This window comes from Aulonocara sp. 'chitande type north' Nkhata Bay, linkage group LG12, assembly GCF_057382095.1.
Source record: "Aulonocara sp. 'chitande type north' Nkhata Bay isolate Kocher_YH1m ecotype deep benthic linkage group LG12, A_spYH_male_GT1.1, whole genome shotgun sequence".
Lineage (NCBI taxonomy): Eukaryota > Metazoa > Chordata > Actinopteri > Cichliformes > Cichlidae > Aulonocara > Aulonocara sp. 'chitande type north' Nkhata Bay.
The window spans coordinates 10,302,807-10,374,895 of NC_141355.1; the positions used below are offsets into that span (position 1 = coordinate 10,302,807).

At 40.7% G+C, this 72,089-nt stretch overlaps 1 protein-coding gene and 2 long non-coding RNA genes across 3 annotated transcripts in view; 1 reads left to right on the plus strand and 2 right to left on the minus strand.

The window, feature by feature from the left end:
* The first annotated feature begins 40,831 nt into the window (after nt 1-40,831).
* Nucleotides 40,832-42,945, plus strand: LOC147316940 (uncharacterized). The gene is made up of 4 exons (XM_086313479.1): nt 40,832-41,203; nt 41,345-41,596; nt 42,165-42,254; nt 42,425-42,945. Exons 1-4 carry the CDS (start codon nt 41,074-41,076, stop codon nt 42,682-42,684), a joined length of 732 nt encoding a protein of 243 aa, XP_086169605.1. The 5' UTR covers nt 40,832-41,073; the 3' UTR covers nt 42,685-42,945.
* Nucleotides 42,946-43,384: 439 nt separating this feature from the next.
* LOC147316941 (uncharacterized) lies at nt 43,385-45,374 on the minus strand. The gene is made up of 2 exons (XR_015131758.1): nt 44,465-45,374; nt 43,385-43,654 (listed from the first exon to the last, which is right to left on the minus strand). It is a non-coding gene; the product is annotated as an uncharacterized LOC147316941 (long non-coding RNA).
* Nucleotides 45,375-65,017: 19,643 nt separating this feature from the next.
* Nucleotides 65,018-72,089, minus strand: part of LOC147316942 (uncharacterized) — a 7,811-nt gene continuing 739 nt past the window's right edge. Inside the window, exon 2 of the long non-coding RNA XR_015131759.1 lies at nt 65,018-72,089. This exon is cut by the window's right edge and continues 222 nt beyond it. This is a non-coding gene — a long non-coding RNA (uncharacterized LOC147316942).

Here is a 72,089-nt window from a genome sequence, read left to right on the forward strand (position 1 = left end):
TCTCCAGTGTCCTTGTGTAAATTCAGGGGTAAAAGGCAAGTTAAATGGAGCATAGTTCAAATTAATTCCACAAGAAATCTAAAATTCTTAAGGCAATATGAATATTTCTGGATCATAAAACCAGTGTTAATAATGGGTAATGTGTTTTAAAACATCTACTTATTAATATATCAGACAACTTGCTCATAGTTCCTCCTAACTTAAATTTGTGATGCTAAACAGCAATAACATTTGAAAAATTGAGAACTAATTTGTATACTTTAAGTAATAATTACATTAACATAGAAATATAGAGTTTTAGTCTTTATTAGTTTTATTAAAAGATAAACAAAAATAAACAAGATTTGGGATGTCTGTGTGAGTCAGCTGTCTTCACTATGTGTTGTGTTTTTATTATAATACCTATTAAGACTTTCCTAAATATTTCCCCTGAAAAATACCCTCCATTTATCAATAATAATTAAGAAAACTAGAACTAATACTTAAACAAATGCAAACTGTTTAAAATACTGAGTTCAAAATGAAGTGAGCAAACCTACTGCAGCAAAGAACATGCCTCATTCACCCAAGGACCTTTTCCCAAATCTAAATGCTTGCTATTTAACATTCACAGATATTTACACTGTAATGTATGAACCAGGAGCAATTTTTTATTTTTATTTAAAATAAAAAACACACACACACACACACACACACACACACACACATACACACATATATATATATATATTAGGGGTGCAACGATACCCAAAAATGTTCATGCCTTTTTAAATATATATTTTAACTCAACAGTACAGTTTTTAAATTTAATGTTGCTGAAACAACAAACTAATAAAAAAATAAATTATCTGATCGAGAAATCACTCATCTTTGGAAAAGAGAGTTTATTACAGAGGAATGGTTCTTTCCAAAATAAAAGCTATACAATACGCTTCTTCTGGGCTATATTCTCAGCAACATATTAAACATATCAGGTCCCCATAAGGAGAATCATGTGCTAACAGCTGTCTAAATGACCCGGGTAAAGTTTGCAGCATGCGTGCTTGTTGCTTTTGTCTGCTTCCACTTGTCTTTGCACTAGGATGATGTCGGAGTAAATGTGCAGTCATATTCATTGTGTTCCCACTAGTGCTGTCAGTGTTAATCTCGTTGAAATGACGTTAACGCCACAACACGGCAAATCTCCGTTAATGAGCTACCGCGGATTGCCCCGTGCGTGGGGCTGGACGGCGTCAACACATTAACAAGCTAAAGTACTAGTTCCCACTAAAGTAATTGAGCATTGCGGGGCATATCCGACATACTGTTTTACTTTTGTCCATGACGCGCTTACCTTCAGGGACATACTTCACATGAAAACCAAAATAGTTCCAAACGCCAGATCTGAATTAGGGTGGGGGAGATTCAATTTGCCATGTTGCAACGAGCTTAGCTTCTGTCTCGCTAGCTTGCGCTGCGCTCAGTGGATCTGCGCTCGACAGTGCAGCCTAGGCGGATAAGTCAAACGCAGATCCATTGAGCTGTCAACACAGACACCATCATCAGAAGAAAAGTTGATAAAATAAATTAAAAATTTTGTGAGTATTGTTGCACCCCTAATATATATATATTGTATAGATAGATAGATAGATAGATAGATAGATAGATAGATAGATAGATAGATAGATAGATAGATAGATAGATGTGGGACATGGATTGTTTTGAGATTATGAAGTGGGGGTGTGCCTGAAGCCGTCTGAGAACCACTGGGTTAAGAACAAACCCATCAGAAAATCCTCTGCTGCCACCACAGCCTGGAATTTTGGATTTGGATTCTGGATTTTGACAGGTTGTATGCAGAAATTACAAGTACTGTGTGATCTTAAAATTTTGAACTTCTAATACATATGTACATTCATTTGTGAATATTTCAATTGTGATAATAAAAATGTATATATAAAATATATATCTAGTTATATATATATATATATATATAAAACACCCAGCACGCCCCTACGGGCGGTTTATCCTTCAAGCTCAGGTCCTCTACCAGACACCTGGGAGCTTGAGGGTCCTGTGCAGTATCTTAGCTGTTCCCAGGACTGCGCTCTTCTGGACAGAGATCTCCGATGTTGTTCCCGGGATTTGCTGGAGCCACTCGCCTAGCTTGGGAGTCACTGCACCTAGTGCTCCGATTACCACTGGGACCACAGTCACCTTCACGCTCCACATCTTCTCGAGCTCTTCTCTGAGCCCTTGGTATTTCTCGAGGTTCTCGTGTTCCTTCTTCCTGATGTTGCTGTCATTCGGAACCGCTACATCGATCACTACGGCCGTCTTCTTCTGTTTGTCTACCACCACTATGTCCGGTTGGTTAGCCACCACCATTTTGTCCGTCTGTATCTGGAAGTCCCACAGGATCTTAGCTCGGTCATTCTCCATCACCCTTGGGGACATCTCCCATTTTGACCCCGGGACATCAAGGTTATACTCGGCACAGATGTTCCTGTACACTATGCCAGCCACTTGGTTATGGCGTTCCATGTATGTCTTGCCTGCTAGCATCTTGCACCCTGCTGTTATGTGCTGGATTGTCTCTGGAGTATCTTTACACAGCCTGCACCTGGGGTCTTGCCTGGTGTGATAGACCCCAGCCTCAATGGATCTTGTGCTTAGTGCTTGTTCCTGTGCTGCCATGATTAGTGCTTCCGTGCTGTATTTCAGTCCAGCTTTGTCCAGCCACTGGTGGGATTTCTGGATATCAGCCACCTTCTCTATCAGGGGCCTGTCCTTCCATGATGGTTCCTCGTCTGCTGCCTGAGGTATTCACTGAGCACTCGGTCGTTGGGGCCATCTTCCCAATGTATTCTTGAATGTTCCTTGTCTCATCCTGGACTGTGGTGCTTATACTCACCAGTCCTCGGCCCCCTTCTTACCATTCTTACCATTCAGCTGACTCCAAGGCCTCTGGTAGAGGACCTGAGCTTGAAGGATTGACCTCCCACAGGGGCAAGTGGGGAATTAAAAAAAAAAAAAAAAAATATATATATATATATATATATATATATATATATATATATATATATATATATATAGCCCTCAAATTGCTGTGTTAAGTACTTTTTAAAAACAAAAAATAGCCATGTGGCATGCTTGCAATTGTCTCATTCCACTCCAGTGGACCTCTGGAAAACACACTAAAATATATACATTTCACCCTTTACCCTTCATGGGATTCTCCTCCTCCTCTTATCCTACCCAGGAAAAAGATCAATCAAATTGAAGTTAAAAAGGCGATTTTGCCAGACCTCTGAACAACAATGAGATTTGGCTGAAAAGTGAAAGGTTGAGAAGATGTAAAGAACAGAGGCATCGTTTTACTTGTTGAAGACTGAATGCTGAAAATATTTTTTTATTGATTAGAAATGTAAAATAAGCTATCCTAAATGTCCTCTCTAAATTTGTTTAAAAAAATTAAAAGGCTGTCACTGCTATCCATTATTTAAGCACTCCTCTAAATAAGTATCAGTATCTTCTAACAAACAGAGACCAATTACTGAAAATCCTTACATCTCACCGCCACGAACTCCACTAAGAGCGATCCCTGCAGACCTGCATTTGAACTTAGACCATTTTTGCTGAGAACTGCCATAGCACACACTGCACCACTGTGCCCAATAATATAGGACCAATGAGGCAAATGTAAACCACTAAACAGTCTGGTCTATTAATTCATGGGGTTGCTGTGATTCAGCAGGTAGAGCCCCACTAAACAGGATGTCAGATAGGCGTGCAGATCATGTCTATATTGGGTCCACTGGTCCATCACCAATTCTGGAAATCTAAACGATGCCCAAATTAGGGCCACAATTTGGACGTCCAAAAATGATCCAACTTGGACGCCAATATGACATTCAACATTTGACCTTTGGACTGGGTAATGGACGTCTATGAGAGGTGCAGGAAATTTACATGATTAATAAATGTAATATTTTTTAATTACAAATATCAACATTGGTAATATCAACATGATAAATATGATTACAGATTATTTATAAACAAACACGATGTATTATGTGTTAGCCTACTGATTTATTCAGTGCATGTGGGGTTTTTGTTGTTATGTTACATTTTCCTGTTTTTCTTAAACTGTTTTTTCCATTTCAACTAATCAAATTATTTGTCCAATCCAGATTAAAACTGTCATTTATTATAATGAATATTAAAAACATTGAAATCCATGTTAAAATATAAAATATTAATGGTTAAAGTATTTAGAAAAATTTGGAATTCCTTTTTAAATTAGTGCAATGTGCTTAAGAAGTTAAATTTTTTACAAGTATCCTACTTTATTGTGAAGAGCTATGTAAGAAAAAGTGAATGTGGTTGTGATTGGTAGCAGGACTGAGACAAGTTGCGTATGAGAAGTTTGTGCAAGTGTGTGTGTATGAACTGGACTATCTGCTCGACAGTCTTTGTTGATGCACACATTTTGCAAACTGCCTGTGGGACACGTCTGCTCCATATCCACCATGACACTGTAGAGTCAAGAGCATGTGCCATCTTGGAGATGTCTGCTGATTCCTCCACACATAAGTGTTTTTATACAAAAACCATATGCTCCCTGTGGAAACATGGCACTACAGAGTCTATGGGAGCATAATAAAAACAACGTCTAAAATAAGTCAAAGTTTGACATTGAAAGACATACACAACAACCATATTTGGACTATAAAGAGCTTGTACACGGAGGTCCTACAGACCTCAACATTAGACATTTCATAGACATTGAAAAAAAGACGTCGCCCGGTGTTACAAAACAAACCCTTCCGTGGACTGCACGTCCAAAAATGACTTATAAAAGACGTCACTCCAAAGTCACTTTACACAGTGGGGCAGGCTACAGTTGTAACTAGAAAGCTGGTAGTTCATTCCCTGGCTGCACCAGTCTCCATGCTAAAGTGTCCTTGAGCAGGATACACCTCAATTCATTCATTGGAGTGTGAATGTTATAAAGAAAGCAATTAGACATAGAAAAAAGTGCCTGTGTGAATGATTAAATGAGGCACAGTAAGCAATACTATTTGCCCGATAATCCTATTAAAAATTATTGAAAAGGCACTAAGAGCACAAACATGCCAAAAGGCTCCAGCTCTGAGACTTTAATTAGCCTAGGTGAGGCCTAGCAGACAGAATCAATTGCCTGGACATCTGTCTATCAAAGTGCCATTACCAAAGCGTAGTATTCAGCTGAATTTAAAAACAAAATGCTTGAAAGGAGAAAACTATCCGAAGAGTGCAAAACCATATTTTGCACCAAGTTTAAAACATGTTTTTAATGCTGTGAAGTCTATGAGCACTGACTTGATCTGCAGCCTGCCTTGATTTGCAGTGGAAGTTTAAGGACCTGAAGCTTTTGGCAGATTTTTAGTTCAGTTAGCTCAATTTTCAGGTCGCTACTTTATATTTGTGTCAATATAAAGTTGTCAGTAAGCACAGGCAACAACTTATAATGCTAACTATAAAATTACATTTTCCTGGATGGCCTACAATTCCACAATACACAAAGTGTCTCTATTGTTTTTGTGAGTCCTCACTTCTATCATCAACACATGATAAAGAGTCTCTGAAAGCTTTTGTTAAACATGGTTTTTCGAGCTGGGCTAAAGCACTTGAACAATTCAGATCACATCAAATGGGTTTGATGAATGGAGGGAAAACAGATGCAGACTCCAATCCGATGCAGTTTTTAAACTTGGATGCTAAAGATATACCAGAGTTCCAATCGTGGCTGGTTTATGAGGAGAGTAAGTGGCTATCTCATGATATCATCGACAAGATGACTGAAATGAAGGCCCATGATGTGCTGAGAATGCTAAGCTAAGAAATAAAGTCTGCTGAGGTTTTCTTTTTGATTCTGGATCAGACAGCTGATATATCAAAGAACAGATACAATACCTGTTTACTTACATTTTGTGACTGAGCCAGAAGAGTATGTAGCAGCTGGAGTCTAGAGCACACTATATGCATTAATTAATATTATGATTTTAGTTGAGCATGATGTTGCTGAGAATATTTTCACCCGTCGCAACTTCATGTCAGTTATATGCAGAGATGGGCAGTAACGCGTTACAAGTAACGCATTACTCTAATCCGATTACTTTTTTCAAGTAACGAGTAAAGTAAGGGATTACTATTGCAAAAAAGGTCATTCGATTACTGTTACTTTCCCGTAAGCACGCTGCATTACTGCGTTACTAAAACCGTGATTTTTTTGCGAGAGTGTCTCATGACAATGACGTAAGCGAGTGCGACATTCGTGGCAACAGCTGTGTGCAGATTAACAATGGATAATATATCGAGTGCGGGAGAGCATATGACTGTGCAGCGTTTAAAGCGTGGAAGTACTGACCTTACTTTGAGTTTGATTCCATAAAAAGCGACAAAAACATTAGTGTCCACTGTACAGTGCGTGGGAAGAAAACTTCTTTTTACAACAAAAAACCTCCCTAAACTTCCGCAAAAGCACCAACAGTACGCTGCCACGGAATGGGAAATTCACAGAGAAACTCGTGGATTCTTCCACTGACCGCTGCAGCACCACCTATTTTATTTTATGTGCTGGAATTGTGCAGAAAATAGGTTTAAATGTTAAACAAATTTCTTCCAGTCAGAGAATGTTGCATATAATTTAATGTTTGCTTGATGCATAAAGTTAAAAGATTAAAACTAATAAAACAAATTTTAAAAAGAGACTTTTCCATTTGATTACATTTTATATGATGAATTGTGCAGAAAAAGTAGAATTGGGCTGAAAGATCTATTGCTTTATTACCTATTCAGGTTGTAAATCATGTTTTTAAAAAGTAACTAATTACTTTTGAAAATAAGTAATCAGTAATTAGTTATTGATTACTTTTTTCAAGTAACATGACCAACACTGGTTATATGTGATATGATGACGCTCATCACAAATTCACCAAAGCAACTCTCCTGCTTCCACAAATTTCAATGCAAAGACACATCCTCTCTCAGACCTTTGTGCCCAATGTAATTGACAGCAGCATAGTTAGAAGCCATTGCTTCCAACTATAGCATGCTACTAGAATTCCTGGTTTACCTATCTGACCAACACATTCAGCACATGACCTGAATTTGGAGAGCCCAATTATGCCAAGACTAAAGGTTCCACACAGACCAGAAGACAGGTTTGCCACCTGCCAGATTTCAAAGCAATGTACTGACCGATTCCTGAGCTGCAGATTTAGACCGTCTGCATTTAAATGCATTGGACATGGTAGAGATGTAGAAGATTTTGCGACTGGAAAGATCAATTGAAAAAATTTGAAATGCATATGAACAGAATCATATGATATGTGTTCAGGTTCAGCAAAATAAAAAAAGAATTTGCAAAGCTACCTTTCAAAATCGAGCGGACTTTCTCAAAGATGATCTGAAAGCGCATTTGAGAACTCTGCTGCCAGAGATCTGGACTTGCCCTGACTGTCCCTGTAACATCCTCAGTTAAAAAAAGATCATTTACTGCCATGTGGTGACTGAGAAAATATCTAAAGTCCCCAATGGGGTGAGCAATACTGAATCATGTGCTTCAACAAACTGTCACAAGGATGATTCTCGAAATCAGAACCTAGTGGTAAGGAAGTATCTACAGGAGTAGATGAATTCAAGTGCACAGCTGTGGGGAGAGACACTTTCCCACAAAAGGAGTAGATTAACAGCAAAAACTTTAATAGCTTATTTAGCTGTGTGGCGCTTTGTGTTGATTGACTAAATCTACTGTGCGGGCCTGTATGTTATCTTTGTCTATGTAACTATGTCATTGTAACTTCTTTTCTCTGTTCATAAGGCCTGTAGCAGCATCTCACATCAGGGTTGGTGATAACAGATTTGTGTTGCTCTTCACACTTGAAATTATTTATGTTGGCCTTTTTACTAAATAATCTGTTGGCATTTGTTAGTACTTCCACATTACGTGGTGTTTCATCAGTAAGCTATTCGTGTTCGATAATATCTGTTGGCTTGTGGACATGATTGGATTTGTCCAGTGGGCGGCGGTGGGAGTGGGGGTATGAATCAAGCACCCACCAGCAGAAACTTAAATCAGCATGTATCACTGTGAGTTTATACAGTGGGGCAAAAAAGTATTTAGTCAGCCACCGATTGTGCAAGTTCCCCCACTTAAAATCATGACAGAGGTCAGTAATTTGCACCAGAGGTACACTTCAACTGTGAGAGACAGAATGTGAAAAAAAAATCCATGAATTCACATGGTAGGATTTGTAAAGAATTTATTCGTAAATTAGGGTGGAAAATAAGTATTTGGTCACCTCAAACAAGGAAAATCTCTGGCTCTCACAGACCTGTAACGTCTTCTGTAAGAAGCTTTTCTGCCCCCCACACGTTACCTGTATGAATGGCACCTGTTTGAACTCATCATCTGTATAAAAGACACCTGTCCACAGCCTCAAACAGTCAGACTCCAAACTCCGCCATGGCCAAGACCAAAGAGCTTTCGAAGGACACCAGGAAAAGTATTGTAGACCTGCACCAGACTGGGAAGAGTGAATCTACAATAGGCAAGCAGCTTGGTGTGAAAAAATCAACTGTGGGAGCAATCATCAGAAAATGGAAGACATACAAGACCACTGATAATCTCCCTTGATCTGGGGCTCCACGCAAGATCTCATCCCGTGGGGTCAAAATGATCATGAGAACGGTGAGCTTTGATCCCAGAACCACACGGGGGGACCTGGTGAATGACCTGCAGAGAGCCGGGACCAAAGTAACAAAGGTCACCATCAGTAACACACTACAACGGCAGGGAATCAAATCCCGCAGTGCCAGACGTGTTCCGCTGCTGAAGCCAGTGCATGTCCAGGCCCGTCTGAAGTTTGCCAGAGAGCACATGGATGATACAGCAGAGGATTGGGAGAATGTCCTGTGGTCAGATGAAACCAAAGTAGAACTTTTTGGTATAAACTCAACTCGTCGTGTTTGGAGGACGAAGAATACTGAGTTGCATCCCAAGAACACCATACCTACTGTGAAGCATGGGGGTGGAAACATCATGCTATGGGGCTGTTTTTCTGCCAAGGGGACAGGACGACTGATCCGTGTTAAGGACAGAATGAATGGGGCCATGTATCGTGAGATTTTGAGCCAAAACCTCCTTCCATCAGTGAGAACTTTGAAGATGAAACGAGGCTGGGTCTTCCAACATGACAATGATCCAAAACACACCGCCCGGGCAACAAAGGAGTGGCTCCGTAAGAAGCATTTGAAAGTCCTGGAGTGGCCTAGCCAGTCTCCAGACCTCAACCCCATAGAAAATCTGTGGCGGGAGTTGAAAGTCCGTGTTGCTCGGCGACAGCCCCAAAACATCACTGCTCTCGAGAAGATCTGCATGGAGGAATGGGCCAAAATACCAGCTACTGTGTGTGCAAACCTGGTAAAGACCTATAGTAAACGTTTGACCTCTGTTATTGCCAACAAAGGTTATGTTACAAAGTATTGAGTTGTATTTTTGTTATTGACCAAATACTTATTTTCCACCCTGATTTACGAATAAATTCTTTACAAATCCTACCATGTGGATTCATGGATTTTTTTTTCACATTCTGTCTCTCACAGTTGAAGTGTACCTCTGGTGCAAATTACTGACCTCTGTCATCATTTTAGGTGGGGGAACTTGCACAATCGGTGGCTGACTAAATACTTTTTTGCCCCACTGTATGTAAAGACATTTCTATTTCTGAACTTTTTCTAACCAACTGTAAAGTGATTTAGCTTTTCACAAGAAAACTTTTCATCAGTTAAATGTTTTTTCTGCTTGGCTTTGTGATAACCAACCAGTTGTTCCTATATTTCTGCCCAACATTTTTATGGTAATTTTAGGCTTTGAGTGCCTAGCATTATCATAAAATCCTTTGTGAAGACACCTCTATTTTGCATTTGTTTCAAACTGAAGAGATGTTTCACCTCAAATGATTTCAGCTCACTGTTTGAATCTATGAAAAATGGTCATGAATTTCAGAATATTCTTTCGTCTGTCACACATTTGCTTTAATGATGACAGCACTGCTACCTACAACAAGTTTGTTCAGACATGATAACCAGTATGCTAGAGTGATGTCACAATCATAGACAGCGTAAAATCTGACACAGCTGCCAGATCTGAAAACACAAGTCTGTAACCTGTGTTGTTAAAAAGAGTTGCAGTTCTGTAGAAAGGCCCATGATGATGAGTTTATAGTCTTAGTTACTTGTTTTAAAATATTTTGTCTATTTTCTCAATTATTGTCATTCTAAGAGTTAGAAAAGAAGAATATTCAGGTTATCCTCATTGGCTAATGACTGTCGATTGGCAAGTTGTTAGCCAATAATGTAAGTTTCTCAGTAAGGTCATGTCCACATACCCATGTGTAATTTTTTTAAAGCAGATAACTTTGTTTTCAAAAATATCCGACATGAACACAAAAAATAATGTTAACCAGCTATCAAAGCTGTAAAACAACAGATACTGATATCAACAAACAAGATAAAAGAGCACAGCAGGATACACAAAAGATGAATTTTGAGGCTGGGACGATATTCAGTAAATAGGAAGAAGAGAAAGTCTGAGCAGGCTGGGGTGTTTCTCTGTATTTTTCCTCTCCAGGTGGATTGTGGGTAGCCTTTGTCTCCATCTTTGGGTGAAACCACTCATCTTGTACTTGCCTTGCACACCTGCAACTGTGACAGCTGTTCTCCGCCAGATAGTACAAAATGGTGGTAAACTGGGTCACCTCATTGTTACTGTACCTGTCCTCCATTCCTGTCTCTCATGTTTCTCGCAGTGCTTCAATTAAACATTTTATATATATTTGTAAATAAAGCCCCTAATTATACTTGCTGTCTCAGTTTGTAATTTGGGCACAGAAATTCTTTAGTCACTATTGTGAGAGGTTCTGAGGGTCAGCCATATCAACTTGTCACGTCAACCTAATTAATTAAAATTTACTAAAAGCTTTAAAACAGTCACAAATATTGGAACAAGTGATCTACAAGGCAAGGCAAGGCAAGTTTATTTGTATAGCACAATTCAACAACAAGGCGATTCAAAGTGCTTTACAGAGACATTAGAAACAAGAACAAATAAAAAGCATGATTTAAAATTGATTAAAACAAGCAAATAAACTAACTAACTAATTAACAAACAAACAAACAACAGTATATAAAATCAAAACAGATAAAATCAGAACAGTAGATAAAATCAGTAGTTAAATGTAAGTTTTGAAATTTAAGCTTAAAGTGTGGATTTGGTGCTTTATTCAAATGCAGCTGAGAACAGGTGAGTCTTCAACCTGGATTTAAATAAACTGAGTGTTTCAGCTGATCTGAGGCTTTCTGGGAGTTTGTTCCAGATATAAGGAGCATAAAAGCTGAATGCAGCTTCTCCGTGTCTGGTTCTGACTCTGGGAACTGATAAAAGACCGGATCCAGATGACCTGAGGGATCTGGATGGTTCATACTGGGTCAGGAGGTCATTGATGTATTTTGGTCCTAAACCATTCAGAGCTTTATAGCATCAGCATCAGAACTTTAAAGTCTATCCTCTGACGGACAGGCAGCCAGTGTAAAGACCTCAGAGCTGGACTGATGTGGTCCACTTTTTTGGTCTTAGTGAGGACTCGAGCAGCAGAGTTCTGAATGAGCTGTAGTTGTCTGACTGATTTTTTAGGTAGACCTGTAAAGATGCTGTTACAGTAATCAAGCCTACTAAAGATGAATGCATGGACTAGTTTTTCCAGGTCCTGTTGAGACATCAGATCTTTTATCCTTGATATATTCTTGAGGTGATAGTAAGCTGACTTTGTTATTGTCTTAATGTGTTTTTCTAAGTTTAGGTCTGCATCCATCACTACACCCAAATTTCTCGCCTGGTTTGTGGTTTTTAGATGTATAGATTGAAGTTCTCTGGTGACCTGTAATCGTGTTTCTTTGGCGCCAAAGACTATTACCTCAGTTTTGTTTTTGTTTAGCTGGAGAAAATTGTGGCACAACCAGTCATTGATTTCCTCAATGCATTTACCAAGAGCCTGTACAGGGCCTCGGTCTCCTGGTGACATTGTGATATATATTTGTGTGTCATCTGCATAGCTGTGATAGTTTATTTTGTTGTTGTTTATAATCTGTGCCAGTGGGAGCATGTAGATGTTAAACAGAAGGGGTCCCAAGATGGAACCTTGGGGAACTCCACATGTGATACTTGTCTGCTCAGATGTGAAGTTACCTATTGATACAAAGTATTTCCTGTTTTCTACGTATGTTTTGAACCAGTTTAGTACAGTTCCTGAAAGACCTGCCCAGTTCTCCAGTCGTTTGAGTAATATGTTGTGGTCAACTGTATCAAATGCTGCACTGAGATCCAGTAAAACTAGGACTGACATTTTTCCACTGTCTGTATTCAGACATATGTCATTAAACACTTTGGTCAGAGCAGTTTCAGTGCTGTGGTTCTGTCTAAAACCTGACTGGAAGGCATCGTAGCAATTATTCTGTTTTAAGAAGTAACTGAGCTGTTGAGAAACTGCTTTTTCAATGATCTTACTTAAAAACGGGAGATTTGAGATCGGCCTGTAGTTGTTCATTTGTGTCTTGTCAAGATTGTCCTTTTTCAGTATAGGTTTGATTACAGCAGTTTTTAGTGATTCTGGAAACACACCTGATAATAAAGAAAAGTTGACGATCTGTAACAGGTCTGACTCTAAAGTCTTTGAGACCTTTTTGAAAAAACTTGTCTAAACAGCAGGAGGAGTTCAGTTGACCTAAGATGTCCTCCAGGTCTTTGCTGTTAATAGGTTGAAACTGTTTCATGGTGTTTAAACAGTTTTTTGGTGGACACAGTACATATCCTGGATCTGCTGTTGATGTACCAATTGCTTGTCTAATTTTTTGGATTTTTTCAGTGAAGAATTTGGCAAAGTCATTGCAGGCCATGGTCGAATCTACAGTCCAAGTCTCATGAAAGTTACCAGACAGATTTAGATTTTTACACAAGTTTATGGATGGTGACACCACAAATAAGAAGAAAGATCATATCTCAGCAGCTTCATAACTTACACTAAACTTGTTGGATCAACTCGGCACCCTTTCTTGGTGAACTGCTAAACTGCAGTTTTATTTCTCCTTTACACCATTAAAATCTTGTGTCTTTAAATGCTGTTAAATTTAGGGTTACAAGTAAATATAACATAAGTTTGATTTGGTCTCAAAGTCTTGGCCTTAACCTTATAATCCAGTTTTAAGGTCAGAGCTGGGCATTAGATGGTGTTGCCTCATCGTTACTTTTCATAATGGACAAAGCAAGAGAAAAAAAAACAAGTATGCTATAACACTATGCTATTCAGTGATGTAAGAGGAGAGGAAACAATGAAAAGAAATGAAAAGTTATTGCACTTTGGAATAAAGTTCAAATCTATTATTCACGTTGAGGTAGGGTGACCAACCATCCTCATTCATTAACTGCACAGAAAAGGCATTGTTTGAATATGTTAACATTTTCTTTAAACAAACAGTATTATTAAAGTTCATGACTGGGCCAAATGTCCTCTTTTTTGGAAGTCTAAATATGGTCATCCTACGTCGAGGTAAATCCCTCTCTATGAGTGAACAACTTATACAGTTGGTAAAGTAATCCAGTATTCAAAGTAGCTGGAATCTTTTTTTGATAACTTAAAATTTTATTACTAAAATAAAATCCGTGCCTGGTTCTTTTTATTTCAGCTTTTATTTTTGTTTGTTTGTTAGTTTTTATTGATTGTCAGTGCACCCCAGGGCAGCTGTGGCTACAATGTAGCTTGCCATCACCTGTGTGTGAATGGGACTGAGTAAAGCGCTATACAAATGCAGGCCATTTACCATATTTACCATTTATGTGTATTATAGTATTATTCACTGGAATCTATGCATTCCTGTAAAAAAATAACTACACCTCATAATTTTATAGCTTACAGAATCACTGTTAGAAGCTTGACGTAGTGGTGTTTTATGTGACTCCCACAGCATTATGGAGGAATTTTGACCCACTCTTCTTTACAAGGTTGCTTGACTTCATTAACCTCCTAAGACCTGAACTCTTTCATGGCATGCATTTTTAATTTCTCTTTGCTATTTGGGTGATTGGGACCTGATTAATGTAAAAAAAAAAAAAAAAAAGAATTATCTTTTCAAAGTAATTTTGAACTACATCAAAATTACTTTTTGATGTAGTTCCTGAGAAGAGGATACCATGCCCTTGTAGAGTAAAATTTAGTATTGTGGTCTAGACAACCCAAAATGTGATGTCCACATATGTGGACGCCAGGTCCTAGGAGGTTATGGTTTGCAGGTCTTCATTCACTCAGAGATCTCTTAAGGTCCCACCACAACATTTCAATGGGGTTGAGGTTTTTGACTGGACTATTGCAGCACCTTGATTTTTGTCTTTTTTATCTGTTGTAGACTTGCTGGGATCATTGTCCTGTCGTATGACCTAATCACTAGCTCTTAGCCATTTAACTCTAGAATATTTTAGAATTCAAAGGAGTTCAATGTCGACTGTAAGGTGCCTAGATACTGTGGCTGCAAAACACAGTGTTTCATCGTCCCCAAGTTCTCTCTGACCTGATTGTTTCTAACTTTAACAAGTAATGAATTTGTGCTTTTCTTCACAAACAAAATTTTAACTGGTAGAGAAAAAAAATCATAACCATTCCACAGACATATCACAGAAACGTTCAATATTACAGATGTTTATTGAGACTCCTCAACTGATCTTTCTGAGTTCAATATTTACTAACTCCAAATCATGTCTATTAAACTTTATTTCTGCTCAAGGAATTTCCACCATCGGTTAATGCATCAGTCTTATATGATAAGTCTGTCTCTATTAATGGGCCCATGGCCTTTAAGTTGGAAGTATTTAAACAAATATTTAAAAGTTGTCACTTGACCCAGCTGTCTTAGATAATTATTAGCCAATCTCTGACCTTTCTTTTATTTAAAAACTTCATTCAAAAAGATTTATAACTGCTAATTGATCAACTGCAGAGAAATGGTTCATTTGAAAAGTTCCAGTTAGGATTCAGAATTCATTACAATACAGAAATAGCACTGGTGAAGGTCACAAAAGATCTTCATAGGGCCTCTGAGAGTGGACCCAAACCTCAGAGTTTTACTACAGAGATTCTACTGCACTGCAGTGGTTTGAATCATATAAATCTAACAGACTCCAGTTTGAACATGTAAATGGGGAGTCTTCTTCACACACCGGTGAATTATGCAGTTCCACAAGGTTCTCTGCTTGGACCAATTCTATTTACATTATATATGCTTCCTTTAGGCAGTATCATCAGAAAGCCTTTTTTAAAATTGTTATTGCTATGCAGATGAAACCCATCTTACAGCTTATCTATCCATGAAGCCAAATGACACATCAGGCAGGCACTGTCTTTACTTTTAAAATTAGGCTTAAAACTTTCCTCTTTGATAAAGTATATAGTTAGGGCTGGATGAGGTGATCCTGAACCCTCCCTTAGTTAACAGAACTAGGCCTAGGCTGCTGGGGACTTCCCATGCAGCCTGGGCCTAGGGGAGGGGGAGACAGGAGGGTTTGGTCCTGTCTCTCCTCTTCACCCCCAACTGCAGATCAGCCTCTCCCTGAGTGCCAGAGGTTTCTTCCTGTTACAAAGGCGTTATTCCTTCACACTGTCACCAAACCCTTGCTCATACGGTTGTTTGATTGTTCAGGTTTTCTGTATTATAGACAGCTTTCTTACAGTATAAAACACCGTGAGGCATTTGATTTGATGCCATAAAAAAAATTGAATTGAACTGCTACCACTAACACCAGGCTGTTACTTGGCAACACATCCAAACAAACCATACTCATTCAGTCTTTTTTAAATTGTTTCTAACATGTTAACTGAGGTCTATAGACTCCAAGCTGTGGGTCTCAAGTTTTTTTTTTTTTTTTTTTTTTTTTTTTTGTTTTACAGTTTCTCTGAGCATTGCACAGTTTAATTTTGGATAAATTGAATTGAATTTTAATTAATTAAGAGCATTTGATTAGCAGCACCTTGCGGCTTCTCATCTTATTAACTCCTATGGATGCAGTAAGACTACTTAGCTTTTCTCAGGAAGTTGTAGAATCCGGTAAACAGGTTTTGTTTGTCAAGAATATAAAGCTGTAAAGTGTAGCTTTGGGATTTATTTTTCCAAACTTTGTGGAGCAAAATATCTGTTAGCCTTGAGTAACATATTATCTTTACTTCACCTGATCCCCTGTGGCTGAGTGTGAATGAGGTGTTTGAGCCCCAGCCATGCTGAAAGTCCAGAAATAACAGCCAAACAACTAGAAAAAAAAACTAGTTGTAAAAAACAGACACAGCTGGAGCATCTGTGGTTTATTTTATTCAACCTACATTCCATCTTTATTGGTCTTGAAAGCAGCAGCAGCCTCTCAGAGCTGTCCACAGACCGTTTTGGTGCCTGGTTACCAAGAATTACTCAACATGCATTTCACAAATGACTGTGTGCCATGATAATTTCCCTGCCAAAAAAGTTATTTGATTCTTAATGTTGTCTTACAGTAATTGTTGCCTTATATGATTAGAACTGGAAGCCTGAAGTGTGCACAATTTATACATGGACCCTCCCAGTTATGGAGGACCACAAGAGCCACGCACATCGAAATAAAGATTTCTGTGCTTAAATAATGAACTGTAGAATAAATTATGCATTTGTAAATAGGGCTGGGCTATATCATACCGTTCACGGTAATACCGGTGTAATTTTGGGCAACGATAGGAAAATGAAATATCCCGATAGAATATGGGTAAAACGCGCATGCGCAGTGCCTATGTTTACATACGCACATGGCGGCGACGCAGAATGAGAAGAGCGAAAGTGGATCGTTAAATGAAACAGATGAACCAGAATTGGTTTGTAAAAATGCTGCAACTTCAGTGGTGTGGAACTGGTTTAGCTTTCGTCCGTCAGACACACAGCAAAGCATTATTTTTGGTAGAGCATGCTAGTGGGGCGTCGTTATTACCATGTTGTTTGGAAAATACGGCACACTTAAAATCAATCCTTTGATTTTTCTGAAAATCGACAGTGCCCCTTATAATCCCGTGTGCCTTATGTATGAATTCTGGTTGTGTTTAGAATAGAATAGAATAGAATAGAATTCAACTTTATTGTCATTGCACATGTCACAGGTACATGGCAACGAAATGCAGTTTGCATCCATCCAGAAGTGCTTTAGCCATGATATAGATATATTACAATATATATTAGCAATAATATAGATATGTAAGCATATTACAGAAATGGGTCTATTATGGTATGTTATAATGTACACGGTATGAAGTATGTTATGAATATTCTATAACTATAAGTACGTACAGGCTGTAGTGAGTACAAGCTATGTGCAGGCTATGAACAGGATATAAATATGAAATAAAAAAAGCTATACAGAAATCTGAGATATGCAGTTATACAGAAATGTGAACTATGCAAGTTATAAACAGTTGTAGGATTAAAAATTATCGTATGTACAGAATGATTATTTACACAGAACTATACAGTAGTGCACTAAAGATAAGTGAGATATGTGGATAATTTCTACAGAGGCTATATAAAGTGCTAGTGGTTGTGAGTGGTGGTTCAGTCCATGTTATTATTGTGTGTTTGAGGGTACAGTTGTCCATTGTGTGTGTGTGTGTAGGTGGTTGTGGGTGTGTGTATGTTTAGTCCATGAGTTTAATGTGGGTCAGATGTCAGGAGGCAGAGTTCAGGAGTCTGACAGCTGTGGGGAATAAGCTGTTCCGGTACCTGGTGGTCTTAGTCCGGAGGCTCCTGTAGCGCCTCCCAGAGGGCAGGAGGGTGAAGAGTCCATGTGATGGGTGACTGGGGTCTTTGATGATTTTCCCAGCCCTTTTCAGACACCGCTTCCTGTAGATGTCCTTTATGGCAGGAAGTGGTGCATTACGGCTATATTAGGCAGGCGCCTCGCGGAGTGATACGTACTGTGCTTCAACATAATATTATCGTATTGTGTGTGTATAACCTCTTTTTAAGTTTTGTGGATATTATACATGGTTATGCTGAAGATATGTCGGCCAATTTCCACTGGAAATGCCTTTTGGTTAAACTGTCAACAAGGAATTTGCACTGTTACATTTTTATATAACTTTAATGCACATAAAAAAACAGCTGCTTGTTTAAGTGAAAATACATTGATGGGGTTTTTTGCTCTAATAAAGTTGTGGAGTTGTAAAGTATTTTGTCTAGTGTCAATTATATCGTCAGTTATATCGTTATCGCAAATTTTCAAATGTATATCGTGATAAATATTTTTGGTCATATCGCCCTGCTCTATTTGTAATTTTTGTGTACAAGCACACACGCTTCTTAACAGGGCAAAGCTATGAGTTAGAAAAATCCAAGCATGTGTCTATCCAACCAATCAGAGAGCCCCTTACATCCCACGGTGTGGCTAATTTGAATAGCCGCAAGGAAGTTGTTAATCGAAGAGCTAATCCAGCAGCTAATCCAGCAGCTAATCCCGGAGCGAATAGGAAAGGGAAATGGATTTTGAAATGCAGTTTATTAAATTGGAATTCAAAAATAAATTTACAAATGCATAATTTATTCTACAATTCATTATTTAAGCACAGAAATCTTTATTTCTATGCGCATGGCTCTTGTGGTCCTCCATACACAGTACACTTCACAGTGCTTCTGTTAGCCACTAATACTATTTAGCTTCTTTGGAAAGTCCCCCTAGAAAGTCACAGTAGGTGTTTTGACTGTTAGCCAGTTTAGTGCTATTTAACTAGTAATATAATCTATCTATCTATCTATCTATCTATCTATTATAGCAGCTGGATAGCGTAGTGGTTAGACTACACGCCTTTGGAACAGAAGATCGCGAGTTTTATTCCTGCCTGGGGCATCTGTATCCAGTAAGGGTCCTAAGGCTAGACCCCCTATGCTAAGCGAGACAGATAAATATGAAGGCATGCCGGCTCGGACGTCGCCCGGATCAACAAGGTCCGCGTCAGGTGTTGAGGAACCAGGGCACCCTGACGAAAAGTGGGTACTGGAACAAGAAGGCATCGGTGGGCAAGAGACGAAAACAACGAGCATATGGGAGAAGGGTTTGGACACCACGGCTCCAGCTGCTAGGCCCAAGGCTGGAGCCCACCAAAACAACTCCCTGATAACGACTGTCCCATGAAGGCCACCTGGGTTGGCTGGCAGACTGTTTACTTAGCCTGATAGAGCGAAGGACACTGTCTCCGCTGAACTATGGACACGCACACACATACACTTACACTGATAGGCACTCACTCATCCCCCCTCCCTTTCCAACGCCTTCGATGCTTGTTTCCGACGAGGGAACACGGCGGGTCTGTGTGCCGCGCTGGAATGATAGCGCTGTGCAGGGTGGCTGCTGTGTTTCTTCGGATTACTCCTCACCCCCCACCCACCCCTGTGGCTTGTCATGTCTTCACAATGTTGTGCTGTGGACATTTATGTGCTTTTTTGTGCAAAGGAGTTTTTTTGTTTCCTGTTCTCACGCTGTCCTACCATGGAAGCACAGCATGAGTAGGGGTCTCTTTTTTCCTCTTGTACTTCCCCACTGTAATGTACATTTCAATGTTTTTCTCTGATTCTACCAATCTCCGACCTGTATCCCCATGTAATGTTTGTGCTATATGTGTAAGGTCGGGGGGGGTCCCATTTCACTGCAGGGCAACCTGCATGTGACGAATAAAGCTTTGATTGATTGATTGAGAAGGACGCAACCCATAACGGCTCAGTGGCTAGTGGATCTGAGGGCAGACCATAGCAACCTCCCTGAACAGGGTCCAGTAACCATCACAGTGGCAGATATCCAAGAAAGGGTCTCCAGTATGAAGAGTTGGACAGCACCAGGGCCCGACATGGTTCACGCCTACTGGCTAAAGAAGCTGACTGCACTCCACGAGCGTCTGGCAGCACAAATGAACCAGCTGCTAGTTAACGAGGGACATCTGGAATGACTAACCGAAGGTCGGACGGTCCTGATCCCCAAGGACCCCAAGAAGGGACCGGTCCCCTCCAACTACCGACCAATAACCTGCCTCAGTACTACATGGAAGCTCCTCTAAGGCATCCTATCGGCTAAGATGAACAGGCACATGGGTCAATACATGAGCGGGACACAGAAAGGAAGTAGCAAAACACCAGCTACTGGTAGACAGAACAGTCAGCCGAGACTGCAAGACCAGACTGACCAACCTGTGCACTGCCTGGATTGATTACAAGAAGGCCTATGACTCAACGCCCCACAGCTGGATACTGGAATGCCTAGAATTGTACAAGATCAATGGGACCCTAAGAGCCTTCATCAGGAACTCAATGGGGATGTGGCGTACAACACTAGAGGCCAACTCCAAGCCCATCGCACAAGTCACCATCAAGTGCGGGATCTACCAAGGAGATGCTCTGTCCCCACTGCTGTTCTGCATAGGCCTGAACCCCCTCAGTGAGATCATTAACAAGACTGGCTACGGATACCGACTACGGAACGGAGCAGTTGTCAGCCACCTCCTGTACATGGATGACATCAAGCTGTATGCCAAGAGTGAACGAGACATCGATTCACTGATCCACACTACCAGGCTATACAGCAATGACATTGGAATGTCGTTCAGACTGGAGAAGTGTAGTCAGATGGTAACAAAGAGAGGGAAGGTAGTCAGAACTGAGGGGATTGAACTACCAGAAGGCAACATTGCAGACATAGAGGACAGTTACAAGTACCTGGGGATCCCGCAGGCGAATGGGAACCATGAAGAGGCCGCTAGAAAAGCTGCAACCACCAAGTACCTGCAGAGGGTCAGGCAAGTCCTGAGGAGTCAGCTGAACGGTAAGAACAAGATCCGGGCCATCAACACGTACGCCCTGCCCGTGATCAGGTACCCTGCTGGGGTAATAGGCTGGCCAAAGGAGGAGATAGAAGCCACTGACATAAAGACAGGAAAGCTCCTTACCATGCATGGAGGGTTTCACCCCAAGTCCAGCACCCTGAGGCTGTACGCTAAGCGGAAGGAAGGGGGCTGGGGACTGGTGAGTGTCAGCACCACAGTCCAGGATGAGACAACGAACATCCAAGAATACATTGGGAAGATGGCCCCAACTGACCGAGTGCTCAGTGAATACCTCAGGCAGCAGAAACCCAAGAAAGAGGAGGGAGACGAGGAACCAGCATGGAAGGACAGGCCCGTGCACGGTACGTACCACCGGCAGATAGAGAAGGTGGCTGATATCCAGAAATCCTACCAGTGGCTGGACAAAGCTGGACTGAAAGACAGCACATAACAGCAGGGTGCAAGATGCTAGCAGGCAAGGCATACATGGAACGCCATAACCAAGTGGCCGGCATAGTGTACAGAAACATCTGTGCCGAGTATAACCTGGAAGTCCCGGGGTCAAAATGGGAGATGCCCCCAAGGGTGGTGGAGAATGACCGAGCTAAGATCCTGTGGGACTTCCAGATACAGGCGGACAAAATGGTGGTGGCTAACCAACCGGACATAGTAGTGGTAGACAAACAGAAGAAGATGGCCGTAGTGATCGATGTAGCGGTTCCGAATGACAGCAATATCAGGAAGAAGGAACACGAGAAGCTGGAGAAATACCAAGGGCTCAGAGAAGAGCTTGAGAGGATGTGGAGGGTGAAGGTAACGGTGGTCCCCGTGGTAATCGGAGCACTAGGTGCGGTGACTCCCAAGCTAGGCGAGTGGCTCCAGCAGATCCCGGGAACAACATCGGAGATCTCTGTCCAGAAGAGCGCAGTCCTGGGAACAGCTAAGATACTGCGCAGGACCCTCAAGCTCCCAGGCCTCTGATAGAGGACCCGAGCTTGAAGGATAAACCGCCCGCAGGGGCGTGCTGGGTGTTTATTATATATATATATGAGACAGCTTCTTTTCTTCCATGAGTAGTGTCAGCCTATAATGACATGTTGACATAATTTTTCTTTGAAGTGACAATTTCTTTCAACCTTCAGCAACAGAAATTTTGCTTTTCTCTTCGATCTTGAGAGTAGTCAAAGATTTGAGCTCAACAATCACATATATTTGTTAATATTAAAAATGTATCTAATCAGCTGGCTTGAAAGTAAAATCATTCAACACGCTGCCTTAAATGCTTCATTTATTTTAGATGTTTAGATGAGAAATACTCTTAGATTTTAGAATTCTAGTAAAAACACTTGGATGTTTTTGAACTTCAAGAAGGCTTTTGAGACTTGGATTTCTAGTGTTATGTGTTTGGATTAATTAACAATATTTTGTAGCATTTGTGTTGTGTATTACTAAAGGACTGACAGTCTAAAAACTCCCTTTTAACAGGAAGACACCTCCAGAAGAGCCAGGCTAATGGAATGCTGGGGTAGAGAGCCAGAGATTAACATTCTCACATGGATGGATCTGTGGCAGTTTGAGCAATTATATTTATATAGCACCAGTTCACGACAACAAATGCTTCAAAGCACTTTATATTGCAATGTAACAATCCTATATATTAGAAAGAGACCCCAACAATCACACAACTCCCTATGAGCTAGGACTTGGCAACAGTGGGAAGGAAAAACTCCCTTTTAACAGGAAGGAACCTCCAGCAGAGCCAGGCTCAGGGAGGAGCGGCCATCTCCTGGGACCGGCTGGGATGAGGGGAGGAAGACAGGATAAAAGACATGCTGTGGAAGAGAGCCAGAGATTAATAACAAGTATGATTCACTGCAGATAGGTGTAGAAACTCATAGTGATTGAGAAAGGTGACTGAAGAAGAAATTTTTCCTATTCCAGCATAACTAAGGGTTATCAGGGCCACCTGATTCAGCCCTAACTATATGCTTTAGCAACCAAAACAAAACATATATATATATGTGTGTGTGTGTGTATGTATATATATATATGTACAGTGGGGCAAAAAAGTATTTAGTCAGCCACCGATTGTGCAAGTTCCCCCACCTAAAATGATGACAGAGGTCAGTAATTTGCACCAGAGGTACACTTCAACTGTGAGAGACAGAATGTGAAAAAAAAATCCATGAATCCACATGGTAGGATTTGTAAAGAATTTATTCGTAAATTAGGGTGGAAAATAAGTATTTGGTCAATAACAAAAATACAACTCAATACTTTGTAACATAACCTTTGTTGGCAATAACAGAGGTCAAACGTTTACTATAGGTCTTTACCAGGTTTGCACACACAGTAGCTGGTATTTTGGCCCATTCCTCCATGCAGATCTTCTCGAGAGCAGTGATGTTTTGGGGCTGTCGCCGAGCAACACGGACTTTAAACTCCCACCACAGATTTTCTATGGGGTTGAGGTCTGGAGACTGGCTAGGCCACTCCAGGACTTTCAAATGCTTCTTACGGAGCCACTCCTTTGTTGCCCGGGCGGTGTGTTTTGGATCATTGTCATGTTGGAAGACCCAGCCTCGTTTCATCTTCAAAGTTCTCACTGATGGAAGGAGGTTTTGGCTCAAAATCTCACGATACATGGCCCCATTCATTCTGTCCTTAACACGGATCAGTCGTCCTGTCCCCTTGGCAGAAAAACAGCCCCATAGCATGATGTTTCCACCCCCATGCTTCACAGTAGGTATGGTGTTCTTGGGATGCAACTCAGTATTCTTCGTCCTCCAAACACGACGAGTTGAGTTTATACCAAAAAGTTCTACTTTGGTTTCATCTGACCACATGACATTCTCCCAATCCTCTGCTGTATCATCCATGTGCTCTCTGGCAAACTTCAGACGGGCCTGGACATGCACTGGCTTCAGCAGCGGAACACGTCTGGCACTGCGGGATTTGATTCCCTGCCGTTGTAGTGTGTTACTGATGGTGACCTTTGTTACTTTGGTCCCAGCTCTCTGCAGGTCATTCACCAGGTCCCCCCGTGTGGTTCTGGGATCAAAGCTCACCGTTCTCATGATCATTTTGACCCCACGGGATGAGATCTTGCGTGGAGCCCCAGATCGAGGGAGATTATCAGTGGTCTTGTATGTCTTCCATTTTCTGATGATTGCTCCCACAGTTGATTTTTTCACACCAAGCTGCTTGCCTATTGTAGATTCACTCTTCCCAGTCTGGTGCAGGTCTACAATACTTTTCCTGGTGTCCTTCGAAAGCTCTTTGGTCTTGGCCATGGCGGAGTTTGGAGTCTGACTGTTTGAGGCTGTGGACAGGTGTCTTTTATACAGATGATGAGTTCAAACAGGTGCCATTCATACAGGTAACGAGTGGGGGACAGAAAAGCTTCTTACAGAAGACGTTACAGGTCTGTGAGAGCCAGAGATTTTCCTTGTTTGAGGTGACCAAATACTTATTTTCCACCCTAATTTACGAATAAATTCTTTACAAATCCTACCATGTGAATTCATGGATTTTTTTTTCACATTCTGTCTCTCACAGTTGAAGTGTACCTCTGGTGCAAATTACTGACCTCTGTCATGATTTTAAGTGGGGGAACTTGCACAATCGGTGGCTGACTAAATACTTTTTTGCCCCACTGTATATGTATGTATGTATATACAGTATCTCAGTTATTTCACACATTTTAAGACAAATATCACAAAGCACTTCACAACACAACAAAACAAAACAAAAACAAAAGTGTAAAAAGATGAGTTTTGAGAGCTGTTTTGATGCTTTGTTTCTAGCTTTGTTAGAGCTGACATGGGTGCTTTGTTTATTTTGGGGTGCCGCTCATTTGACAGCCAGCAGTGGAGGAATACTCAAATAAAATCTCATGCACCTCACGTCTGAGTGTCACTACTAAACTGATGAACTGTGAAGCACACAACACAAAAATGGCTGCTTCATGATTACACTCATTTTAAAATCTGCAGGTTATATTATTGTGGCGGGGCGTGGCCTGCGGTGCCGTGCAGAGGAGGCGGACGCACCTGCACGGCATCCGCAATCACGCCCCGCCGAATTAAATATTGTACTGGGTCCTGTGGTTGTGTTGTTGTGATAGTGTTGAGCGGGCAGCGGGAGAGCTGCAGCTCTGTGAGTATTGTGGACAGCAACCGTCAAAGCTTTAATAAAAAGCATCAAAATGCCACTGGGTCTGCCGTGTATGTTTACAATTATTTTAGCATTTAGCATTAGCTGGAGTTAGCCTGGCAGTGATCCAGGCAGACTGCAAGAGTAAATCTAAACTGTCCAGGATGTGAAGAAAATGTTACCTGCTGATTTAGTCGATGTTCTCTGACAGTATTCAACAATGAAACCTTATTCAGGTTGTGTGAAGGAGTTTATTCTCCATGGCTAAGAGTGTAGGTATTATATTACTAACATCTGCAGCAACTTGATCCTCCTTGCTGATCAACAGCTCCAGGGTGAATTAAGAAGAGAAGTAAAGTGTTTTACTTATTTGTTTCAGTGCATTCCCTCCAGCTCTGTATTCTTGCATGCAGCAAGCTGTGCTGAAGGAAAAAAACTCTTCCACTTCAAACAAAGCTCCAGTTACCACTTTAAATGTTCACTGCCTTATTTTATATTATGGTAGATTCCTATACCTTCATTCAAGGTGATAAAGGCTTTTAAGTTGCAATATAGAATCCATCTAATTCCGAGAGATAAGAAAAGTGTTAAAATTCAACAGAACACCACTAGTCAAATATTTTTAAAAAAAAAATCTTGTTCAGACAACTATTAGTCAACAGGTTCATATCTAATGGGTATGGGGACACATGGATGCATGGTCAACATTTCTGATGCTTATCCAACTAGACAAAACAGGCTCAGCATCAATTCCAGTATCATAGTTGGTGTTCATCAGTCCTTATTCCTTTCTCATGGAAAGAAACTGAGAATATGCCATATGCCAAGCCAACCACCAACCACACCCCGTTACACACCCCCACTGCCCGACTTAGGCTGGGGAGCCATCCGGCCTAGCCTAACCCCCCACCTCGCACGAGCGAGAGAGGTGCGACCCTTGCCTATGGACCACTTTGAAGTTGAATTAAAAGGCTGGAGGGTCAGATACCACTGTGTGATCTGGGTGTGGGCATCCTTCGTGCGGTAGGATGCAGCAGTGCAGCAGGGCGTGATCCGAACAGAGGGTGACAGGGCGGCCCAGGAGGTAACAATGAAGGGTGTCAACTGCCCACCGGATGGCCAGGCACTGCTTTTCCACAGTGCTGTAACTGGCCACCCATGCTCCGTCCAGGTGTCGCTTTGGATGATGACATCATCCAGGTAGCCAGCAGCATAAGCAGTGTGTGGATGCAGTACCCAGTCCATAAGGTGCTGGAAAGTGGCAGGGTCTCTGAACAAGCCTAACGGAAATGTGACGAATTGGTACAAACCCTACGGAGTGAAGAAAGATGTATTTTTTCCTCGACTCTGCAGACAAGGGAATCTGCCAGTAGCCCTTGGTTAAATCCAGCATCGTAAAAAGCGAGCAGTGTCTAACCTGTCCAGGAGCTCGTCAACCAAGCAAGAGCAAGAGATAAGCATCAAACTGTAACACCTCATTCATCTTGCGATAGTCCACACAGAACCGTACAGACCCATCTTTCTTCGCTACAAGAACTATGGGGTTACATCAAGCACTGTGCAACTCTTTTATTACTCCTAGCTTTAGCATTTCCACAAATTCCTTTTGCACGATCTGCTCAGGTAACTTGTAGGGCCATAAACACACAGTTTCAAATTGATGCTCCATGAGATTCATACGGCTGGGCAGGGGGAGAGCACATCCGCAAACCACTGTTGCAATGTGACAGCATCCACTCTCTGGTCCTGTGTAAGATGGTTATCACAATGGTGGGAGGTGGGAATTAGTGATGTGCGGATCGATCCTGAAATATCGATTCCTCTGATACCAATCATTTATGTTCTAGAATCGATTCTCACATTAAAATATCAATATTTTAGTAATTTAGAGTAAATTTGTAGTTTATCATTAACAGGAACACAGTGGAAAGAAACTATAACATTCGGATTGTCTACATTCAAAGGAACTACTTCCTCTTCCGCCTGTCATAGTCATGTGCGAAATATGGCTGTATAAATGTCTCGCAGCCGCTAGTGTGCACTCATAACAATGGCTGAGCGTAATTGTGCGAACGTATTTTACCTCCACAAACAGCTGAGACGTTGTTTGCGATACATGTGGCAAAAAAAGTGAGGTGTTGTGGCCATACTTGCCAACCTTGAGACCTCAGAATTATGGAGACATTCAAAAGGGCTGTTGGGGGGGGCGAGGTTAAATACATTTTACAGGGTTTATTTATCGGATAAAATACGTTAAATGTCACCGTTATTATTGGCCGGCCTGGAAACAGCGGGGGTGTCCAAATTCAGAGGCTGCACCTGAGGACCCGGCCTTTGCGGTCTAAAGAAAGCCGGGTAGTACGTCACGAGCTCCCTCGGTGGAATGAAACTCTGCCGTCTGCTCCTTCCTATCTAAATTATAACCGGGCGCTGACGTAAACTCTCAACCATCTCACACTTCTGTTTAATCAGTTTTCTGTTTGACATTTATTCAGCTGTGTGAAAACCTCAGAGGAACCCTCCCGAGGGATTAATAAAGTTAAATTTAATTTAATCTAATCTAATAACTTTAATCTCAGCCAAACCGATTTACTCACAAACAAATAAAACACTGAAAAAGCCAAACAATAACATTTTTAAGTTATCAAACTGACTTATATATCATGTTTAACCCGAGTAGTGAAAGACCGCGGGGGTTTGAAGACGATGTGTCGGTCGGCTCAGATATTTGAAGTTTACACGGCTACATTCTCACCTGAAAATATGGTAAAAGTTTTTTTGCGACCCAGAAAGAGAAATAAGAGTAATATTAAAACTAAGCAGCTGCCGTCATTGTTGGAAACTGGAATTGGCTGGGCTGCGCTATGAATTCTGCGATATGGTTTTTCAATTTTGTTGGTCCAGGTTGGTCCATTTCTGACATTCAAGAACAAAACAAAAACAAATCAGCGACCAATATAGCCATCTTTCTTTGCAAGGACACTCAAAAGCCTGCCATCCATGGATTCTGTCAGTGTTTTGATCTGTTCACCATCAACATTGCGTGCAGCAGCAACCACAGCCTCCCAGACACTGTTCAGAGAGGTGTACTGTTTTCCCTCCTTGTAAATCTCACATTTGATGATGGACCACATGTTCTCAATGGGGTTCAGATCAGGTGAACAAGGTGGCCATGTCATTAGTTTTTCTTCTTTTATACCCTTTCTTGCCAGCCACGCTGTGGAGTACTTGGACGCGTGTGATGGAGCATTGTCCTGCATGAAAATCATGTTTTTCTTGAAGGATGCAGACTTCTTCCTGTACCACTGCTTGGAGAAGGTGTCTTCCAGAAACTGGCAGTAGGACTGGGAGTTGAGCTTGACTCCATCCTCAACCCGAAAAGGCCCCACAAGCTCATCTTTGATGATACCAGCCCAAACCAGTACTCCACCTCCACCTTGCTGGCGTCTGAGTCGGACTGGAGCTCTCTGCCCTTTACCAATCCAGCCACGGGCCCATCCATCTGGCCCATCAAGACTCACTCTCATTTCATCAGTCCATAAAACCTTAGAAAAACCAGTCTTGAGATGTTTCTTGGCCCAGTCTTGACGTTTCAGCTTGTGTGTCTTGTTCAGTGGTGGTCGTCTTTCAGCCTTTCTTACCTTGGCCATGTCTCTGAGTATTGCACACCTTGTGCTTTTGGGCACTCCAGTGATGTTGCAGCTCTGAAATATGGCCAAACTGGTGGCAAGTGGCATCTTGGCAGCTGCACGCTTGACTTTTCTCAGTTCATGGGCAGTTATTTTGCGCCTTGGTTTTTCCACACGCTTCTTGCGACCCTGTTGACTATTTTGAATGAAACGCTTGATTGTTCGATGATTACGCTTCAGAAGCTTTGCAATTTTGAGACTGCTGCATCCCTCTGCAAGATATCTCACTATTTTTGACTTTTCTGATCCTGTCAAGTCCTTCTTTTGACCCATTTTGCCAAAGGAAAGGAAGTTGCCTAATAATTATGCACACCTGATATAGGGTGTTGATGTCATTAGACCACACCCCTTCTCATTACAGAGATGCACATCACCTAATATGCTTAATTGGTAGTAGGCTTTCGAGCCTATACAGCTTGGAGTAAGACAACATGCATGAAGAGGATGATGTGGACAAAATACTAATTTGCCTAATAATTCTGCACTCCCTGTAATAATAGGGGAATGAACAATGAGATCATCAGAGTTAGATGGGTGATTACCATAGGTGTGTTATGCCAGAGGCGGGGACCCAAGATGAGTCCTGCCCACGAGCACAGACAACAACAAACAAACACAGATAGAGGTGAGAAAGAAAACTAAGACAGAGAGACAGGTAGACACAAAACCTGTGGGAAAACTGAGGGACCATGATAGTCTCTTTCTTATATAAGCCACTCATGTCCCAAATTATGTAACATTGGTAATTAGCAAGCTATTTTTAATGTTACACAAAACAGATTTTACAAAAAATATTTATAATAACAAGAAGCACTCAGAGAGTGAGAACCTCCACCAAGGCAGCTTATTCTCTAGGCAGTATTTTATTTTTAAGGGAGTCATATCGTATTTTGCATATAAACATTATGTAGGCGTAGATAATGGATAATAGGTATTTATCTGTAAATAACTGGACATGAATAACTTGACCTCATTATGTAATATTACACTGCATTATCTTTCTTGCTCAACAATTCTTCATTTAAAGATACTGTATAACACATTTTGGGGTGAACATGAAAGAACGGAAGATGTAAAATGTAAACGTGAGATCAGAGGTCAAATGTGACATGATGCCAACTATAATGTGATATTTAGAATCCCCATATACCAGTAACATTTTCTTGATGTTGCCTTTGCAAACAAAGGCAGTAGATCAATAGATAGACTTTGAGATTGATATGTTGACCTTAAAGAAGGTCAACAGTTTGAAGGAGAGGTCAGAGATCAAATGTGACATGATATTTTGAAACCTTCATATAGTTTTTTCCATGTGTCGAGAATGCGCACCATGCTTCTAAGATTCATAGTTTCTAAGTAATAAGGGTTTTTTGTCATTTTTTGAACAATGAATCATTAAATTGATTTTGAAGACTTGTACTATTAACATCACCCCACTTGAAGGAAATTGCCTTCCCGGGTTTCCTCCGTGGCGTGAGCGATAAGCAGAGTTCTGTCCTTTCCTTCTAAGATTCCTAATTATTTAAAGTAACACTCAGGTATGCCATTCAGCGTGTTAGTACGAGCTCGGGAGCAGCTTGGGAGAACAAGAAAACAGAGACTGCTTTAGGTTGCCTTCCCAATCGACTCAAAGGTTTATTTGATACACAGCAGTTTATATAGATGAAAAAAAAGGTTCGTGTGTCAGCTTTCCCAGTTCAAACCGGTACAGACTAAATAAGGAAACGTCTTCCTGCCTTCTGAGCAAAGTATCCCTTGTGTAGTTTATCAGTTCAGCTATAATTTATGATCATCCCAGCAAAATACACTCCTAGACATAAAATACAGAGTTCTTTCATTAGTGAATTCTGAAACAAACCACCTAGCCTTTAACGAGCCTTTTCCAGGAGATAAAGAAAAAAGGGAGGATGGGAGTAAGGAAGTGGTCTCATCTCTGTGGTGTTTTCGACCTTGAGGTACCAGCCTGTAAGTCTTACACATTAATTCTTGGGTCACAGAGAAAGAGAAAAACAACTAGTATATGGGCCTTATTGAGTAACAGTTTTCCTGTATGAAACAATATCCTGTAAATGCTTACCGTGGTATCAAAATATCATAACAGTTCTCCCCTTTTATCATGTAATGATAACATAGTATAAAGACAGAATGTAATAACATAATATAAAGATAAATCATAAATGTGAAACAAATCATAAATGTAACTAGTCCTTTGAGGAAGCTTAATATCAAAAATTCCGAGAGCGTATACATGGTATCACACAACAGACAATAATCATCAAAAACATGCTGCAACGGTTACAAAGGCTACAATTAGTTCCTTCCATCTTCCAAACGTGTCCTGTAGCCACTTATCTAGCCACTGACCGTGACCTGTATTGGCAATTAGTTCTATCTGCAATGCTTCAAGTTTATTCATAGCTTGTGTGAATGAACCGTTAGGAGCAGTATTATTGGGAATGAAAGTACAGCAAACATCAACGGTTACTAGACCACAGGTACCGGTCCAATTAACAGGTAAAGCTAATCTAAGGGTATTATTGCACAACCAATAAGCATGTGGGATTGGTCTAGTTAGGCGCGTGACCATGTGTGATTTAACTAACTCCCCCCAGTCAGTGTCATTTAATACACCGTCTGGGGGAACAATGATCGATTCTCTGCTCGAACTTGAACTGTGTGTGTGTTCCTCCAGATATGATACAACTTCAGCCATAGAGACAGCTAGCCATGTCTCATTACAGCGTGCACCTGGGGAGTCAGAGAAGAATGTATAGTTATCCTTTGTATAATCTATGTGTGTGTCTGGGCCAGTTAACTTTAGTCTGCGCAGACATATCATACTAGTATTAAAATGGAGAGGGATCTGTCCTAAGGGCAGTGAGGGCTTTAACCTATTCTTGGGGCGTTTCATTGGGGCGCAGGTCCCTGCGGTGTCATTAGATAACTTCAATAATTCGCCTAATGGAGTCTCAGGGTTAGTTGGTGTGTGTGTGTGTCTAAGTAGGCAGTCGAGAGGGCTCAGAGTCAACTGTAAAGCGTCTTTAAAGAGAGCATTATTTCCGCTGATTTTCTCTAGTCCCTCAGTGAGGGGGAAACCGGATATGGGGTATCCTACTATTACCTGTTCTGGATTAGCCTTTGAACAGACATAACAGTTACTGTTTCCTAAATCACGAGCGGCTGTTCTGGCATTTTCATACCAGGCGTTAGCTCCTGTTCTAGAGGGTGCATAAAATGGTTTATTAGTGGCGTCTATGTTGCTATTTACTGATTTTAGGGAGCGTGAGGAGTGCATTAAGTAGGTGTCTTGCAAAATGGAGCATGAGGTATAGTCAGCAAAATATGACCTGCAGAAATGTGAACATGGTTGCAGTTTACAATACAAAATAGCAAAGAGAAATCCTAAGGTTAATGCGATAGATATGATAAATAACCTAAATATATAAGACAATATATAAGAAAAACAGTTCTTCAGTTGTCTTCTGGCCTGGTCCCAGGTTCGAGAGACATTGAATAAGCGTCGTATGATGACAATGGGCATTTCATTTTCTCCATTATCAGGATGAAATGAGTCTGGCTTTATCAGGTTAGACATCATGTGGTACTTTTGGCTTTCTGTTCCTGCTGGATGTTTGAGTACCTTGTTGTTGTTCTTTCAGGCGTTGTGTGTTAATCAGTGATTGCGTGTGTGCACTGGATCCGGGCGCTGGCTCGCCTGAGATGTCATCTACCCGTGTGTTTATTTGCTCTAGTTCCGGGCGCTGGCTCGCCGGAGATGTCGTCTGCTTGATCCGACGCCTGGGATGGTCCGATTGGGCTGGTCTTAACCCTGCTGGCATGAATCCACTGAGGTTGTCCGTCCGTAAGGATGCTGGTTCTTCGTCACTGCCAGTAAAGCCTGGGGGCTGGAACGCGCGCGGCCTCCCAGAGTGTCCTTGGTTTTAGTGGCTTCTCCAACATGCATCTCCTTGTCTCCACTGGTGGAACTGTGGAGGGGAAAAGCTGAGAGAGACAAACTTTCTGATAGTTATTATTCAGTTTTTCTACCAGGTTGTGAACATCAGTGGACAATGCAATATACATCACCTTCTACTAGCGGTGCCCCTCTGGAAGCTGACCATGGTGTTGGAAATAGTCTTATTTCAAATGGAGATAATTTGGTTACTGCAGATTGAGTCATTCCAATCTCACAGAGGACTTGAGGAAGTAATTTGACCCAGGTCATTAAAGTTTTAGCACACTTTTGAATTACTTCTAATGTGAATGAAGATCCTCTATCACTGTTAATCTGGTGAGGTATTCCGAATCTGGGTATTATTTCATTGCTCAACTTTTGACAGACTACTTCTGCAGTTTCTTTTGAGGTTGGATAAGCTTCTACTCATTTACTAAATTGATCCACTATTACCAGTAAGTACTTGATGCTTCCTTGTGCTGGCATATGTGTGAAATCAATTTGTAATGTATGAAATGGAAAATCTGGTTGTGGTAAATGCTGATGTTTTGCTTTTGAGCTACCTACATTAGTTCGCGCACATGTTAGACAGGTTGCTAATATGCTTTTTACTGCATGTGATGTTTTTACAAATCTTGATTTTATTGCCCCTATTACCCCTCTTTGTCCGACATGACTCACACAGTGAAAATGTCGGGCAAGGACTGGCATCAGGGAATATGGGAGGGCAATCAAACGCTTAAGATTTTGTATAAGCCATCTCTGTCATCTAAGGTACAGTCATTATTCTCCCAATAGGTGTAATCAGATGCAGAGGCTTGCTCATGTATGAATTTTAAATCAACATTTGTGTCTAAATAGTCTGGGAGTGTAACAAGTGGCAGCTGTAGGGGCACAGATAATACTTCCTGCGGAGGTGGGAGCTGTGATGCAGCTGCAGCCTTGGCTGTCACGTCTGCTAAGGCATTACCTGTTGCTTCGTCTGTGTCAGCTGTACTGTGTCCTTTCGTTTTTACAACTGCAACGGCCGATGGCAGCTGTATAGCCTGAAAAAGTCTTTGAACAAAATCAGAATTTAGCAATTTATTTTCCATCAGCAGATCTAAATCCTCTCTGTCTCCACAATGTGCCAAAGTCATGCACAACGCCAAATGCATAGCGGCTGTCTGTGTAAATCGTCACATGCTTATCCAAATGTAGCTCACAGGCGCGTATTAAAGCCATGAGCTCTGCTTTTTGTGCTGAGTGAAATGGTAATGAGTGAGCCTCTAGTATGATGTCAGGCACTGTTACCACTGAATAGCCACAAAGAAATGAGTTGTCATTCGGCCTTGAACAGGACCCGTCCACATAAACCGTGGCTGAGTCTGAGATAGGTGTTTGCTCTAAATCTGGACGTTGTGCTGTGGATTCCTGTATACGTGTCATGCAGTCATGATCGTCAAGCCTGTCTGAGCCATCCTGTCGGTCAGAAGAACACAGCATAGGATCAATAAATGTGCTGGCGAATCAGGTGTGCTGCTCGCTTTTATAGTGAGATTTGCATATGTTGTTTAGTTATGTTTGCTACAATGGTCGTGACCTGGTGATTGGTGTGTAGAATAGTGTCATGTGAGAGTGTGAGCTTCCCGCAGTCCCTTATCATGATAGAGCAAGCTGCTACTGCCCTCAGGCAGGCCGGCATTCCTGAACAATTCAGGCAGCACCTTTGAGTGGCGGAGGTCAGCACTCCCTGTAATGCATTGAAAGAGGCAGTCATTTCTGTGGACCACAGTATTCGAGGAGGCTTGTCTTTTTTTTACAACAGTCACGCAATGTGGTCATGAAAAGAACAGTCTGGTATCCACTGTCTGCAATAGTTCACCATGCCTAAGAAGGACGACATTTCCTCCTGTGTAGTGGGACGAGGGATAGAGGTCACAGCTTTGACCCTGTCTGCAGTCATGGAACGTTTTCCGTGAGACAGTGTGAATCCCAAATATTGAACAGAAGTCTGACAATACTGCATTTTCTTTGCTGATGCTTTGTGGCCAGTCTTTTGGAGGTGCTGGAGAAGCATGTGTGTAGCAGTTTGACATAGTTTTTCACTTTCAGCACAGAGGAGGAGGTCATCCACATGTGGATCAGGGTGCAGCCCTGGAGGAGTGAAGCACCATAGAGAAAGCAGCAGAGCTGTCTATCATGCCTTGGGGCAAACGAGTCCAAGTGTACTGCTTATTTCTATGTGTGAATGCAAATAACGGCTGTGTGTCACAGGTACTGAGAAAAAGGAGCGGAGCATAAATCCACCACGGTAAAATGTGTATGCAATGCATGTCAATATGCTGTGAACATCTGAAACGAGAGGTGGCAGAGGAATGTTGACTGCATTAATTTGCCTTAAGTCTTGTATGAAACGCCATACGCCAGGTTTGTTAGGCTTTGGCACAGGATTGACAGGAGTGTGGGCTTTATTACTCCTGTAGTCAATAAATCTCCTATGATGACATCTAGGACTGCGGCTTTTTCGGCAGAAATGGGATGTTGCTTGACATATACTGCTTGTTGTGTTTTAATAAGTGTACGTGATAAAGTGTACAGTCAATAAATCCTATATCATTCTCACTTTTTGACCACAATGTCATATTCTGGTATTCAGCTGGCAACGTAAGTGCAGAAATAGTACAGTGGATAGGGTAGGTTAGATCTATGTGACGACATGGTGTAGTTATGTCATAAACTATGTCTGAGTTATGTGACAAAATCACTGTTTGACCTTCACTTGTGTGAGCAGTTATCATGTTGTTGAACAGTGTGAGAGAAACAAAAGTGTGGCTCCCAGTCATGGGATTACCTGTTAGTGGCGTCTGTACACGTTTTTTTTTTTTTTTTTGGCACAGTGTGTGACATAGAGTACCGGACAAAAAGGATGTTGAGTTCATTCTCTGCTGAGGGTCCAGCTGACACAGAGGATGTTCCTTCTCCATCATGTCGGTACATAGGGCAGAGAAAACATAAGCTGTTATCAGTGTCAGCAAACACTTCACCCTTTGTGTTAAATTAAATACACAAATTCATTTTTGCTTTGGGTGTCTGCGGCTGCTGGAAAACTGAGCTAAATTTGCACCTCTAGCTTGTCCAACAGTGCATAAAGCGTTTTATGAATACTAGGATGGATTCATCAGGCTTCTGTTTACACATAGTTACTGCATTTAAGTCAATTTTGTCTCTGGACATTGTTAGCAGGAATTTCTTTAGATTCTTAAAGAAATCGGCGACTTTGTCATTATTTACCCTCCTTTTGTCCATAGCGGTAACATTTGATGCATCACGTCGCGGCATTCTATCATATATTTTCTACAGGACTTTTTAAGCAGACTACTTTTCTTATCACAAATGATATTCAACATTTCTACTGACCTGTTTTCTGGCGATAATCGTTCGGGATAAGGCTCCGAAAAGAAATTAGAATGCATTGAACTTCTTAAGTTGTAAACAAAGTCAGTCACATAAGCACTCCTGCATGTTCTGGATACGTGATCATGGACGTCTTCACCGATTCGCGGATGTAGGTTACACGTAACCGGAAATGGGAGTTGTACTGAGCCGTTATTTGAGACTTTATTTTGTATTTTATTAATTTTTGGTTTTACAGGTACTTTAGATTTTTTATCGGACCTGTCTGTGGTCTTTGAATTATTCTGACCCATGTTCAGTGATTTCCAGAGGGGTTTACACGCTAGGAGGATTTATGTTAGTGTTTTCGCTGCGGCACAGCTGAGGTCACTTTAAATTTATTGCTAGCAATTTTTTGTTTGTGTGAGCAACTCTCACTTAGCGAGCAACTTCTCGCTTAACGAGCAACTTCTCGTAAAACAACAGGCAACTTCCTGTGTTCTTTCTGCTTTTAATTTACTGCTTTTAACCCTTGTATGGTAATCGGGTCTGTGAGACCCGTTTTCAGTTTTCTTTCGTTTTTTTTTTTTTTTTTTTTTAACAAAATTAAATTTAATTATTTACTAGCTTTCTGTGAGTGAGCAACTTCTCACTTCTTAACGTACGTTTCAAGATAACAGGCAACTCCCTGTGTCACTCTTTGGTGAGCAACTTCTCACTTAACGAGAAGTATTTAAGACAACAGGCAACTTTCTGTGTCACTTTTCTAAGTGAGCAACTTCTCACTTTTTAACGTACGTTTAATTAAACAATTAATTATTATTATTTTTTTAAACAAAATTAAAATATTCAAGACAACAGGCAACTTCCTGTGTCCACCAACACCACACAAGGGTTAATTTACTTTATTCGGGGACTGAGGAAGTCGTCAGTGTATCTCTCTGGATCACTAAGTGAAACTTCGTCAGCATATCCCGTTTCTTTATGGATCAATCACTGAGAGAGGTATAATAGGTCTTTATATAAATATGAAAGACACATATTTACCTTCTGTCAGGGATCCCACTTCTGACACCAAGATTGAAGGAAATTGCCTTCCCGGGTTTCCTCCGTGGCGTGAGCGATAAGCAGAGTTCTGTCCTTTCCTTCTAAGATTCCTAATTATTTAAAGTAACACTCAGGTATGCCATTCAGCGTGTTAGTACGAGCTCGGGAGCAGCTTGGGAGAACAAGAAAACAGAGACTGCTTTAGGTTGCCTTCCCAATCGACTCAAAGGTTTATTTGATACACAGCAGTTTATATAGATGAAAAAAAAGGTTCGTGTGTCAGCTTTCCCAGTTCAAACCGGTACAGACTAAATAAGGAAACGTCTTCCTGCCTTCTGAGCAAAGTATCCCTTGTGTAGTTTATCAGTTCAGCTATAATTTATGATCATCCCAGCAAAATACACTCCTAGACATAAAATACAGAGTTCTTTCATTAGTGAATTCTGAAACAAACCACCTAGCCTTTAACGAGCCTTTTCCAGGAGATAAAGAAAAAAGGGAGGATGGGAGTAAGGAAGTGGTCTCATCTCTGTGGTGTTTTCGACCTTGAGGTACCAGCCTGTAAGTCTTACACATTAATTCTTGGGTCACAGAGAAAGAGAAAAACAACTAGTATATGGGCCTTATTGAGTAACAGTTTTCCTGTATGAAACAATATCCTGTAAATGCTTACCGTGGTATCAAAATATCATAACACCACTCCACACCTCTACACAGTTTAATCAGATTTCAAGCAAATCTTTTAGAGCTACTATGCTTAAAAATAGCCAGAATGGCACACACAAGTTAAACATGAATGAAAATTACACAATCTTCAGGTGATGAGTACGTTCAGAAATTTGAATCTGCCTTTAAATGCATAAAAGTAAATAATTTTCATTCATTTATAAATTATCAACATAGTTGACTTGCTGTATAACATGTCATTGCATTAAATGGAAAGCAAAGTAAATGAAAACTTCAGGTCTGAGGCATAAACTTCTGAATAAACTGATTTCAATAATGTCAGCATGGTGAAACTGACATCTATGCTGAACATTGCCATAAATCATTCTGTAGTAATTCACAAAATAAATGAATAAATATAAAATATTGATTTAAAATGTGCAATGGCTAAAACACCACTTTATGTACTGTGAAGCCTGCAGTTACAAAGGAGAGCAATAAGTTAAGAACAGACATGTCATTACCGACTGAATACGCATGTAATTGGCTTCTCTTATATATTCACATCCTGCAAATCTTGAATGGTGCTATTTACTCTTACTTATGTTTACAAGTGTCACTTGCGTTTGTGTTTAAGTTCGAAAGCTGTTGATCTTAGACAAGAACTTATGTTTTAATATATGAAAGGAGTACATAGAAAAGAGTCATGTTTTATGTATGTTATCTAAGAACATTCAATAAAAACATGTGCAATGACAAGTAGCTACATAAAGTAGAAAATCTTTGCAGCATGTAAAATACTATATTAAATCCAAACCATGCATACCAGTGGTGAATACAAATATTTACTAAAACAAAACAGCTCTATATCCGCCATTATAGAAATTCATCTCATGTAAACAACAACGTGGCAGCACAGTGGCACGGTGGTTAGCACTGCTGCTGCACAGCAAGAAGGTCCTGAGTTCAATTCCACCATGAGGCCGGGGTCTTTCTGTGTGGAGTTTGCGTGGGTTCCCTCCAGGTACTCCGGCTTCCTCCCACAGTCCAAAGACATGCAGCTAGTGGGGATAGGTTAATTGGTTAATCCAAATTACCCATAGGTGTGAATGCGGGATTGAATGTGAGTGCGAATAGTTGTTTGTCCCTGTGTTTTAGCCCTCCTGTGTGTTAGCCCTGCGACAGACTGGCAACCTGTCCAGGGTGTACCCTGCCTCTCGCCCTATGACAGCTGGGATAGGCTCCAGTGCGACCCTGAAAAGGATAAGCGGAAGCGGATGGCTGGAAAACAGCTCTACTTTTTTAAAAGGACTTACAAAGCTACATTCACTGTTGGGAAGGGCAATGAGAAAGTCCCCACATGTGGAAAGGCTGCAGTAATGCAAAAGGTTGTAACATGACAGTAACTATGTATGGGGAAAAGGGGGAGGAAGAACTGTGAAATTATTATAAAATGTGATTCATAAAAACGTTTCATTAATACAGGACTTGACATTTTACATCAAACATAGCATAAAGAATACAATTTCTGGTTTCTATTTTGCTGCACTAAAAGTTTAGTCTAAAGCCATCATCACCCCACTGGATCTGCTATTTAAGAGACAAAGGACAATATTTTTTTGAAAATATATAATTTCTGAAAGGGGTAAAATGAAGCTGGTTTCTATGCTTTATGTGTAGATGATGAACAGTGCCTCCACAAATAGACAAAACAGAGGTAGCCATTACAATGTTAAGCAGACCTCCACTGGAATCAGTGGGTGATAATTTTGGTGGAATGCACAGGAGCATGTTTGTAGCCGTTAAAAACCTCTCCCCTTAGGTTCTCTTAGGCTACGTCCATACCTACATCGGTATTTTTGAAAACACAGCTTTTTCTATGCGTTTGGGCCCTTCGTCCACGTGTTAACTGTGTTTTGGATCACCGTAAACGAATAAACTTCTGCCAGGGTGAAAACTTTCAAAAACTAGTTTTTGCATTTACTTTTGGATGAGGAAAATAGAGATTCAGTCACGCAACGTCAAAGGTGTGCGCCTGTTTTGACGTCATGCTGGGCGCCACATTATTGTTTACATGTGATTAATTTCTATAATGGTGAATATAGACAAAATACTGTTGCTGTTACTTGTACTATCTGCAACTTTTACACACTTACATATACACATGCAGTTACTGTACCTCCATTTAGAAAAACAGAGGCGTCAGAGTGAGTTTTGGACATGGCTTCAACACATGAGCTCTCACAACCCAAATCCTGATGCCAACGTCGATTTTGAATAAATAAAATTTTTTACAATTAAATGTATGCATGCTATATGCATTTCGTCCATTCCTAAGTTGTGAGTCTACACCAGCCGTATTTCACAGCGTTGCGACTTATGAATCACTCAGACTAATGTAAAATGTTCAGTTTATTTCTTTACTGAATAAACTCTGGCCAAGGGAGCCAGTGAGACAAAATCCAAAATACTGTCTTTAGTTATTAACATGTGAAATGATGAAGACACTTGAAAAGTGCTGCCTTTCCAGAAAAACACAAAAACTTTTCAGAAGTACTTAAGGTTTGGTCAATATTTCTACATGGTTAGGATTTGGCATGTCCTTGAAAGCGTTTGACTTTGTTTTTTGTGTGGACGGAAATATTCTTTTAAAACTGCACATGAGGACGGAATTTGTTTTTAAACTGAAACAGAAAATCTGTGTTTTCAAAAATACCCGTGTACGTGTGGAGTAAACTGATAAAAGGATGTTGGAATAAATGAAGCATTAGAGATAGGATAGCAGTTTGGTCATTTTGAAGTGGTTCAGGATAGAGTTACTTCTTCTATGATTTAAAAGAAGCCAGTTAAGGTGTTTCAGTTCTCTAACGGTGTGTTCACACCGAACGCGATGGACGCGAATAGAGCGTCAGGTTTACATGTAGTCAATGGAAAGGCGCGATGACGCGCGATTGCGGGTCCCGCGAAAATTCGGAAGCAGATTTGCGTCGCGAAAACGCCAAAACGCGTGAAACGCGCGTCAGTGTAGCGCGTCAGGCGCGTTTGACGCGCGAATAAAACCACGCGCGTGAGTTTTTGTGTTGCACTTTGTGCATACGCGCGTTTCGCGTCTACCGCTCGAGTTGGAAAAATCTGAACTCCAGCGTCAAATCGCGCCGCGACAACCAATCAGGAGCCTGGTGACGTGGCTCTGACCTAGGTCAAAGGGGCAGATCCAGCCAAAGCCCTTCATTCTTCATTCAGTATGGAGGAAAAGCTGATCAGCGCCGTGGCTAACCACCCCGAGCTATATGATGCCAGCTCCTATTTCTACCGAGACAGGAATAAAAAGGACCTAGCTTGGAGACACATAAGTGAGGAGATCGGGCAACCTGGTAAGTTCATTCCTTCTTCTTTTTAATTTTCAGACTGACCCGATGAAGCCGTGCAAAAGCTAGCAAGCGCGCCTACTGTCCCGCGATTTTCCCACTGTTGTACAAATACCTTTCCGCTAACCAGATAATGCGTTTATTCAGAGGACATCTGCAGGAGAAAGTGGAAGAGCCTCAGGGACACATATAATAAGGAGAAGAGGTCAGAGAAGGAGAAGAGGAGTGGGTCTGCAGCAGGATCGGGGAGGAGATGGAAGTTCTTCGCGGTCATGGGGTTTCTGGACCCCTTCCTCACCCCGCGGGAGACCAGCGGTAATATGGTGCGGACCGTGGAGAACTTCTCCCCCGAGGACCAGGGACAGCCCGAAGAGGCAGCAGGGGAGTGTCAGTCAGAAGGTATGTTTACAATTAATTAATGTAGGCAGTTAATTTATGCGTGTTGTCATACAGGAATATATTTTGTTTATTAATAAACAGTATAAAGTAGTCCCGCTGTTCATCCGTCACTGCCTCGCCTTTTCGCTGATTTTTTTTATTGCACCGTACAGCTTTCAACGATGCGCATTGCATTCTGCAGCCCAAATGACAAATCTCCTCCGTGTCGTGTCTCCTGCGCTTGCCAAACTTATCATGTTTGGTTTTGATAACCATCACTTCAAATAGAAAAAAACAGCACAAAAACACTCATAACTATGACCCTCATTCGGAAATAGACACCTGCACCGGGAGCAAAAAAGGCGCACAAAAGTGGCGCCGCAGACGGAGAAAAAGCGCGGCATAATACTTTTACGTTTTAAAATCGACAAAGGTTTGCACTTTGAGAATCAACTTGTGAGAACTGTGACTACTGTTCATGTGCTGCAATAAATGGGAGACCACTGTATATAATAATAAGTATATAATAATATAATATTCTCTATGACTATTGTCTTCAACCTGTTAACATTTAATATTGTCTTGATAGAGTCAAGTTATCATGCAGCAGAGTCCTCCCCTGTTGCTTCTCCTGACTCCCCAGTCCCTGGTCCCTCCACTCCTGCTGCTGCACCCACAGGTATGAACATCAAGCACTGATAGCTTTTTACTGCTTGGATTCCCTTGTGATCACCTTTACTAAATATCTACAACCAATCTGTTCATATCCTGGTTTTTTTCAATTTTGAAAATGACAATCTAGTAGCAGCCTTCTCATTTCTTTGTGGTGTTTTGTTCTGTTTTTTACAGGCCCACAGAGGAGGAGAGCTCGAAGGCGGTCGAGGGAAGGGTCCCAGGATGGTCCATCGGCGGTGGAGCTGGCTATCCTGGAGTCCCTAAAGAGGCCACGCCCGTCTGCAACAGAGTATTTCCTCCTCGGCCTTGTTCCTGCTCTGGAGAGCATGCCGCCTCAGACACGAGAATTCGTGAAATTCCAAATTCATAAATTAGTTTTTGACAACAGCACAGCTGTGCTAAATTTGGAAACATTGGACCCTAATGATCAGTAGTTTTCTGATGAGGCAGCAGCTCTCCAGGGCAGAAACAATGTTCTTATTCTTCTCCTCCTTCTCCCCTGAGGCTCTTCCACTCCAAGCTGGGTCCTTTTTATTCCTGTCTCTCTGTAAATAGTTAAATTTCATATATTTATGTTGAATCTTTTTATTACTGAATTTATATATTTTATCAAATAAACATTTATAATGACAAATGTCTCTGTTCTACTACACAGCAAATATTGGCACCCGACTTGACACAAGTAGAATTTATTTCATATTATACTAATGACAAAATATACTGATACAGTGGGATGCAAAAGTTTGGGCAACCTTGTTAATAGCCATCATTGTCCTGTACAAATCGTTATTTGTCACAATTTAAATTGTCAGTTAAATACATCATATAGGAGACACACAGTGATATTTGAGAAGTGAAATGCAGTTCACTGGATTTACAGAAAGTGTGCAATAACTTTACACTAAATAAAGCAGGTGCATATATTGGCAACACATAAAAAGAGAAATAACATAAATATGTAGTGTATATCAATGTGTGTGTCTCCTATATGATATATGTAATTGACATTTTTTACTGTAACCGATTCATACAGGAAAATAATGACTATTAATAAGGTTGCTCAAACTTTTGCATCACACTGGTTATAGGAACATAGTGAAGACAAGTTACTTAAGAGAATAAAGAGAGGTTAGGTTATTTTGGAGTAGAGATCCATTTATTAAGAAAATTTTAAAAAGGAGAAAGTTCCCTTGTAGTTGTGGAACATGGATCCTGAGTTGGGGGGTGCCTTCGTCTGGACGTGCTTCCCATCCAGAGCTCCACAACAGAGGGGGAAGTTCCAGCGCTCCTGGAATCCCTCTGCGATGGACCGCCAGTCTTCAGTTGAAGGCACAGCCGTGAAATCGTCCACTAGACAGTCCCAGATGGCCGTCGCTACCTGGGGGATGATCTGGCTCACCATACCTATGACACCACAGCCATGCTATCATTCAACCACTGATAACAGCATAAATCGAATTAAATTAAATCGGGACTTGATGAGACCATCTGAGTATCACTAGAAATATTATAAACAGTACCAGTTTGCTATCGGTAAACACCGAGAGCATTCACTGTTAGCATAGCACATCCATGTTAGCAGTGTATAAACGATACACTGCTAACATGGATGTGCTATGCCATCAGTAAATGCCGACAGCATTCACTGTTAGCATAGCACATCCATGTTAGCAGTGTATAAACGATAGTTTATACACGCCGACAGCATTCACTGTTATAGCACATCCATGTTAGCAGTGTATACACGATACACTGCTAACATGGATGTGCTATGCCATCAGTAAACGCCGACAGCATTCACTGTTAGCATAGCACATCCATGTTAGCAGTGTATAAACGATAGTTTATACACGCCGACAGCATTCACTGTTATAGCACATCCATGTTAGCAGTGTATACACGATACACTGCTAACATGGATGTGCTATGCCATCAGTAAACGCCGACAGCATTCACTGTTAGCATAGCACATCCATGTTAGCAGTGTATAAACAATAGTTTATACACGCCGACAGCATTCACTGTTATAGCACATCCATGTTAGCAGTGTATACACGATACACTGCTAACATGGATGTGCTATGCCATCAGTAAACACCGACAGCATTCACTGTTAGCATAGCACATCCATGTTAGCAGTGTATAAATGGATGGTTTAGCATATATTAGCACAGGTATCAATAAAGGACTACCGTATTGACCACTTTTACTAACCTCAGGCAGACGGACAGGCGCTCTGCAGGTGGGATTGAGCGCCTGTAATTGGTGTCTAGGCGGGCGATTCTGGGACCGACACGGGAAAGCAGGTCCTCAAACTGGCCGGGTGACAGACGATGATATCGCTGGAATCTGCCGTCATCCAGGCGCAGCTCCTGGAGCAAATGGTGAAACTCACCAAACTGCTCACGCGCCTGGAGGACCTGATGGACCCAGGTACGGCGAGGACGTCTTTTACGCTGCTGCTCTGCTCTCCACAGTACATAGAGAAGGGAGACTCTCTCTTCAAGCGCTAGCTCGATAGCTGCCATCTTGCAAAACCAGGTCTGGCACAACTCCCTCCCACATTCCTCCCACATTTCCGGTTCACGCGCGTCACGCGCGTCAAAATATCATATTTTGACGCGCGATGGATTTTTCTTGGACACGAGTTGAGACGCGAATGTACACGCGTCAAATTAGGGGCGTTTGGGGCGTTTTATTCGCGTCCATCGCGTTCGGTGTGAACACACCGTAATACCTCCTGGGAGCCCCCCAGTAGTGATGTTCGATTCGTGAACGAATCGTTCAATACTCGAGAATCACTTTACTGACTCGTGAATCATGATTCACAAGCCCAACTGACTCACTGACTCATCCCTGTTGCTGTTAGCAAACTAATTCCATTAGTAGAAATATATCTAGCTTATAATTAAAATTGTGGGGGGGGGGGGAAACAACAGCCAGTTTCGTAACAAAAGCATTTCTACTCTGAACTGGAAGAAAAAACCCTGAGTAGAAGCTCACATCAAGAAAATAGCTCCTCGGTTCAGAGTAGCATCACGCTGCTAACATGCTAACAACACATTTGAGCTACTCACCCCCTCGCTTCCTGTGCTGAATCGTAAGCATAAGCGAATCACTCAGGACTCGCTCACCCCCTCCCTCCTGTGCTGAATCATAGAGCGAACGAACCACGCACTCACTCACTAACCCCCTCCCTCCTGTGCTGAATCAAAGAACGAACGAATCACTCAGGACTCACTAACCCCCTCCCTCCTGTGCTGAATCATAGAGCGAGCGAATGAATCACTCACTCACCCCCTCCCTCCTGGCTCACAGCTTCTTCTTCTTGGTTGGCAACCAATGTTAAGGCGCATTACCGCCCCCTGGCTCACAGCGCAGTGGACATTTAGATGAGAAAATATATATTTGACACACTTAAGGAAAATACTAATAAAATACAAATAAACAAAATAAATGTTTATTAAGCAATTTTGATAGGAAATTGCTTAATTTTAGAAATGTTTTTGCTCTTTTTTCTCTATAAAATAGTTGTTGTTGTTTTTTGTTTGTTTTTTTAATCATTCATCTTAGCAGTGGGATTTACATGAAAAGGGAAACAAATTAAGTTTGAGTGAAAATGTAAAATTTTTGCACTCTCTGGTCAACTGACTCAGTGAATCAAATGACTCCAAAAACCCGATTCACTTTGGTGAGTGACTCATTAACACTCGATTCAGTAAAAAGAATCAAATTTACCATCACTACCCCCAGCATTCTGTACTGTACAGGAGACACGGAACGGAGGAGACTGATTGACAATGGTTTACAGCCAATTGGGACGCAGAAAACAATGCGCTGTAAAACAAAAAAGTTTAAAGAAATTTAAAAAAAAAACAGCATGCAAAATTGCACACAAAAAAATCTGCAAAACAGCGAGGCCGCAAAAGGTGAACCGCGTTAGGGACCACTGTACATCAAAGAAATATGTTGTAAACCATTAATTACAAGGCAGTGCTCAATAAAAAAATAAATTTATAAGCATTTACAAGGGATAGGGTCATGCTTTATAACCCTCAGTAAAGAAAAGAAATATGTATCTGTATTGTCTATTGCATTGTGATGTGAACTGCATGTATCATACTTTTGAGTTGATAGTTTATATCTGTATACAATATGCGACAATTACAATTACATGTTTGTTTGTTTTATTGTACAGATTTGCAAATATGTTATATGAGATTTTGCAAAAGAAGTGCTTGTACTAACTGAGCTAACCACTAGCTAGTTATATTCATCCATTTCCCCATACATGTCTGTTTTGATTGTTTAAGTTCTAATTGATTAGCCCTCACAATGGTTTACAAAGCTAAGATCACCATATTAGGAATGTCCCTTGTAAATGATGTAATAAAGAACCCAGAATAGAAAAAAAGCTGCCTGAAACTGACCATTTAAGAAGAGTGAGAAGCATCACACAGATTACATGCAGATATGCTGATTCTTTTATTAAAACAGTGGCCATGTTCAGTCAGTTAAGCATTCATCACTGTAACAGCATATACTGTAAATGAATATGGTTAAGTGTTTTAGGTCCCTTTTAGCAATATCTCATACAAAACTAATAACAATAATTTTTCTCTTGTCTTCAGTTGCTAGATTACAACACCAATACCACTGCTGTAAATTACTAAGTAGCTGTCAATGCAGACTTTTACAGGCATTTAAGAATAATTTTGTTTTACCAGCATAGGCCTGTTTAATCAATTTTCCCATTACTGTTTTTATCTAATCAATTTTTAGCTCATGCCTCAGACCTCTCCCATCTTTCCTTTTAATCTTATATAACCATTTCCTGACAATATGCATTAAATTATGAATGTGATGCTTTTTAAAATTGCTATTAATATCGGATAGACGAAATTCCACACTTAATACAGTAGGTCCCTTCCAAGATGTCAAGATGTCTGTGCCTGTTTTACCTGTTCACAGACAGGGTTGATGATTGTTGGTACACCAAACAGAAAACCTTTAGCTTAATCATGAAGACTGCTCTTCTTCAAACTTCAAATTCAAAACTTACCGTCCTTGGGTCCCTCATATACATCTGCCCAGTCTGAAGTAGATAAAATAAATTGTTTATAACAAAAGCAAAGAACACACACACACACACACACACACACACACACACACACACACACACACACACACACACACACACACACACACAGTGAGAGAGGGGGAGAAAGTCTTTCATTTATTAGATAGATGTTTTAATACTGAACTGGACATAATGGGATTTAATGTATCTTTTATTGGTTTATTTTTATTCTTCAGTCCTTGCTCACTGCATCATAAGTAAGCCTATTAAACAGAGCCTTTGAATATTGTTCCTTGTTCAAATATAGTAGGTATTACTTGTTTTAACAATTTATTGTGGTCTCTCTAAAGTATGAACTTGCTAGTCCTGTAAAAGAACTTTAATTCTTTGCAACATCTGCTTATTTGCACTCATCTATATATGTTTCCTTTGCGGGTGTGCCAGAGTCATTCTGACTTATAAAGCCAACATCATCATGTAACAATGTTGCAGAGGCACCTTGGGAGCAAGGTTGTTTGGCACATTGAGCTCCAGTCCGTCCATGGCAGCATAGCTTTCATCTCTGCGTGGGAATTGGTAATCACGAGGTGGCAGACCATTGAACACAGATTGCCACATCAGATAGGATTACAGATAGCATCGGTTTGATTGATATGTTTGTGTTCGGGGCTGATGGATGCTGATGTGACAGAAAGGGTATGATGACTTCTTCTCCAAGAGGCAAACAGTCAAAATATATATTACTTTGAAATGCACTAATAGGCCTTGCTTCACATATGACTCTGAAATAGCAGTGGTAAATTCACCTTTTTTATGACACCATATTTTTTCAATTAGCTTGGCTCTATTAGGAAGCTCTATTGTTTTGGCATGGGTTTGTTTTTATTGAGACTATATAAAAGCTTCAGCATTAGTGTTCTTCTGCCACCACAAGTGACCCTATTTGGACAAGAGTTGGTCTGCCAGGTTACAAACTTAGATATTACAAAATATGGACATTGCTTCTGGGAGGGATGGGAACTGATAAGGATTCAGCTATTCTGATTCAATTATCTATATCACTTATCAATTCAATCCCTTATAATTTCTCATGGATTCTGATTGGGTTCTCATTGGCTCCACCTTGAGAGTCACCATAATCGTGACCTTTCAAAATTTTATGCTAAAATAACTGCATGCTGTGTGGTCAAATGTTTGGGGATATTTCCCCTCTTTGCTGTGATCAGTGTTGAGGTCGTTACTCAAAAAAGTAGTGTATTACACATATTATACAGAACACTTTTCATAAAAGTAATGCACCATTCTACTTAATTAATTGCAAGTGAAAGTAATTTGTTACACTACTTGTTAGATTACTTTTGCTTTTCTCCATAAAATGACCTAAAGTATTTTGTCTCATTACTACCATTTAACAATATAACCCCATAGGCTACAGTCCCACACATCAACACAAATCCCTATTCTAATGAGGACACAATTATGATCTTTCTCATTCACTCTGCTCTAACACTACTCTGGGTTCTTGGCCAGCTTAGCATTAAATTGCTGTCTGCACAAGTGCTTGCAAAGAGCCGAAGTTGGGTTAGCAGTATAATGCAGTTGTTTCTGTCCTGCAGTTTGCAGTTTGACTCTGTGTTTTATGCTGTCTATGGTTATCAGCTAACACTAGCAAACTTAGCAAGGTTCGTCAATTGCATCCATAAACTATTGAACTGCAAAACATAGACACAGTTACTGCCTTTTATTGCTAACAGAATAATTAAATGCTAGAATTCCTCACAGCTGTATTAGATCGTAAACGTCTTTATTACACAAAAAGCCATGTTAATTGGGGTGGCTGCAGCTCTGGAGGTAGAGCAGGTCAGATTGTCTGGTGGTTCAGACAATTTGCATGCCAAATATTCTTGGGCAAGATACTAACCCCAAGTTGCTTTCCAATGCATCCACTTGAGTGTGCATGTTAGTTAGAAAGCATTTGAGAGCATAGAAGAAAGTGCTTGTGTGAATGGTGATGTTTATTTATTTTATCAACTTTCCTTCTGACGATGCTGTCTGTGTTGAGCGCTCAGTGGATCTGTGCTCGACAGTGCAGCCTAGGCGGAGTAGTCAAATGCAGATTCACTGAGCGCAGGGCAAGCTAGCGAGACAGAAGTTCTCCTTACAACATGGCAAATTGAACCTCCCCCACCCTAATTCAGATCTGGCGTTTGGAACTATTTTGGTTTTCATGTGACGTATGACCCTGAAGGTAAGCGCGTCATGGACAAAAGTAAAACAGTATGTCGGATGTGCCACGCAATGCTCAATTACATTGGTGGGAACTTGTGCGTTAGCGCAGTTTGCTCGTTAACGTGTTGGCCGTCCAGCCCCACGCACGGGGCGAGCCGCGGTAGCTCGTTAACGGATATTTGCTGTGTTGTGACGTTAACGTCATTTCAACGAGATTAACGCTGACAGCACTAGTGGGAACACAACGAATATGACTGCACATTTACTCCGACATCATCCTAGTGCAAAGACAAGTGGAAGCAGACAAAAACAACAAGCACGCATGCTACAAACTTTACCCGGGTCATTTAGACAGCTGTTAGCACATGATTCTCCTTATGGGGACCTGATATGTTTAATATGTTGCTGATAATATATCCCAGAAGAAGCGTATAGTATAGCTTTTATTTTGGAAAGAGCCATTTCTCTGTAATAAAGTCTCTTTTCCAAAGATGAGTGATTTCTCGATCAGATAGATTTATTTTTTATTACTTTGTTGTTTCAGCAACATTAAATTTAAAAACTGTACTTTTGAGTTAAAATATATTTTTATAATTTTAATAAATGACAAATTAAAAAGGCATGAACATTTTTTTTTGTATCGAAAAAATATCGAACCGTGACACCAAAGTATCGAACCGAACCATGAATTTTGTGTATCGTTGCACCCCTACTATATAAGTGTCACGGTACTGGGTCGTGTGACCCAGTGTTTGAGTTTCATGTATTTTTTGTATTCATTTTCAATCTAGTTAAATTCTAGGTTGCTGTTCAGACCTTATTTCTTAGTTATTTCTGTCATCTCTGCCTGTACTCAGTCTCCCTGGTTCCTGCGTCTACGTTTCATGTCTATGCGGTTAAGTTCATGTCATGTTTTATCTCCATGTCTATGTCTCCGTGTTTCCTGTTTTATTTTGTAAGAGTCTGGTGTTCTTTGTTCATTGTAGTTAGTGTTACTCTCCCCTGTATTGTCATTATGTTTCATTCGAGTCAGCTATGTTCTCATGTGTCTCCATTTCCCCATATCACCTCATGTGTGTATTTAAGTCCTCAGTCTTCCTTTGTTCGTTGTCGTGTCGTCTGTGTACTTCCCCTCTGTTCAAGTTAAGTGTTTTTCAGGATTCTGTGCAGTTCATGTTTGCCATTTGGTTTATGTTGTTTTTCATGCAGCCGTACGATGAGGTACCGTGCAGGTCATGTTCATGTCTGTTTCGTCACGCCATTTGGTTCACAGTTTCCATGCATCTGCACAGCATTCTGTTCACAGTGATCATAGTTATTCCTTTCAGTCAGGTTAGTGTTTTTCCAGTTTAGGTTTTTGGTTAGTTGCAGTCTCTGCCCCTGTTATGTTTTGTCTACTCCCTTCTGCATCAGCCCAAATAAAGGCTCGCTTTCAGTTTAAGTTCACTCCCGTCTCCTCGCCTGTGTTCGCTCCTGGGTCCACCACACACACTCTCCACACGGTCTGCCCCCGCTGGCCGTGACATATAAGAATCAGTCAGTCCCTTTAATTGTTAGGTTACTCTATTAAAACTGTTCTGAAAGGCACCAATGGCACAAACAAAGTGACCAGGTCAAGTGAATGAAATTAGTAAAGGTAAGAACTAGTAGACCCATGAAAACAGGGATGATATTACAGATGAACAGATGTGTCATTAAAACTTTACCCAATGTAGATATTAAGGAGTGACATGAGAGTCAATGCCACCAGAGAAACTGCAGTTTCCTCTATTTACATATTGACTTTATTTTCCTCAGAGGTTGTCACTGCCATAAAATGTTGAGTTATTGGATGCACAGATGACAGAAAGGGATTTTACCACATTTCTGTACATTATGGGAAAAAAGCCAGGCTGTCAGATATAAAATTTTAATAATACATATTAATCCACAGAAAGCATCAACTTCACTCTGCTCATTCCATCATATTGCATGCTCTGTGTCGCTTGGAGCAGGGACACTTGCCTAATGGAGAGCAATGTCAACATGAAGCAGCATTCAAAGAACCTTGCTGTGCAGTAAATGTTCTTGTGGAAGATGTTGTGACAGGGGAAATAGGGGAAAGTATAAACTAGCAAACATCAGCCTTTTCTGACATCTTCAGGAAGGCTGCACAGCCCACTGACTCCTTAACTATGACAAACCATATCCGAAACTGCAAGTATTTCTGCTTTCGTGCCACATGTGATGTGTTGTTTAAATAATACACAAGAACACAAAATACGCAAGAAATAAAAAACTTTATCTACGTGTAAGTTTAATTTTGCTTTTATATTTTTTTCAAAGTTTGACACAGTTCCAAGTTCCATATTGTTAATTATATTATATTCTGCTTACTTTTGCTCCCCTCCTTTTTGCATTGTCCCTTATATGTCAAGAGTAAATAAAATGATACTGAGCTATTTACAGGTTGAAAGATGGAAAGTATTATAATGAGCACATGAGCTGGGCTATCATATCCTATGTAAATTTAGAAACAGAGATTTTCTGATCTCCTTTTACACTCAGCTTTTGTTTAAGTGGTAAATGTTGATGCAATGTAAAAACACATTGCATGAACGCCGTCAAGCATTGTGGTGCACTTTCTACTTGCACCTTCTTCATTGTGTATCTGTTTACACAGACAGTACAAAAACAACAAACAAACATTGATTAGTGTGCTTGGACATAATTTCTGGTGCACTCAGTATGTGAGGCCTGTCACACTGGGGCAGGGACCAGTCAGCAACAACTTGGTAACTTTTACTTGCTAGAGAAAAATGTGCATCTGCCGACCAGCTGGGCAGTGGTTGCTGGCTGTTGCCAGTTGAAATTGGTCAGAAAGAGGGTTCTTCTTCAAAAAACTTCTCATGGCTGCTTTTGTCACTAGCAGACAAACAGAAGCTCATCGTTTGCATGGATGCAAACCATTTACTCTCCGAGCTGTACTGAGACTTAAAATTTCGAAAGCAAAACAAAAACTGAGAAAGTCTCAGTTTCTGGCTTTTAATTTAAAAGTGAATGGCCTCCATTTGCATTGCACTTTATAAACTTGCACTTGACAAGTGTCTGCAGACAAGTCAGCATCTTTCATGGAAATTTCTGCAACCTGCTAGCAACCAGTTACAAGGAGGTTTCAAGTGCAGCACCATTTACCTTTTTACAGTCTATTTCACTCTCCTAACTGCCTCTTGTCACATGTATAGAAATCCTTCTGTAGCGAGCGGTGTCAGCAGGGTGTCGATGACAAGTCTCTAGGTCTGCTTGAATTTTTCTTTACCAGTCATAGTGTTTATGTATGAAAAGGAGATTTACAAAAAACATTTCAGTGTAATTGTGCTTGAATTTGCAGGGGTACTATTTGTTTGTTTGTGTGTGCATTTGGCTCAACAACATCCTGCTCTAGTGGCTAAATATGCTACTCCATTAAGCATTCAGTTTGGTTCACTGCATATATAGAGAACAATTTCATAGATCACTATATGAGTTGCCATGCTGCAGTGACAGATAAAATCATATCAAGTCATTAGATAATAGTACTTTATAGGTGATCTGGCAGCTTGAGTAAAATCAGACAAATATCTGATAAATTTTGAAATCCTTTGAAGTTATGTTTCCTGTAAAAACACAAACAAACTGGAAGGTGCTAGGAGATACACCTGAAAAATGAATGCAATGTAATCCACGTCATATTAAATCATGTTAATTGAGAAGAGTCCATCTGTTACTAAACGTTATGCACATCTCAGTTACCATAGTGACTGTACACTAAAATGCCTACAGCTGTAGCCTAAAAGTGGTGAGAATATATAACTTGAAAAAACAACATAGACATTGTCCCCTTTTATACAATGGCCCTGTTATAATGACATTAAGACGACCCATCATCCTGTGGTCTTTGTTTGTTTACTGTATAACAACATTGATTATCATTACTATCAAAGACGTTAGGTCAAGAAATGATTCCTCTTATCTGGGCAGTGGGTCAAGCTCCTAAATGAGCCTCTAAAGACACGTTTACAGTGTGTAGAGAAACATGTTTGGTCACCAGATTTTTTTGCTCACAGTTTGCAAAGGTAAAATTAAACATGGGTATGCGATCTGATCACATAATTGGAATCAAATTTTCAGAAAATACAAATCTTTAATCCACACAGTGGAAGCAAACAAGTTCAGCAAAGTGCAGGCACAAAGATGCATACCTATGTCTCTCCACCTTTTGTTTCTCGAACTGTAGAAGTCTCTTGATGAGAGGTAAGGTCACAAACTTAAAGAAGTCCAGCTGCTTTCTTTTCGAGCTCTTAAGCTCTTACTACCATGACCTGGAAGACTGAGAACCTACACAGACATGGCAAAGATTGAACACAAGAAAAAACTAAAGTCTTTTTAACCCTTTAAGACCTACCATAGAACCAAGTCCGCCAGAGCTTATATCATATTTTAGCCATGTTAATTGGGGTGGCTGCAGCTCTGGAGGTAGAGCAGGTCAGATTGTCTGGTGGTTCAGACTGTGGAGCCATTTTTGGGAGCATTTCAAGTTGCTATACATCAATACAACCATTATAGCCCAGATTTTAATAATATGTATTCATTAAGTGCATAGTAATTACATAAATTGCAAAAAAGTGCAATAAACTACAAAAAAATTGAAAATCGTTTTTGCTTTTTTAACATATATTTGTAGTTAGAGAAATTTAAGAGGCTTATCCCTCAAAACTGTAAATACAAAAAAGTTGCACAAAATAGTTTCCCACCACAGGAAATTTATTTTGAGTGTCTTCATAGTTTTATTTTTGAAATACACCAATTTTTATACACTGCAGGAAAAACGAAAATAAATATTATACTGCAAATTTGCAAAAAAGCAGCATATGCATCAAAATAAACTATTTCCAGCAGTGCAATATGAGTCCTAAGCATCCCAGAAACGACACAGAAAGTCATAAAGTCAAAGATAACTTTTAAAAAGACGAGTATAGGCCCTGAGGCCCTGATAGTAAAAAAGACTACATTTCCGCGAAAATGACGTCACTTCCGGTTTCGGGCAGGTAATGGCGGAAATGCAAAAGTTCGCGCTGACGTCTATTCCAACGTAGGAAGTGTTATGACCAGCTGATTGGATCGGCAAAGCGTGTTTCTGGAATATTATGTTTTTGTTCCTGCAAGCGCTTTTTATGCAGTTTTTGCAAAGCTTTATGTGGAAGGAAACCGTGACCTAGGACAAGCTGATGGCATAAGATGTAAGTACAAAAAAATTTTTGCGCTAGCTTACGTGGTTGCAGTGCTACCGGGATTTAAAAATATTTACGCAAAGCAGAGCGTGCCCGCTCCGATCGGCTGTAAAGGGTTAAGACTTTTTTTCAGGAACACTTAACAAAGAACACTTTTTTTTTTTTTGCCTGTCCTATTTGGTACTTTAGCCATCAGAATTGTTGTCTGAAGACCAACAAGGATAACCAATGGATTTACTTTGCCAAATGGATCATCACGGCCGTATTGGTCCATTTGATCAACCTTTGTTGTTATTATTTATTTTATTTTCTGTTGTTACAGGCGGGACAGACATGACTGAGGGATACGGGAGGGGGGAAAGAAAGATGAAGGAAAAGAAAAACAGAAGGAAGAGGGACAGAGAGAAAGGGCACTTAAAAAGTGAAAGAAGAAATAAAATCTCCTGGATCACCTGTTGAGAGAAAAAGAAGAGAAAACAAGCAAAAAAAACAAAACAGAGCAACATATTAAACACAACACCATCACGTTAATCTAGCTAAGTGTAAACAGCAGTAAATACTAAATATTGAATGTTGTTGTGAAGCACGTAGGACCGACAGCGCACAATGTGCTTGGAAATAGCAGCCAATAAAGGTGTAGTTTATGTCAATGAACAGTGAACACCCGTGTGCACACCTGTGTGGATCAGCACGCTTGTATTCAAAAGGTTTCCCCATGTAATGGTCTGCTAGAGGATGTAGAGAGCCATAGCCCTGTCCCCCAGGGCATGAAGCAGGCATGGAGGAGATCCAGGCTCCAGACATCCAGAGGCCCCAGAGTGCGAGAGCCCAAGGAGGACCATTGGAGGGGCATCCGTGCCACCCTCCTGGGAAGAGCTGAGGAGAGCCCCAGATGAGGGCTCACCTCAGTAGCCATGGAGCAGAAGCCAGAGGGGGCTGCAGTGGCGTGCTGCCGGCAGACTGTGCCAGAGTGAACCGAGCACCAGGCCCAGAGGCCGGAGGGCCCCCTTTGCCCCGGAAGAGGCCTGACCGAGCAACGGGCACCAGGCCCCGCCAAGTAGTCACCGGGAGTGAGCTGGTACATACCTGAGCGCCCAGCCCCGGACACCAAGAACTACCAACACACCGACCCCTGAGGGCATCAGTTACCGGCAGGGAGTGTGGTGAGGGGAGATAGACCTTTGGAGGGCCTGGGAGTTCCCAGAGAGGTGGAGTGTAAGACCCGACCTGACATATAGACACAGACAAACAGGCACACACAGACACAAACAAGCATTCCCACTCTCATGCACACATATACAAATACTCAGCACTCACCCAACATAAGGATAGACATACATGGACATGTGCACACAATCACACTCCCCAAACATACTCTATACCCCGGGTCCAGGTACCCTCGCCCCTAGAGGGGGATACGGCACCTAGACCCAGGAGATGTTACCCTTTCCCCCGGGGTGGAGGCAAGCAGACCGCCCCAGGCTCCGCAGCAGCAGGGAGGCCCCGCATCCCATATCCCAATCGGACGACCAACACCTCCTCCCAGCCCCCCTGCCCCGATGGCCAGCAAAGAACAGGGATGTGTGAAGACCCCAAACCTCCCTCCTCTCGCTCATGTGTAGTGTTGCTGCGTGTTGTTCTAAGGTGCATTTAAAGCATGGGAGAGCATGGTGCTGCTGCCAGAGAGCAGCAGGTGTTAGCACGGCCCCTCCCAAGAACCCTCAATGTCTACATGGATTTAAAATTATTTTTTTTTGTGTCCCGTTTGGATCTTTAGCCATCAGAATTGTTGTCTTAAGGCCAAGAAAGATGCCAAGCGGATTTATTTTACCAAGTGGATCATCATGGCCTTGCCATATTGGTCTATTTGATTGACCTTTATTTTAATTATTATTTTATTTTCGGTTGCTACAAACGGGACAGACATGACTGGGGGATAGGACAGGGAGAAAGAATGAAAGAAAGAGAGGGAGAGAAAGAAAACCAGAGGGGAGAAGAAACGGTGAGAAAGGGGGAATATTTATGATGCGCAACATGGGAAATTCATAGACCTTTCACTGCTACCCTTGACCTGCTCAAAGGCTTAGCCATTCCTTCCACTGCACTGACAGGGCAGTGCTGTATTTCATGAAGCACAGCAGAATATTGTAAAAGCCATTTCAGGATTATTCCTATTGATAGAGTCATAAACAACCCAATATTTCAGAGGTTGAATAAACCACCTAAAATGTCTTTCCTCATAGTTACAGTGCAAGAAATTAAAATTCATCTCCTTCAATTCTGTTTTCCAAAGCACATTTTCAACACTGCAATAACATGACATCCCAGATAGAACACAAATGCAGCCTTATGCTGTGTGACCACTGCTGCTGAGTAATGAAAAGCACAGGAACCAGACGTCCTTCATGTCTTGTCTCCTGCCATCTTATTTCATGGGGTATTTCATCCAGTTTGCTCTAGAGCTTGCTAAAGGTTTGCAGCCAGCCTTTTGCTCCTAACAATAGAGTCTGTTACAAGTTAGCACCAGCACAAGGTAGACTCTCTGTAGAGAATGAAAGAAGAGAAAACTATTCTATCCCATCAAGTTTACAGGGACCTTTTATAAACAGACATCCAGGAAAACAGCTGCTGCAGCAGTCCATGGTGTAGCTCTCGACTGGTCCTGCACTCTTTCACCAAGTCCCCATGTGGCTCCTGTGACACGTCATGCAAATCCAAATGGATGTCCCCGACTTTATAGGGGAAAATTAATTAGAATTTTCTGCATTTTGAGCAGCCTGTGCAACAACACCACATGGCACCATATGGTAGAAACGCAGAGCCAAAGGAGCGGTTGGGAAATGTTAACACAGTCATATTTGAGTGGACAAGTTTTACTAAAGCATTCAAACTGCTGGAAATCATTTAGAGAAAGCAGGGTCTTACAACCAGTGTAACACAAGAAAATACAATAAAAGCTTTCAAGGAAATTTTTTTCGAAAGTAGGTCCATAAAATATTCGAAACCCAGAGCTTTACGATATCTTTATTCCCTCATGTCAGACCAGGACTCAGCTCCAGATAAAATAGCATGTAGCCTACTCATTTCATTTTACAAAGAAATGGAAGGTGACAAGCTTTTCCAATTGCCCAGCCTTTCACAAATGATTATACATTTCTTTCTGGAATTTAAAAGTGTGAAAAACACCAGGTAATTTGCATATCATGTAGCTTTCACCTTCTACTCCAAAGTACTTGTGTGAAGCTGACTGCTGCACCCAAATTTAACAGAAAATTGATAATGGCTCTGCAGCATATTATCAGAATCTCTAAGAGTGATGTGCACAAAAAAGCAATCTGTTTGATGAGCATTTTGAATTCAATTTCAAGCAACAAGGTTCAAAGCAGCCTCCCTTGATTTGACAATGGTACTGTAGCTCACTGCTTCCCAGCTAAATGGCGGTGGGTAGACACATGCAATTACCCAACATAAAACACTCCTGACTCCCTCCTAATTATAAACCCTTGTGAATAATCACAGCGCACTGCAATTAATGGAGCAACTCTTCAGCAGAAGACTGGAGAGAGCTACAGCTTACGCTGACAACATATTTTAATTTCGTAGATTTCATTAGGCCTATCCCTTTTTAAAATTAGACTTATGAAATGTGGCCGACCTTCAGTGGCAGGGCCTGATTGCAAATCATTCCTCCTATAACATATGAAAAATGCTGTGAACATTACGTACATCTGTTTTAACCAAGTCCATAAACCTCGAAAACTCACACGACTGCATCAAGATAGTAAGTTTTGTTTTGTATAAGACAATGCTGATGTTGTCATACTTCGCAAGACTTGATTGGTTGCCATTGTTGAAGCATTCACATATTTGATTATATCTTCCTAATGTAACCCTCCCGTTTATCTGGGCCATGGATTGGCACTTGGAGCACCCTAGTTTGTGACACTCTGAGGCTGGTTATGTGTCTTGGTATTGGGTTGATACTAACAGTACAGGAGCAGTAATTTGTTTATATCCTCCAAGTTCACCGTGAAGCCACGTGAATTGTTTTAAATTAATTATTTATTTAGTAATGAAAATATAATGCAGACATGCACCATGAACAAGTCACATATATTTTATTTATCACCTATAACACATTCAAACAACAGAATCTGACCCTAAGTGCTTCATTGACAGGCACGTGTACATTCCAGGTCTATATAAAACCCAGTTTGAATATAAACATATCAGTATTGGTTTTGGCAGTAGTGGTCCTGTATTTACTTGGGGTCAGATCAATACCAATAACTGCAGTATTGGACAGAACTAGTGTTAATCATGACATTAAGAAAGCATAACCCTTAAATTCAAACATAAATTCATGTTTATCTATTGAGAAATCTCCAATTGATTAATACTAATAGTAATTGAAACTTAGTATTAGTCCAGGTCACACCTAGCCATTGTGTTCACAGAGATATCATCAATACATTAGATTCTGCTAACTGAGACATAGGAAAGAAACATCAGATATACACAACTAGTAAAAAGCACAAGACTAAAGAAAGGAAAGCTATCTTGTAGAAGTCTTAGTGGGTGAGTAGTTGTTCTGAAAGCATTTCTCAGTTGGAGAAACAAGGAAAGGTGCTGGGGGTTGCTAAGACATACATGCATTTCAAAGTGGATGATGGAGAAAAAAAAGTCCTATTTACTGAGATCTGTTGTTTCCTGAGATAACAGAAAGATGCACAAAGGGAGACAAATAGTAGAGAGTATGATCGTGCAGTGAATCAAAGCCACAGTGATACTTGGTAGTGGAAAAATCTTGCTTATTTTTGCTAATCCCAGTGCTGGGGACAAAGACCAAATTGACAACAAACCCACCAAGGACAGGTAGCAGTCTATTCTTCAGAGATATGCTCATTTGGGAGTACTGACCATCATGTACTGTCCACAGAGATTTGATCGTAACCCTACCTAAATATTAGCAATCTGTATCTTCATCTGCGTAAATTCCTTCCTTTGTGGTTCTCTGAATAGTGTCTCAATCTGCGTCATCTCTGTGTGTCTATATTGGGTCAAATAGTTCATTTGGTTCAGGAAAGTTCCTGACTGAGTAAAGTAGCCCAGCGGTATCTGCATGGCAGCCAAAAGCTAGCAAAATTCTATAAATATAAATATTAAAGGATGGCAGCACGGTGGCACGGTGGTTAGCACTGTTGCCGCACAGCAAGAAGGTCCTGAGTTCAATTCCAACATCAGGCCGGGGTCTTTCTGTGTGGAGTTTGCATGTTCTCCCCGTGTTTGCGTGGGTTCCCTCCGGGTACTCCGGCTTCCTCCCACCGCCCAAAGACATGCAGCTTGTGGGGATAGGTTAATTGGATAATCCAAATTGTCACTAGGTGTGAATGTGCGAATGAATGTGAGTGCGAATGGTTGTCTGTCCCTGTGTGTTGGCCCTGCGACAGACTGGCGACCTGTCCAGGGTGTACCCCGCCTCTCGCCCTATGACAGCTGGGATAGGCTCCAGCGCCCCCCGCGACCCTGAAAAGGATAAGCGGAAGCGAATGGATGGATGGATGGGATAAATATTAAAGGATTGTATTATATCATAGAGCTTCCTTTTTTCTACCTTTAGCATACACCATCCTTTATAAGAGGAAGCTCATAATTCATAGAAATTCACTATCCAATGATTCAGTAAAATTGTTAGCAAAACTTGCTTTTATGTTTTGAATGGTCAACAAAAGGTTGTTAAACCCAAAGAAGAACTGTGAATGTCAGACTCTTCAAAAAAAAAAAGTGCACTTTCTCATGCACATTTATATAAGCTCTCTAAATAAATGAGCTATATGATCAAACTGATCAAAGTGGAATTAAGGTTAGCTATGGTTCAGTTTGCAATAATAATGTCTGCTGTAGTAAGGCAAATGGGTAAGTGAGGGATGGAGGAAATTTATATATATATATTTTTTATCTGTAAAGAAAAATTTGCATTAAATTAAAAATCATATTAATAGAATTATGGTCTCACATCTTTAAAACCAAGTGTATATATTCACTCTTAATCATCTGCTTCTTTACAAGAGATGCTTTTAACCTTTTTGTTTCACTAGTTCGAGAGTAGTTTAATACACTCTCACACTGATAAAATACCAATATTATCGTCAAGTACAGCGTTCAAATGAACAGCATGCTTTGGTTACTTGAACTCTTAATGAGGAAAGGCTGAAAAAATCCTGCACATCTTCATTTCTGTACACTGGAACTAAATTTATAGCACTGTGCAACTGAAAATGTCACTTAACCTGTTCATCTGTCCTTCAGCTCCTCTATTATCTTCCTCCACTGTCTTATCTCTTTAATAAATGCTTTACAAAGCGCAGCATTCGATACAGGGCAATATTTTCATATGAAAAATGTACATTTATTATTTTAGGCACTAAGAAAGGATTTAGATGGGTTTTAAATTACCAGGATAAGACTTAAAGATTTGTTTTAGATATAAATCAGGTTCTACTCAACTAATTCAAACCTTTCAACATTATATAAAATTGATTCAAAACTTGAAATCTTGCCATCCGATATTCAAGTATAAATAATGAATGAATGCATCAATTCTGCACTGGCATCTCATGATATCTTTCACACCACAGGTCTCTTATCAATTTTTCAGGACTGGCACCATCAGATCCAAGTGGCAATAAAAACTTTTGTGACAGTATTGGATCAAAGTTTGGAGATTGTAAGGCTTCTCACATGGGACTCTGTCCCTTGAGCCACGATGGAGGGACTGATAAGAACCTGACTTCTGGCAGCTCAATGCAAAATGTATTAACGTAGTGTGTCATTACCTAATATTGAGCTCAGATTGTCCTGCAACTGGAGAGTTACAGAGAAGGAAATTGGGTCATAGTTGATGTTTTATGGCACCGTATATTCACCCTCTGTGGTGGCCTTGGACCGATGGGAGTTGGGAGGGGCGGGGCAATCAAAATCAGGGACTACCTAAGAAGTAGAACGTGATCATTTCTACAGAATCACCAAGAACTGTGGAATATGCAAGTTAACCTGCACGAGTATGAACAAAATCCATAAGAGAAGACGGATTCTTGCTTCCTGCATGAATATCTGACGTGGCCACGATCAGTCATCTGGCACAAACAACTCCAAATGCCACACACAATGGACATGGCTTTGAGGCTCAAGAAGTTAAAGAACTATTTTTTTTCTTTTATAAACTAAAGGTCTCTGGAATTTCTTTACAAATTGTTTACATGTGTCAACATGTGTTTGATCAAAATGCTATTTGTGTCCTTGAGAATTTAAAAAGAAGTGAAAAGCATTGCTTTTCAAACCTCACTTATAAATTGTATTTTAAATCCTTCATTACTCACATGTGTGTTTGCTTTCCAGCATCTTTAGCTTGTTTATTACAAAATATTGTTATTGCTGTTAAATATTGAGTTATACTAAATGTTAAAATAGTCACTGACAATATCATTGCAGGATTAATGCAAAGAAAAAAATAGTATTAATAGGATTCATTATACATAGGTCATGAGTCAAAACACAAAATGTAATAGTTGTTAACCAAAGCTTTTAATCTTTGAGCATATCTGAGTCTGGACCAAAGAAATGGACACTGTTATTGCTATAGTAGTGTTAGCTAAAACAATTACTATCATACTAAAACAACAACACCAAAAGAAAGGGTTTTCCATGTCATGACATATAGGAAAATAATATGTTCTTTAGCAGGTCCTAAAATTTGGCATAAAACAGCAATGAACAGCAGCTCATTACACCGTGTCAGGAGTGCATTAAGACATCGCCAAAGAGGAACGATAACAGCAAGAGACAAAGTTCTTCCACAGCGATGATGATAAAGTCATACATCTTAGCATACAGAAAACTGTTACTTCTAGTTACTGCTGCTAAAGGTAATTCCACAAGCTTTTGAATAATAGAGTGTACTAAGTTTTTTCAAACACTGCTTCTATATTTCAGATTACTTTTTGTGAAATAAATAATGATGTGTAATATATCATGTTACTGTTCATCTGGCATTGTATTTGCCTCGTTTTGCTGAGGACTAAATCACCTTTTATTATGTCTTCTACATAAAACTTGTAACTGACAGAAGGTATATTTTCTTTGACTGTACACAGGCTTCTGGAATACACATATTATTATTATTGCTGTTATTAATGATAATAACAATAATAATAAAGAAAAACTTTATGTGCCTAGATATTATATTATTGGGCTGTGCCCGTCAGGAATTGCAGAGTTATGACACAACTGCAAAACACAGGAAGTAAACTGAATTAACAAAAGACAATAAGAAACCTAAGAGCAAAAAGAGAACCCAAAAACAAGAAAAAACAAGTATTTGTAAGTTCAAAAGCTAAAAAACCCAAAAGCTAAAAATGTAATCAGACTGTGACTATCAATTTAGAGTAGAATAGATGTGAAGATAACAATGTGTTAACACTTCAGTTTGGGTGCAAGCTTCACATCAGTAACCACATGGAAAATGACAGTGTGTCATTTGTATATCATCTTTATAGACACGGTGTCAAAGAGGATCAATTGTTTGCTAGAGCCAACATTTTAAAATAAACATGTGTACATGTGATGTACTTTTTTTCAACAGTTGTACATTTTTAGCACTGAAAAACACCAAAACTAACATGAAATGTTCCCAATACAAAGAGGTTTGTTCGTGTGTTTCCAAGCCTGATTTATACTTTTTGGCTTTGAGGTAGAGCGCCATTGTTGTACAAAGTGATCCACGCTGCTGCACTCCGCGCTTCATTAACATGAACATACACAGACTATAGTTTGTTTTGACCAGGTTCCACATTGACTGTTGATGGAAATACTCATGAGCCAACAAATGTGGGTTAATTCGGAACTGAATGGAAGCATAAAAGAAGTTAACTGGATATTTCCTTTCTCGTTAAAATCAGTGTCTTTAGCAGTAATTGACGGGTTTGGGTGTGACTGCTTATTATCCTTTAAAAACAGCTTTAAAGTTGCTCTTTTAGTCCTTGTGTAATGGCTATCTTTGTTTCTTCTTGGAGTTCTCTATTTCTCTTATATATAAAATAAGAGTCTGGATGGACAAGAGGCTGTTTTACGCGTCGGTTTGTGCAACAACGACGGTAAAACCATCATGTCGCTCCGCCATTCGCTTGTTTTATTTCTCACAAACCTTTCACAACAAAAGCACCATATCCTTTTCAGGCTTTTCAAAATAAAACAGGTAATAACTATAAATGGCGCTAACACCTTGTATTTAAACAATGACTCGAAACATTTTTTATTAAATTATGAAATGCTATTATTAAAATTTAATAATAGACTGGTAATAGAACTGTTTTTTCAGGTGGATGTAAATTTATTCAGATTATGTATTCCATGTTGACAACTGGCTATAGTTTCCATGGTAACTAAAGTTTTTTAGATTAAACTAGTAATATAATGATTATCAAGTTCAAAAAATATATTGGGCCTTCCAAAGTGGTTAAAGACTTACAAAGAGTTACTGCTTTTATCATTTAGCTGTTTTGTCGTAATAGTAGGTAGGATATTCATGTCTGTGCTGTGTAAGATGGCTAGCTTTAATTTTGCACCATATGATACAAATCCAGATCATATAGAATCATCAGTTAACGTAAAATGCATGTCTTTTGGCATGAAAATGCAACACTGGCCAAAATTTCCAATCTCTTGTCCTTGTACAGATAAGGGGGTCTGGGTGATATCGCTTGTGCTTTAAATACCAACTGGATTCATCATCCAGAACATCATATAATATCCCCGTATAGACAATTATAGACGCAAATGTGCGTCTATCTTATTCTCTATGCTCTCTTTGGCATGTAGCTTGAGTGCCCTCTGGTTTAAGCCTGCACTTTACTTGACTCTGTTTTGGACGGCTGAGCAACATCTCACCCTCACAGAGGTTCACTCACCAAGAATTACAAAAACTGAGGCTCAGCGCACAGGCCAGAGCTTACACAGAGCTTAGGGGAGTTGGGTCAGTCACACGTAAGATTAGTGACCGCATGTGAAGGATATAAAAAAAACAACAACAGCAATAGAATAATATTAAACACAAAGTGAACCCGTCTTCCTTCATTAAATAGGTTCTTTTAGATGTTAAGGAGGAATTGACTTAACCAGGCTGGCGGAGAATGAAGACAACCGGACACCTGCTGCAGATGGGGAATCAGTGAACTTTTATTGAGACAGAGACAAACTCTCAACACAGCTCACATCAAGAGATTCCAAATATTTGCTGTGAGGATGGGTATATATTCTCTAAAACTTACAGGAGGGGGTTGTGAGGAAAGTGCTGCATTAGCAGAAAAACAACTCCATAAAAGGAAATCGGCCTTGGGTGTTCTAGTCTCTTCGCTTGCAGATATCTTTCACCTGCAGGATGAGGCGATCGCTTCTTATCGCTCTCAAGGCCAAAGTCGTGAGCACATTTTTATTACACAGTTGCACAGTAACTTTAAAGCTGAACAATATTTAAAGCTGAATAATGTTTGATCAGATTATATTTTCTTCAAATCCCCCTTTTGACCCATCTTAAATGGGTCAACACACAAAAATAAGTAACAATCAAAGGAACACAGAGACGTGTCGAAGCCTGGCTCGAAAAACTCCTCGGGTCTTTTCATTTGTCTTTATCTGTCATTGCAGATGAGGAGAAAAGAGTCCAGGCACCACCCTGCCCAGGGGTCGGCTGCAAGCAGTCTCGGTTCCCGATGAAAGCAGTAACAGCTGTCCTGCACACAAGGGTACAACGAGTTAGTGCAACCAGGGTAGTGACACAAAATTAACAGTTCCTGTAACTCAGCAACCAAAAAGCATAAGTAATGATAAAAATGTGGAGAGTACAGAGTATACTATAATAATGAGAGATATAAACGTGAAAATGTGAAAGAATAAATCAACCGTAAAATAAACTCAGAACGGTAACTGCTAAGGACATTCAAAAGTGAATATGGTAAAACTGGAGAGGAAGTGGTGGGCAAGACCCTAGGGGCTACATTTGTCAGATTGGGACTGTCAGAAGGGGGCGAAGCTTTTGAACTTGAAGGTGTCAGAAGTGTCGGGGGCCCTTCACAGATCAGGATTATGCCAATGGGAATGAGACCCAGGGCCAGGAAGCAAACAAAGACGCAACATCTTTGCCTGCCTGTCATTTCAGGGGGAAAGGGCCAAGACATGTTTACTTAGCTTGGATGTCGTCTAATAGAGGATGATGGGGCACAGAAAGGTGGTCCAGTTCCCCCCACCTCGCCAAGGGCGTGTTCTAGGAGTTAAAGAGCAACAACCTGCAATCTGTACCAAAAAATCTTCATAGTCCCACCGGAAAATCATAAGAGTAATAAACGATTCAGCTCAACAGACAAGTATCATGTTCAGGTTTCTCCAATCATTAAATCACTATTATTGCCACAATTTGCTTTATTCACCCTTTGGGCAATGTTATTCCAAGAGAGAGAGAGAGAGAGAGAGAGAGAGAGAGAGAGAGAGAGAGAGAGAGAGAGAGAGAGAGAGAGAGAGAGAGAGAGAGAGAGAGAGAGAGAGAGCGAGAGCCCCTAATGGCCAGTTAGTGGGCTCTAGGTCAAACTGTCCCCAAATTTGTTATCTGTTATTATTACTTGTTGTCATGTCACTTGTCTGTTTTCTACTGCACCCCTCTCACCAAAGCAAAGCAAACATTAGCAGCACATTGACCGTAGTCAGGCATCCTCATTCCATAGGTGCTATAAAACATTTCCTGTAAAAGAATCACAGTTTTCAAGACAGGGTGTGTCTCCCCCAACACTCTCACCAGAATACAGTGTAATAGCATCCCCAACTCCTAACCCATAAACACCGTTTCTTCACACATCCGCCCAGAAATCCTGTAATAGAAAAACATTAAAACTGTAACCCTGTAGGGAAGAAAATGTAAATGGTAACGCTGCGCAGTTACCTCTGTAAGCAACACAAGACACAAAAATGGCATTTACAGGTTCACTCATCCTCGAATATTTTGTCATCCTTCTACTCCTGTAAAAGAAACCCACATAAATTCATCCACCCTTTTATCCTATCTAGGTGGAGGTGGTTAACCTTGAGTCATGGTCAAGTCTTGTCATCTTTTACCAGTCAGTCCGTTTGTTTTTATTCCCAGTCTTTCATCCATTCATCCGTTCTTTGCTGATAGTGAAACCTGTCGTCGCATCTAGTTTCCACACTCAGCAAAATGACGTCATCTCAAAAAGAAACAAGAACTTGAGTTTGGATTACCTCGCTGAATCCTTTTTTAAACAGGGACTCTCGTTTCTAATTGTCCCCACAAGTGTTTCCTCCAGAACCCATTTCAATGCGGAGAAACTCACTTACAACAATTTTCTCGCCGACGTGTAATGCTTGTAATTTCCGATGTGCAGATCTGCTTAAAGAAAAGATTCACAAACAAAAATCAGTAAATATAAAACAAAATAAAATGAAAAATAACAAAAACAAAATGCAGACGCCCGGGTCTTAGGACTTGTCACTGAATATTCTTCCCATCAATAAAAATACCAACCTAAACCTACACAGAGTCAAATCAACACCACCTCAACCTTTTCATATTCATAAACCTATATGTTTTGCGTTCGTGAAACAAAATTGAACCATTAAGTAAGTTGAGCTCTTGAAATGTTTTAATTCTCTTAATTCTGCCAGTTTATTTCAACACTTATTCAATGACTTTTATTCAACTGCTACTTGGTCACTCGACTTTTACCTGTTCAAATTGCCTAGGGTTCAACAAAGTCTAGATCCCCGTTTTCATGAAACTTGAACGGTGTACGATGATTTACTTACAGTAATTTAGAATCATCACTCAACCTAGCTCTACTACTGGCACTGCGTGACTTTTCTCACACTGGAAACCAGAATTTAGTACAGAACTTTAATGCCTCAGGCAATCGCGTTCAAGGGCTGCCCCCCCTTCTCTTCTTCTTTGTCCGTGTGTTCCTCCTTTATTAAATCTCCATCACAATGACGTGGCGCTCTGAAATAAAACTCACACTGTTAATTCCTCGTTTTCACTCTGCACCACTGCTCAGAGTGTTTTCTTTTCTTTTTAGTGTAGAGTAAACAATTAAGTCGAGGCCTTAAGCCCCAGATATCTCGCACGGGCATCATTTTCATAACCAAACCGCTCCGGACTCTGCTCCCCAGACCACACAAATGCCCTCTGGGCTTATTATTATAGCAAATTCTGTATTTGACTTTGTTGTGTGCAGCATTGAGCCTTTGTCAGTAAAGCATTCTTCATTGCAGCAGCTGGAGCATTGTGTGTCACTTCTTAGTAAATTAAATCAACATTTTGATTTTAGTGCATGGGTATGTATCAGTTTTTACTCCCTCAACAAGTGCATAAGTGTTCATGTGTGTGTTTCCCTTCATTCTAAGTAGGCGCATGCAGAAGTGTGTGTTCGTGTGTTGGTATATGTTTGTGTTCATCACCTTCCTGTTCTGTAGTTTAGGTAAACCAGCGGCCTGACGCATGGCCTAGGGTCCTCCCCTCCTCTTTGGGTCTGTTTATGTTGTCCTTACTTTGCTCCACGGCCTTCTGCAGCTCTGCTGTTCGGCTCTTCTCAGAGGTCAGCATCCTTCTGCTCACCGTCCCTTTTCCTCCGGGCTTAATGCGCGTCTCGTCACAGCTCTGTCAGCTGACGCAGCCTGGGAATTTCCCCCGTGTAATGAAACGGGCTTTAGGTTTAGTGCTCTCCGTCTCTGCTGCATGAGATCACTCTTTTGCAGCACTGTTGACATCCTCAAGTTGTTGTTGTGAGTCCAGCTGCTGTGGCCTTCAGGGGTCAAAGGGTCAAAGATGGTCGCGGAGAGGGCAACGATGGTAGAGGGGAGGGTAGGAGTCCAGGTCAGCTTCGGCTCTCAGAAAAAACAAAAACAAAACAAAACAGGCGAACAGGAAAATGATGTTGTGTTGGCTGTGCTGTGTTGGCTGTGTTATCCCGAGAGGGGAGAAACAACGAGATCTCGTCTCCCCCCTTTTTTGTTTTTGTTTTTTTTTTTTTTTTTTTTTTTTTTCACCATATAATCAACTCATAACCCCTCAAGTTGACAGGACAACACAGGTACGTGTTAAAATTCTTAAGATCCTGTTTAGAAATCTAAAAAGGAATTTCCTATCATTCAGTAGTCATTTGTCTTAAACAATCAACAAAAACATGTCCCAAGTCGACCCTTTTAACCACTAAATTTGTCGTGTCCTCACTTAATCCTCAGACCAGTGTCTTTGTCTTTTGACGTTACGTTGTTGTCCTGCAACCCAAAGCGTTTAATTGTCAGTAATGTATAAACTATATCATTTAAAAACAGGTGTATGTTAAGTGTCGCTACTTTAACCTTGCATGTACGTGCACATGTATGTAAGCTGTTTCTTCATTGCATGTATGGGTGCGTCTGTATATGGGTTACTTTAACTTTTTCTCAAACGAGGCATGTCTCTAACACGCACATGTGTCTGTTCCTCACCCTTCTCATATCTTTCTCTGGTTGTGTGTGGTTTTATTTGTTTCAGTGATTTACCAGGAACATCTTTTCCTTTTCTCCATGTCTTCCGCCAGAGGTTAACACCGGTGAGATTCAGGGACACAGCACCCAGAGCAGTTCAGCGAGAAAAACCCGCCTCAAACTACATTCTCTCTTTTTTGTTTTACCGGGAGGGGTGAGGACAACTCTCGTGTCCAGCCGTGAATTTTAGCCAAAGCTTGGCCTGTCTTCTGCTGCCGTACTCAGGCTTCCAGGTTAAGAAAAAAACACCTGTATGAAGACACTAAACATACATTTAGTATTTGTATAAACATAACTGCCTAAATCATTGAACTCTTGAGGAGGGTGTATTTCAGAATCAGAATCAAAATCAAAAACTTTATTGTCATTGTCATGAGACCGACGACATTAAGAATGGTCCCCGATCATTGCATCATCCCTAGTAATATCAAATATAAAAAACAATAAAATTCAATCAATAAAATAGATAGAATACTTAAAATACTAAGTATTCCCACCGTCATGCTTCAGACCGTGCATAGATTAACACAAGAGTGGCATGGTGGACATTTTTGTAGTATTCAGATGTGTTATTGCAGTTGGATAACAGCTGTGTTTGAGTCTATTAGTCCTTGCTCTGATTGCCCTGTACCGTCTGCCTTAGGGCAACAGTTCGAACAGGGAGTGGCCAGGATGTGAGGTGTCTTTTATGATGTTTTGGGCCTTTTTAAAACAGCGGGCGTTGTTTGACTCTTTACTAACTTTAAAACCCCACCATAACAATTTCTCACTGACAAACTTCTATGCATCCATTTAAACATGCGAAGCCAGCACAAAATCACACACATACCCCTACAGCAAAGCTTTAACATAACCACAATGCAACTCCTCCCTTAAACGGGAGAAATCACCCTGAATCAACCAACTCTATATAAAACGTCAAACAAAGATAAACCACAAACATTTCTACACTTCTGTGTCTTCCACGCAGCACAATAGGCAGAAAAACACCGATTACTCACAGTCTACAACAAAAGAAAAACCTGCTCTTTTCACAACTCTCACAGCTAAAGTCAAAACTCTTACCCAGTGCCTCTGAAATAATAAAAAAATCACCAAATACTCGATTACTCTTTTCACTCGCTCCCTCTCACTCCCTTCTTCCTCATACAGCATACACGCTCGCTCCCGCGGACCCGCTCGGCCCCGCGGGCTCACTCGGCCCCCACCTTTTTTCTCTCACAGAGACAGAGAGAGACCCTTTTCCTTTTTTTTTTTTTTTTTTTTACTTCGGTCTATCTGCACAGAGTTTACCTCATCTCTTTCCTTCTATGGGCATGCACACTTCCTGTCTCACACACACAGCCCCTCTCTCAGAGAGAGCAGAAAAGAGTTTTTCCTTTTTTCAACACTCAGGAGAAATTCAACAGACAGTTTATACCACTATTTTACACTTTATTTACACACACCGGTAATTTATGTTCTATTTACACACGGGCCCGCATAGACATATGCCAGAAGAGGTTACCCCTAACTTTTTGACTAATTTAAAAGCACCTATAGCCCAGGCCTAGCCTTGCTGATCAATACATACCTCGGGAACGCCCTCCCGATAGCGCTCGAATTCCTAAGAAAACACCATATGCCAGAACAACTTTATCTCACTTCTCTATTTCTCTGCTGGTGTTGCTAAATTTTTGACTAATTTAAAAGCATCTTTCAGCTGTTTTCCTCAATGACTCTTTCTGCTTTTTTGCTTCTTTAGGCTGGTGTGTGGAGTTGATGACTGTCTCAACACATGTTAATTGTTCTCCCAATGTGCTAAGAATAACACCGGGACCCCAACCATCATCATTAGTTTCTCGATCTAATTCTCCATCCATTTTACTGTCAATGGAGGAGTGTTCTTTTATTGCTTTTAAAGGAGAATTTGGGCCAGCTGGGTTTCTGCCTCTGTTAGGCACTAATCAGCTGGGGCGCTGCTTTAAAGGTGAGTCAGCACTGAAATATCCCTTCAGGTGTTACCAAGCTTCTACCAAACCGGAGTCTGGCGGGTAACCTTGCCTAGAGCTTCCTGATAGGGGTGCTAGTTGGTTGTCACCTTGTTCACACGTCTCATTCACACTTCATACATTACCTGCAGTCACTCATTACCCTCCTTATGTATGTAATAAATGTGTAAAAAAATTCTATGTGTGGTGTATTATTTTAACCAAAAGAGGAACCTAGTTCCTTTAATTGTGTAATCTGTGAACAACGGAGAACCAAACTGTCCTGCCCAGTGTTCCACAGCAAGCATTCAGCGTGTATTTATGTGTGTCCAATATCAAACAGAACATCAAAACATTTAAAACACTAAAATCATCGGGGTTTTAAGAAGAGATCCGTTTTCTCCTATTGATCAAAGGGACCCCTCCTATGGACTCCAACCAGTACTTCTCTTTTTTAAGTTTTAGAGGATCTTTTCTAATAAAGTCCTCTGGGCCTTCCTAACCCTTCTGTAGTTTAGAGAATATTACTAAAAAATATTCTCAAGGCCTTTAACCTTTTAATTTGTTTAGAAAGGCGTTACTAATAAACCCTTTCAAGGTCCCAGACCTGCTGAGGTATGTATCCGACACCGGAGAGCAAACCCGTCGGCTGCAACCGTGGTCAGACCTCAGTTCACTCTTATCTTTATTCACTTATTCACTTATTTCTTATTCACTTATCTCTT

What these genes read in the sequence shown, in the direction of transcription:
- LOC147316940 (XM_086313479.1), top strand. Translation starts at nt 41,074, where the DNA reads ATGGAGGAAAAGCTGATCAGCGCCGTGGCTAACCACCCCGAGCTATAT. An exon ending in TGAGGAGATCGGGCAACCTG is followed by an intron (nt 41,204 to 41,344) that starts GTAAGTTCATTC and finishes GCGTTTATTCAG; the next exon opens with AGGACATCTGCAGGAGAAAG. An exon ending in TCCTGCTGCTGCACCCACAG is followed by an intron (nt 42,255 to 42,424) that starts GTATGAACATCA and finishes TGTTTTTTACAG; the next exon opens with GCCCACAGAGGAGGAGAGCT.